At 35.4% G+C, this 72,089-nt stretch overlaps 1 protein-coding gene across 2 annotated transcripts; it reads left to right on the forward strand.

Annotated features, from left to right (window-relative positions):
• Positions 1-22,221: 22,221 nt before the first annotated feature.
• On the forward strand, positions 22,222-46,550 carry LOC131052842 (F-box protein SKIP8). 2 transcript variants are annotated; one of them, XM_059207440.1, is made up of 4 exons: positions 22,222-22,610; positions 43,588-43,681; positions 45,790-45,986; positions 46,224-46,550. In XM_059207440.1, exons 1-4 carry the CDS (start codon positions 22,579-22,581, stop codon positions 46,477-46,479), a joined length of 579 nt encoding a protein of 192 aa, XP_059063423.1. In that variant the 5' UTR covers positions 22,222-22,578; the 3' UTR covers positions 46,480-46,550. The 2 variants fall into 2 exon arrangements, with proteins under 2 accessions (XP_059063423.1, XP_057843461.2); XM_057987478.2 differs by lacking the exon at positions 43,588-43,681 and having other exon boundaries at positions 22,232-22,610.
• Positions 46,551-72,089: the final 25,539 nt, after the last annotated feature.

The following is a 72,089-nucleotide window of genomic DNA, read 5'->3' on the forward strand; positions in this document are numbered from 1 at the left end:
ATACCATTCTCCTTAATTGAATGACCATAATCACAAACCTTGTGACCCCAAAGCCGACAAGTTTCTCTCATTATAGGTTGAAGAATGAGGTTATGACACAAGGCTTCATTGCCACTCCAAGAATCCAGCTAGAAGGATGCATTCCTCCCATTTCTGACATCCCAAGTGACCTAATCGCTAATGATCTCTCTGCACTCCAGAATAAAATTCCAAATGGCCAAGCCCCTAGGAGGGTTGGTAACTGTGATAATCCTTTTAGGCTCAAGTGAGTCTAGATATTTGTGTTTAAGGATTCTTGTCCATCTCTGATTACCGCCTCTACAAATTTCCCACACCAATTTTGCACCCATAGCCAAATTCTTAATAGAAACCCGTCGAATGCCAGCACCTGGCTTATTTTTCCCCAGGCAATAAGTGGAAACTTCCCTTTATCATTCGATCCATTCTAAAGGAAATTTCTCTTTATGGTGATTAACTCATCTTCTATGACAATCGGTAGCTTCATGCAAGCCATGGAGAAAACCGGTAAGGCAAAGAGGACTCATTTTATCATAGTAAGCTTGCCGGCAGATGATAACCACTTCGCTTTCCAATTTTCAAGCCTAGCTTTACATTTCTCAATAAGATGTGTCCAAGAGCAAGTCTTATTGCGGCCACTAAAAAGAGGAGTCCCAAGGAATTTACCTGGAAAGTTTGCCACTCTTAAATTAAGGATTCTTGATAGGACAACTTGCACATTCAACATCATGTTGATAAAGAAAACTTCTGACTTGTTCCAATTGATTTTTTGCCTTGAAGCCTTGCAGTAGTCATTCAGGCATGTATTTATTATCCTTGCCTCTCTTCTGCTAGAGGCTCCAAAAAGAATAGTATCATCAGCAAATTGCAAGTGGGTTGAATGTTCAACTCCTGTAGCCACATTGACACCCATCTAGTGACCATCACAGTGAAGAGATTTAATCATCCGACCTAAAGCTTTAGCCATAATTATAAACAGAAATGGCAAGGTAGGGTCCCCTTGACGAATTCCTTTTGTTGAAGGGAAGAAACCATGAGATGAACCGTTAACCAAAACTGAGAATTTGGGGGTTGATAGACAATTCTTGACCCAAGTGATCCATTCATTAGAGAAGCCAAATTTCCTCAATACTTCTACAAGAAATTCCCTGTCCACCATATCATAGGCTTTCATGATATCAAGCTTTAATATCATACAAGAAGCTTTAGTCTTCCTAGCGGTGTGGAGGGTTTCATGAGTAGAGATGATGCCTTCAACAATAGAGCGACCGGGGGCAAAGCCAATCTGTTCATCTGAAATAATATTTTTTAGAAGAGGTTTCAGCCTGTTAGCAATGATCTTTGTTACTATTTTGTAAACTGAGTTGCATAAAGAAATTGGTCTAAAATCGCCCATTTGCTGAGGGTTCTTCTTTTTCGGTACTAAGGCTAGAAAGGTATGATTGATGGCTCCCAGCATAGTCATTTTTTTCCTGGATTCTTCTACTGCTAGGTGTAGATCCTAGGAAATAATGTCCCAGAAGTGCTAAAAGAAGGTCGTAGGAAAACCATCAGGGCCTGGAGTCTTATCAGGATTTAACTGGAAGGTAACTTTCCTGACTTATTCTAAGTCAATAGGTTTGAAGAGCTCTATATTGTGTCTTTCACTAATTAAAGGAGGGATTGTGTCTAGAATTTTGTTTCTTGCTTCCTGATCATTCTGACAATTGCCATTCATTAGAGATTCAAAATGTCTTATTGCTTCCTAGGCAATATCCTCATAATCTATAGCAATACTACCATCTGGTTTTACCACCTCCAATATTCTGGACCTGCTACAATTGGCATTAGCTGACCTATGGAAGAACTTGGTATTTCTATCACCATCCTAGAGCCAAAGTTCTTTGGATTTATGCCTCCAGTGAATTTCTTCATGATGGAGAATTTCATTTAGCTCAGACTCGAGAGAGCTTTCCCTTTGGAAGAGTACTTCATTCATGCCTGACTTAATGACAGAATTGGAAAGATCCTCTAGTTATGTCGTAACCCTGAGTTTTTCCATATGGATGTTTTGGAACTGACTCAAATTCTACTCTTTGATTTTGATCTTAATATACTTGAGTTTCTTATTTAGCTTGAACAACCTCGAGTTGTTTTTGAGAACCGGTTCATTCCACCATGTTGCTATCAGATCATATAGATCTAGCACTCTAAGCCACATCGACTCAAATCGGAAAGGATGGCCACCCTCAGAATGTCCTAGAGACACATTAAGGCAAATAGGGAAATGATATGAACCTATAAGGGTTATAATAGTTGATTCAAGAATAAGATTTTGAGCTAGCCAATCATGACACCAGAAACTGGTCAAGACGTTCTGCAATTTCAGTGAAACCGATACGCCTATTTGTCCATGTAAAGGTACCATTCTTTGGGGCAACACCCAATAACTGATTCTTATCAACAAAATCCTGAAAATCTTTCTGAGCCATACCAATCCTCTGAATACCACCCTTCTTTTCATTACTTGCCAAGATAGCATTGAAGTTGCTTACAAACACACAGCTGCCCATAGCGATATTTTGGAATCTATTTGACAGGAGTGCCCATAGCTCACATTTGTCATTAGTAGCAGAAGGTCCGTAGACATTAAAGAGATTTAAACTCTCATTTTTGCATAAACTAGTGACCAGACAATGCTGCCAATATTTATCTTCACCAAGGAGAGTGATTTGAACATTCAAAGGGTTCCAGATTATTCCCATGCCACTAGAGGCTCCCTCGGATTGCCTTAAAATACCTTTCCATTGTTTCCATACTTTCATTTTTTTTTCAATATCAGACTGACTCCATTTAGTCTCATGTAATACCCAAATATCCCCCTTAGTCTCATCAATCTGGCACTTAATTAAATGCCACTTGTCATGCCCCTGACATTCCGGGATAGTAGTTTCATGGATCCTGGGGAAGGGGGTTCCCCTTCCCTAAGTAAAGCTTGGATTGCCCATTAGCTGCACCTGCAATTATCAACATTGTTTTCCTTGATTTGCGCCCCCTTTGACCCTTTGGATGGAAGTTTGGTACATTAATATGTGACTCAGACTTCCGAAACTCTTTTGCAGTATCATCCATTATAAGGTTGGCAACCAGTTCAATATCTTCTTCCGATTTCGAGGCAGTTGAAACAATCTCTCCTTCTTCCAAGCCAATGGTGAAGCCTTTCTTGCTTGGATCATCAAAGATGGTTGGACCATCTGGCAGAGGGGGAGTAATCTCATCCTCCATCATACTAAAATCATCGCTCTTATTGGGTACTAAGGAAAGAGTAGATGCAAACTCTGTTATAATATCCCTTTGAAGGGTTTTAGCATCTTCCAAAAGATTTAGTAGAGCTTGAGCACTTTCACTATTGGCAGAAAGGGCCTGTTGATGGCTAGACACAACAAGAGGAAAATAAACAACAACATTATTCTTTTCCATCTCCTTCATACTAGCCACCGAGGATTGCTCAACATCATTTGCTTCTCGATTTTCTATATTCTCCTTGACTAACTTCATGTCAATCGACTTAGATTGCACACAAGCATAACTTTTAAGGATAGAGGCTAATACTTCACAATCAAGACCTGTGTGATCCCTTGAGAAGCACTCGGGGCAAAGGTGCAACTGATCTTCCCTCTCAATCCTTTAAATCCATACCTCTCCAGCCCCAATAATTTTGACTTCTTCTAGGATTTTGGAGATCTGGACGGTATTAATACATATCCTGATAAAGCTACCCCACACCCTATCCTCCATAATATCATCCACAGAAACAAAAGTGCTAAGCTCTTTGCAGATATCTTTTATGATCTCAATGTGCCAATAGTCCGATGGGCAGTTATATAACCTTAACCAGACTGTGTTTTCCGGCAAGGTATGGAACCGGGGATTAAAATTTGGTTTCCAATCAATGATATGCACCCCAATCCCGTCCAAAGTATAAGGACCTTTATTTTTAGCATTAAACATGTCCTCATTTTTCATAAACTCAATCAGATAATAATCATTCGGAAGGACATTAAAGTTAATGTTCTCCCCCCATTGCGATCTACACCATTTCTCAAAATTTCCCCTTAACCATTTGCCACCAACCCATTTGGTAAAGAAACAAAAATCTTGAAGATTTGACCTAGCCAAATTAATCTTATTATCATCCAAAATAATAGTGGGTCTCAAAGTTTTCCTTACCGGTTTGTGGATGCCTGGATGAGTTGATGGATTGTATCTTCGCCAGTGTTCATTTTTCCAAACTTGATCCAGATTAGATTGTTGGTTTCTAGCTGGGGCAGTGGACCGCCAGGCCTCAGCACGATCGACGTGTGAGGTTTTGTCTTGCCTAAACCACCCATTCCAAAATTGATTAGGGTCGTTACCCAAAGGGGATTTAAAACCTTGCTTATATTATGGATGTTATGTTTTCCTGACTCCGATATAGGGGGATTAGGTTTTAAAATTGACTTCCAATTGTGCGCCAAATCAAAAGCAGGAAGCTTCGCATTTCGAAACCAACCATCATTGCTGCATGAGAATTCATTTTTCTTCCATGTCTGCTGGCCTGAGATTGCTATCTATGTAGGCGTGACTAGCATCTGATTTCCTCTATGGTCTAGAATCCCTACTACTTCTCGTCATAGGATTAGGTACACCCACCTTCCATGGTCAGCCTGGGGATTGATCTTTCCATGCTATTTTTTTGAGCGCTGGTTGCTTGTCAATCGTAAGGTTCTGTATTGTTTCGATTGGAAAAGCTTTGTCCGCTTCGTAGCTCCAAGACCTGAACTTCCCTGACCCTTGCCATAGATCGGAGCCCCAACAATCTGCTCACCAGTTTGAAGCTTGTTGTTGTCGCTGCCACTACCGAATTTTCCACCTTTGCTCACCATCCTGCTCCCAATATTATCTTGCTTCGATGATAATTATATATTTTCCCTCATTATTGATATAATGGAAATTAGATAATTAGTAATGAAGAATGTGATGATTTGAATTACTAAATTAGCTTAATCAAATAATTACTTAATTAAATAGATGAATAATTAGTATGCGATCAATGAGAAATTTTTAGGTGTCTACAGAATGAATGAACAACAAAAATAGGTGATTAGACCCACATCACTAGAAAGTTGACGAAACCAGCTTTCCGACGATATCTTGTTTGCCAAAAAATGAGATCGTATGCCCAAAAGAAAAGAAAAAAACCCCTCTTTTAGGGCACAAAGAGGGTCAAAGGGGCCATGCTTAGCTGGCTATACTGCTGACATCATCATAATATTTTGAGAATATTCCCTTTTGTTGGAAAAAAAATCCCCTGCTGAAAAATACCATTGGAAAAATTTGTGAAATACAACCTCACAGAACCCAGCGAACACCTCCATGCAGATAACCTATCACGTACAAGAGATATTGAAACACAAACAAGGTGCTTTGAAAATAAAAAAAATATATGCAATAATATGTGTGATTACAAAGGGATCAATCCTTATAAAAGGAGATCAAAACCTAAAAGTAAAAACCCTAGGATAAGCTAATTAATAATTAATAATGAATTAATTACTAATGTGCCTAAGTTTAGCTTAATTGAAAATAAAGTAAAAGGTGACTTAATTATTAAATCGAGATGATTTAATTAATAAGTAAATAACCTTATTACTCCAATAGGGGCACTACACAAAACAATGTTATCGTAGTCCAACAAGAATGAAGCCTTAGAAATTCCCCAAATAAGAATTGCTCAACAACACCTATGCAACTCTATAATTTCTAGAAAGACTAGGCAACAAAATCAAACTTTGATTGTACCATTATGAAGAGCATACAATTCTACCCCAAATTAAAAAATTTGCTCTAAAATAGGAGGTCTTGAGCCTGAGTTACGAGTCTTCAAAGTTGAATTACAAATTTAAAAATTCCATTGATTTCATGCAAATGTTGACATAATTGGTTAAAATATTCCCTTCGTATTGATATATACTTTATCAAAATGTTTCTCAAAAACATTCTACCCTCAATGAAATCTTTTGTGATGCTCTCAATTTATATCATGTACAGTAGTTAAAAAATATTACTGGGAATATTCATTTATAAAAAGAGTTGCAAGGTTTTTTTTTTGGTGGATTTTTTTCATAATATTCTAGCTCTCAACAAATTTTTGGGTTGCAACTACTTGACACACATTGGGTGCATGATCATACATTGTGTTGTACGATCTGTAATACTTGTGACCAATTTTTTAATCTTTAAAAATCTTTTAAAAAATAAATAAAATAATTTTTTATAATATTTCTTTGTCTAATCGTATTGTACTTTTTGTCATGCCTAAAATAATGATAATCATACAATCATTTGTATAACAAAGGGGTGAATTTTTTCTGAATCCCCAAACAAAGCACTCAAATTTTGATGATTGATAGTTGATCTTAGGGTTACTGGGCCTTTTGGATACAATGACAAAGTCTATTTTAGCCCAAAATGCTCCAAAATTGTAGCTACCTTTTAGATTTGGCAACCACCTGCTAACTTCAAACACTCATAAATTTGACCTCATATGTCAGATTTGTATGAAACAAAAGCCAAAATTGACTTTCTTGGACACTCTAATCTTAATGGTGACTTTAGATTTACACCAACAAACTACAAAGAGGAGCCCTCCCAAAATCTAGTATTTCTATTAGGCTTTTCTAGTTCTTCAAGTCAGCATATTATGCAAGAGAAAAACATACTCAAATTTTCAAGATCCACCAAGATTTGCAACCTAGCAATAGCTCAAGCACAAAACCACTCTCAAACTTGAGAAGGGTATTTGTAGATCTGAAGCTCTAATACCATGCTCCTAGGATCACATGAAAAAACAAAATAACCTTTTACAAAAAAGAAAAGCAAGAGCATAAATTCAAAACAATGGATGCAAAATATATTAGATCAATACGATCAATAAATTGACCAAAATTTACATATAAGACCTTGCTTATATAAACAAGGTTGAGAGATGAGACTAACCGGGATGATGACAAGTTTCTTAATCCTATGCCATGTGACAACTAGGGGATTAGATCATAAGTCTATAAGAGACTTCTAGAAAGATTCCTAATTCACTATGTAAACTTAACATGTGAATATGTGTGAAAATGGTCTTAATTAGGAATTAGTTATATAAAGTGCCTTGTTCACACTACAAAAAGGGAAAAAGGATAGAAAATACCTATGTTTGAACCAATATGAATAATGATTTAAAATAACATACAATCATGTAGCATGTCTATATGTTATTGAGTATGCTAATGGTGATGTAACAATGAATCATATATACTCCTTGAATGTTACAACAATTGATGAATGTAAACTCTTAAATGTCTTCACAATCTCTTAAAACAAATTAGAATTTGCCTTTTATACAACACCTTATCATACAATTTAAAATATTTTATGATCATATCAATAGACAAGAACTAATTAAAACTGGATAACATAAACCCAATTTTAAAATTTAATTTCCCCAAATTAAATCTAAATTTTTAAATAAAAAATAATTTTCCAACTTATACATAGAAATATACTGAATTACCATAAAAAATAACCTAGTGAAATGAAATGAATGTTTTTAATCATCTATGAGGCCAAACAGCCTATAAGATCCACAAATATCCAACAGGTAGATAAGCATGCAAACCCCAAAACATTGTGCCTACTAAATCTCCTTTTCCTTATACAAATTAGATCTTCTACTGTGTATCTTGATCAAGAAATTTTCAACTCTTGTTATATTTTCTTCTTTAGACATATCACTCAAGGTGTTCACATTTAGTGTCTCAATGTAATTCATTTGAATATCCTTGTAAGTTGAACACTCCATGATGTAATGCCATTCTATCTCCACCACTTCTTCAGTGCAATAGGTATATCTTTTGTTTGCCCACTCCTCTTTAGGTATCACCTATCTTCTGTCTGCCCACTCCTCTTTAGGTATCACCCATCTTCTGTCTGCCCACTCCTCTTTAGGTATCAGCCATCTTTTGTGTTCACATCTAAGTTGATGCGAGCTAGTTCTTATATGAGCGATTACTATTTTTTCATTCCATTTTATTTCCATTCCTATGTAGTTCATTTATGTATGATCATCTACAAGATTGAAATGTTTGATATAGTATTCTTTTTTCCTCTCAAGTTGCTCTATCCACATGCTTTCTTTGAATTTTCCTTGCACTTACCTTTTTATTTACTCATTGTTATTTGGGCATTTGTTTTGTTTCATCCACATTGTCTTTCTTGTATCTAATTTCTTTTCAACTGCTATTTTTAGCCAACGATGTATCTCTATGTTATCCAATCTTCTTAAACTAGTAGTTGCAAGGGAAGTGCCTGCAACAGGACGTCGATAGGTGAAAATTAGTTAGGAGAAGTAAAAGATTAAGCATGGAAAATAGTTGCAGAGAAATGAAGATGCGAAATGTTTATGATATGAATACATGCAACTATACATAACATAAAGAATGTAATAAGTAGGTCTGGAAAATCAACATACACAATTGTCAAAGGACATCACTGTATAGTGTATAAAACGTAAAGAGTTGGATGAATTTGTGGTAGAAAAAGAAATGATCGATTTGTTTCGAGAAAGAAAGAAGTGAAAATTTTATTATATGAAAATGTGTAACTATACATAACCCAACCATTGTAAGAAATTGGTCCCAAAATTGAATTTAACCACCCATCAACCCCCATGCTGCGGAAGGCAACATGATGTACAGTCCCACTGAGTAATATAAAGGTGTTATTACAATGGTAACTTGTATGAAAATATTTTTTGCTATACAAAATTATAAAAGTACTGTATTTTAGACTGTATAAAACCCAACCAATTTGATGTGTTGGTCCCAAAAAATCAAAATGATCCACCCTCCAACCCCCATGCTGGTATTGCCAACAAGTTATACAACCATTTGAAGTAGATTTTTGTGAAGTACACAATCCAAGTTATCTAATATGTTGGTCTGAAAGTGGATGAAAGCATTGAGGAGTTGCCACTCTGTGAAAGACATTTTGATGTAGAGGTGCAGAAATCCTTAGAATTGTGCAATCTCAATGTTGTATTGTATTGTATTGAGGCAGTGTTGATCATGCATTTTGTTGTTAGATAGTATTGTAGGTTGTATCAAAGTCATCATTGTGTACCTGTAAGCAATAAAATTGTATTAGAACATTGTAGGTTCATTAAATAATTGAAAGTAAAAAAAGTTGGAGATGGAAAAGAATAGGAAAGGAAGGCACTCACAGGTGTTGAAAGTGAGGTGGATGATATGTCTGATGAAACTTTATTGTGGTTGTTAAATCTACAAAGAAGATGAGAAGAGCAAGCAAAAGTTAGCATTACTGAAGTGGAAGGTCAAACATATTGAGATAGCCTTGTATTATGTGTGGTTAAATTTTATTTTTTTGATGGCCTGCAGGGATGAGAACAAGAGAGAAGTATTAGCAAGACATGAGATACTGTAATTGTAGGAAGTAAACAATAGAAAGAGTGTAACAACAAGCAAGGAGAACAGTGAGAAGTGTGAGTATAGGTGTTTGTGCAAACTTGTATTGTTTGAATGTGAACGACAATGAGAAAGACAAGTATGTAAAATTGTAGAAGTAGTGGAGAACGAAAGTTAATCGTAGCTGGAAAACTTTCTTGTTGCGATGGAACCTTTTACATTTATTGATGACCCTGCAAGATGCAAGTATTATGACCTGTGTAAATGCATGAAATAAGATATACAATATGCAAAACGGTATAGTCGTTGTGCTTGTGGTACCTGTGTTGGATGTTTTTGCAAGTGTTTTGTCTTTATGATCTCAGAAAGCTTAAGCAAACGAGCTTCTTCATTCTTTCTAGAAATGGTTGATGGACCACCTTGCAATTTGGAGTACCTCTCGTAAGTGAAGGTTGGGTGAATTCAGAGATCTTCAATTGATTTTACTCGAGATAGTGTTGTGAACATGAGACCCTGTTTTTCTATTTTTCCAATGTCAATTGTTGCAAATTGTAGTGTGAGTCCCTGCGATTTGTGGATAGTAATAGCCCGAGCCATAGTTAGTGGGATCTATGTACAGTTTCCTCTAGTAATTGGTGGAATGGAAACATATTTTGGGTTGGCGACGTCCCATGGTGGTTTAGTGTAATGTTGGAAGAGGACAACAACATATTTTGGTAAATCTGGTGGTTTAGAACCTGCATCGTAGACAATCATTTTGATTTGTCCCAAAGAACCATTGACAAGACCAACTTCATTCCATAAATTTGCAATGAGCATGACTTGTTAGTCTATAGAAAGAATAATTTCAAATGGGAGTTGCTCATCTTAGTCACTTTGTTTGTCTCTATGTGTTGCTATGATTGTTGGTGTACATGCAATGGGTAAGTGCAATTGCTTTAATATTTTAATATTGTGCGAGTTTGAAGCTGCATTGGTTGCAAACAAATATTTTTTTTGGTCAAAATGCCTGTTTTGGTCGAGATTCAGGGCATTTGAGCACAACTGCAAAGTTTCTCAGTCTGATTGCGCTGGTGTTGCATTGCGTACATTTAGCAAATTTTACGGAATTGCGTATGTGATGGGGAGAGCCCTTGTTGCCAGAAAGAAACATCTAAGGTGACAACATCAATGAAGGAGTGTCATAAAGCAAGCGTTGTTGAGTGGGATGCATACAATGGTTTGTCCATAACTGGGGGCAATTGGCCGAGATTGTCGACCAAGACAACTGAGAGGCTTGCAAATGGTTCATGCTATCTGGTGGGAAATGCTTGTCACAATCTATTATCAGCTTTGATGAGTAATTATGGGCCAAGGAAACTCATTTCATCAATCAAAATGTATCATAAATGCTTGCATCTCTTGAAACATTAATAAGGAATGCCCTGTTAAAGGATAATATTCTTGAATGGGTATGAGGAGGGCAACATGGATTGTTGTTGCTTGAATGTTATATGCAGACACACTTATTGGTGCAAGCACGAGCAATGGGTATACTTTTGGAACTAAACTAATATTTAGCTTATTTCGTATGCGATCAATAAGAAACGATTTCCCAGTACCTTTTGGGCCTTGGATGATCAACCGTAATGGTGAGGCATTCAAATTTTGTGTAGTGTGAGAGGTTATAATATCAAGTGCATGTTGTTGATTTGTTGCAAGTTCAAAAGTATTGGGGTGACTTGAGTGAATGTTGCCAAGGGTGGCGATCAATTGACTCTTTTTAGTTGAAATGAATTAAGGAGCTATGCTATGAAGGAATTCATTAGGTAGGGATGCACTCCAATTAAACTGCAGGTCATAATCATGCCTGCCAAGCATTTGAAGGGTAGTCACATCAAAGTTGTTTGAAGCACCCATTTGTGAGAGGAACTCCCACTCATAAAGTTCTTGATCAATAGATTGTGGAATATCTTCTACGTATGGGTCTTCATCATTTTCAAGAGTGGAATGTTCTTGGATACCATTAACATGCCATCAAACATAATGAATACTATGAAGGTGTTTCCAATTCACTATAACTTCACCAACTGATGTTCCCATGTGTAGAGGAATGTTGCGGAAAGGCTTGTACAAAAGCAATTCACTCCAACAAAAAAATTCAAATGTACTGTCATCTTTTGCAGGAAAGGATTTGAACTGGGGGAAGACATTTACAGTGGCTTTTAGTTTTCTGTTTTGCCATTTTCTTTTGTTGCGATGTTGGTTGTATGTATATTGTTGGGCTGACTGAAGCAAAGTAACGTCAGATAACTCGATTGGTCTTTTCATGTAGGCAAAAATGAAAGAAATGGAAGGCTGAGAAGGTTCATCATAGTCTGTTATACGTTGGAAGACTTTTTTGCCAACATTGAGGGTGACAAATTGACGTGTGCAAGGGATTAAGGGGAGTTTGACCAACATATGAAAAGTTTCCTGAGCACTAATGTCCCTATCAACAATAGTGCCCATCATAAATCTTTGATATGCTAAGAGAATTGTATCTTCTATATTTGTTGATGCAACAATTCATTTGAGCATGTCAGTATAGCTCTCTGATTTGAGTTTAGTTTTCGATGCATATTTAGAAATATATTGGAGCGTTGCCTTTTTTTAGCAGACTGGCTGGCAATCAACATTTTTCCTCCATATGGCTAGCACGGTTGGGTTGTGAACATTGAGACGGTTGTCATTCCTTATTGGTTGATATCATGGGCTATTATTATGGTCTATTGTCAATGTTGAATTTTTTTGTTCAAGCCAGGGTGTTTTTTAACGATATTCGAGAGTTGTGTTCTTCTTTTTCAAGCAAGTAAACTCTGAACACTTTGTATGATGCTGAACACCATTCATTAATTCAACATAGTCTATGGAAGGATCAGATCTTAAAATGACATATTTGTTTGATAGGCATGGATCTGAAACAACAGGTATATATTGCCTATTGGATTGCTCAACTTCACTGCGTGGATTCCATGTTGTGATGTATTGGTCAAAGAAAGTTTTAGTGGATCGAACGGTTTCATGATTTGTTCAATCAAGGTTGTCCATATTAGGTGTATTTGGCAACCATATAAATCCATGTACGTGTGCAGACCCTCGGTGTTGCCATTCATACATGTACCAATGGTCAGTTGCATGCAACAAATTGACAATTACTTCATCACGAAATACCTGGAATCTTAGATGCAAGTAAAAAGCAGTTATATGCGGGTTATTGACAAGATTCTCAATACATTGTTTTCTAGTGCGTTGCAAAATATTTGGAGGATTGTTTTGGAACATTTTATGCAGGCCAGGCCATTTTGTATCAGTTGAGCTTAATGTGAAGAAAAGCGTTGGTGGTCCCAACTGTTCTATCATTGTGGTGAGGTCCCTACGAGATTTGCTCCAAAATGCGCGTGTGTCGTGTAATGAAGCGACTTAGCGCATGATGTGGTTAGGCAATTCATTTGAAGGTTTGTTTTGCAAGTGCTCCCTTGTTGCTTGAACATTGCCTGGAAGAGAATCTTCCAAATTTGTCATTATGAAAACAACAACTGATTGTTGGGAGCGGTACCTCATAATAAGATTGTATATATAATATATGAATCGCACATGTTGACCAAATCTTTGATCATGTTATTTAATTAAGTGCAAAACATATTCATGCAAATGTACATGTTTTGCTCTATCTTGAAGTGGCAAAGACAATCCATTAGGAAACAATGTTGGAAATGATAAACCTTTTGTATTGTATTCATTGATAGGTGAGGAACTGATTTGTGGCCAAGGCATCACATTGTTCTCGGTAGTATCCATATGTAGTATTGTCCCAATTGCATCTAGTTCAGGCATTGAGGATGGAAGCCTTGGAATAAATGAGGAAGTGTTTTCCACTGCATCTTCGTTATGGTCAGTGGAGGCTACATCCTCATTGTTCTGTATAGGTTGTTCTTGAGGTGTTTGAACTCTATGTAACAAATCTGAAACATCAATACTTGTTCTAGGCAATAGCTCTAGTGCAATAATACCAATGAGTACATCTTTGTAATATTGGTCATGCTGAATTTTGTAATTCAATGCATCCATGACATGATTCCTATTAACGTAACAATCATAACTTAGCCCTCCCAAATTAGTTCTACGGACAATAAGGATTTCTAAATCCTGTATTTTTTGTGGCAAGGAAATACTAATTTCTGAAATGTCCTGTGGGAAGTTAATTGTGTGGTCTATATATTTATATTGGCCTCCCCTTGCATGAGTAACTTGCAAAATAGGAGCAACCCTTGCTATGAGCATTTCTTCGACTTGGGAAAGACACATTAAAATAAAGGCTGCTCACTTGAGTCCATATCGTTTGACAAAGAGAAACGGTGAATACCTCTCTTAGTAGAACACCTCATGCAAACAACAACATGCTCTGCACGTTTAATAATCATGCCCACATAGCTTTCTTTACAAACAACACACGCTTGTAGGAGTCCCAACTTGTTAATCTTTTTTCAGAAGTTAGACAATGTGTGTTGAAACACAAGAGTGTGGAGGATGAGTTCAGGAGTGTTGGGAGGTGTTTGGGGAATATTGTTTGGCTGAGGTTGATCGGATTACATTTCCAACAATGTTTGGAAGCCAGTATCGGGCACTTGTTGTGCGCACCATTTCATTTGTCGTTTGTTTGAGATATCCACTCTATTATTTGCATAATAAATTCTATTTGTTTCCTTCCTCTTGGCTTTGAACACATTAGCTTGTTGTGTGGAAGGTTGAAAGGATATCTAGTAGTTGTAAGAGAAGAAAATTGTATTAAAATTATAATAATTCAAGAGGGCAGGGATGCAAGCATGTATGACAACAAGGATGCAATTATAGTGTTTTATATTAATAAAAGTGCAAGAAAATCAAGGCACATAGATAGACATATAATATATATATCTATAGTTACATATTTTTATATACATAAATATGTTTGTATGTATACCCACATGTATATACGTATGCATACATATATACATAGATATACGTATGTATGTAAATATGTATATAATTGTGTTGAGACATATGCATATATATAAATACATGTATATGTATATAGAAGTATATAAGTACACATATATGTATTTATGTGGACATATTTAGGTGTATACAAACATATTCGCTTGCACCATAATTTAATTTGAGTGAGTTGGTTTGTTGTTTAGTGGTGGTGGTGACATGTGTGTTGTGCACGCATCTTGAGGAAAATAGTGATTCCTAAGTGGAGGCCTTCTGTTTTGGTTTTCATTTCTTACATTGTTTTTTGTCTGCAAGTTTTCGTTTCATTAGGGTTTCATTTGGCATTCGCTAAGTACACGCTTTGGCTGCGAGACCATTTGCTGAAGGTATTACAAGAGCTCTAGGTGTGTTTTTTTTACTGTGCACAAACATTATGTTTGTGTAATGGTAACCTAATTTGTAACACACACACACACACACACACACACACACACACACACACACACACACACACACACACACACACACACACATATATGAATAAAAATATGTGTATATTAGTTTTCATGCATAGATTATTTTTTGATGTTTTCTATGTGTATGAACAGTCAGTACTTATATATGGAGGAAATCGCAAGGAAATCAAATTTATTCTGCAAGGCAAGTAACCAACATAGATTAGTATGTATTCGAAGACATCGAAGTTTGACGGAGGCTAGGGCCTTGTATATTTGCAAGTACATTTACATATGTATTTATCTATATGCAAAGATGCACATTCTTAGTGTTCAATGTGTGAGCACAGACATATATATGTACATGGGTGCATCTATATAAAAACATGCAAGCATATACATACATTCTTGTAATTCTTGTTGGAGACATTGAAAGAAAGAAGGTAATTATATATGGAGGAAATTGAAAGGAAATCAGATTTATTCTACAAGGCAAGTAACCAACATAGATGAGTGTGTATTCGAAGACATTGAAGTTTGATAGAGGTCGGGGCCTTGTATTGTGCAATTCAACGAGTATTGTTGCAATAGATGTTAACCACCTTGTATATTTGCAAGTACATTTACATATGTATTTATCTATATGCATAGATGCACATTCTTAGTGTTCAATATGTGAGCACAAACATATATATGTACATGGGTGCATATATATAAAAACATGCAAGCATAGACATACATTCTTGTAATTCTTGTTGGAGACATTGAAAGAAAGAAGCGAGGATGAAGAATACAGAAAAAGTAATTAATTTAAGGTGGAGATACGAGTAATAATGGTTAAATGCATGATAAAATAGTAATTCAATATGATTTGTGCCATGTAGATGCAACATGAATTGTTTTGTTCTTTATGAAAGGAATTGTTAAACATCGCAAGATAATGAAACGAGAAATCAAGGAGACTAATAAAGAAGTGGAAGCCTTTTTATATTAGAATATGTAACTCTACATAACCAAATTAATTTAAACTGTAATATGAAGTGCAAAACTAAATTTGACAGTAAATTTCAAAAGTTGGAAACAAAGTCGAATGAAGAGAAAGTTTAAAGTGTAGTGTAAGCATCAGAGAAGGAAAACATTTGTAAAGAAATAAGATATAAAAGAAAGAATAAACTTTGTTATATCATGTTTTGCAATGCATTTATATTTGGAACAATAGATTAAATACATCATGCAAAAGATAATGGACAAACATTTGGCCAACAAGTTATAAAAGCAATATATTTTTCTTCATCATTGCATAGAGTGAAACATAGTGGAAAACATACTGACATAGGAGGAAGCATTTACAAATGTAAGATATATATTTATACACACACCACCATTTAGAGAAAGAAACTAGACACATATGCACATACAGACATGGATATATATAAACAAAGGTGCAAACAACGTAGGAATGAAAGAAATAGTGACAAGCGTATACAAACATACAAAGGTACAACTAACTATACAATTCTGTGTAGACATAAGCTTGTTTGGTTAAACACCTATTTTGTCTACACTACTATACCTGAATATGTGTATGTGCATGCATGAAACCATTCTTGTACAAAGGGAAGCCTTTAGGAAGGCATTGGAACCAAAAATATATGCACATATACACATGGAGGCATATAAAGAAACTTGTAGATATTTTAGGAATGAAAGGAATACCAACAAGCGTATATGAACACATAACGTTATAGGTAGCTATACATGTGTGTGTACATATAAGCTTGTGGCCTTAAAGACCTATTTTGTCTACACCCCTATGCCTACATATGTGTAAGTGCACATATGAAACGTTTGTTGTAGTAAGGCAAGCCTTTAGCAAGATATGGAATTTATAAAAGGACACATGCAATTATAAAGAAGAACCAAACATATATGCAACTACACATATGCAAACAAACAAACAATGCTATCATCAGAATAGGAACGAGTCCAACACTTGGAATGCCTATGATTGTATGTGTACATACGTGTAACTGCACATAGAAAAGATTTTATTGAATGCATTGGTATATGTATCTTAGATGAATGCAAAGACTTGTAAAGTGCAACTAACTATTAACAAACGTCATCAGAACAAAAAATGTTAGGCATTGTTGTCAAAGCCTTCAAAATTTTAGAAACGTTTTGGTTATCTATCATTATAATGATTGTCATAGAATTGTCTATAATGTAGCAGGATTATATGCATATAAAACATGTAAAAATGCAAAAGAGGAAACATGATAAGTCTTATATGAGAGCAAAGTATTTTAAATAGCCAAGAAGTGTAGTATAGAGCTAAGGTTGTGCAAAGAGGCGAGCAATCTCTGCAAGTAAAGCATTGCACTCAACTTTATAATCAAGCTCCCAGACCTTATTAATTGCAACCTTCAACTTGGGCACAAAATTGTATGTATCGGTAGAAACCAACAGAGTGAATGTGTAGTGATGTGAAACAATTGTATTAATGACATCATGAGGTGTCTGTGCTGTGCTGACGTTATTTTGGAGCATGTAAAGCTCTTTTGCAATTCTTTTTATTACATTTGTTCCTACCTCATCAAAAGCAGTTGCCCAAAGAGTTCCCGTTGCATCTTGTAGTTTGATTGGTTAAAGGTAATTGTAATTGCATTCTACCATGTAAAAGGTAATTGTAATTGCATTCTGCCATGCTCATTTGACATATAGGACATAAGCATGAATCATCAGCCTGCTGAGTGCATTTTTTTTTGCAAGGTTTACCATTAACTTTTAGTGGACAAGCTGCGTAATAGAAGTCATCATCTCTTATGTTCACAAATCTAAGAATAACAACTATAGTGGTTTCAATTGTTCATGGTCTAGCACTCATGCGTTCACGGATCGATGCAATAGTCATCCTGTTGTATCTTCCATCAATATGAGTAAATCCTGAAGATAAATTATGAGGATGCAATGGAAGAGGTCCTCTTAGCATGAGGGGTTCTGCCTCTGGGAAAGGAGGATTAATATGTAGTGGATGTCATATTGACAACCTTTCCATTAAAGTACCCTACACGACCATTGCGTACAAAAAGGATAAGAACATCATCTGGGGTTAATATATATTTTTAGTCATGGCCTATTTGTTCTGATGCTGGCCTCCATAGATTGACATCAATTGTGGAACTAGACAGATCATTAATTTTAACAATTCACTTCTTAGTTTGACTGTCACCCTTTCTATGAATTGCGATGACATCTCTAACATAGACAACAACACCAATAATGTCAACCAATGTATTATTAGTCAACTTAACCACTTCACTAATTGGGGTGAAAGGGGAGCGACTCTAAGCAGAATCAACATCTGGGGTGCAACGTTTCAATATTGAAGCATCAGATAAGAAGATCTCTAGATGACTGTTTAATTTATTGTATTTTGTGTTTGCCTCCTTTATGGAGCCCTTTGAAATGACATAGTGAGCACCCACCTCAACATGATCACAATGTAGTTGAGCTATTTGATCAAAGCATGCGACCCTAACCTCACAACCCTTGGTGTCTACAATGCCAAAGCTAAAGACTTGCCCGTTCTTGGTAGGTGTACTATATGGACATATTTGACGTTTGCTGGTGACTTTTCCCTTGATTGTCCATTTTTTTTGGTAGGGATTTAAAGTTTTGATAGGGCTTATGTTATTAGAGGTGGCACTTTGTGGAGATGGCAGTGCACCACCAAACTGAAGGGAATGTTTAGAGGATGAAGGTGTTTCTTGAGCCAATAATTCTGGTTGTTGTTCTTTGAATAGGTATGCAGGTTTACCAAAGAATTGACAGTTACTTTGTTTGACCTCTAGACTAAGTATTATAATAGCCCTGTAAAATGAAGATAGTTTTGTTTAAGTTTGTGAAGTTTGTTTCAACAAAGGATTCAATATCAAAGAAGGATATTATTATAAACATAGTATCTTTCCTACCTTATGTTCCATACACATCTGCAAGTATAACTTCTCAAGAGAACCATAGAACCTATTTTTAGAGTGTCTGAAAGTATCAGATCTGCATACTTAGGTGGCATAATTGCTAGCTGCATGTTGTGCTATCAGACAACACAAGTTTATATCTGTGCGTGTCATCTTCGACACCCTGCATTTTCTGGAATGACAAAACCTAGAGCAATGCTGAAGGAAGGTCATCTCCAACATTGATAGATTGAATTGCACATGGGGTGGGGGCACACTCTTGGGCAAGTGCCTACAAAAAGATAATATCAACATTGAGGACCTAATGTGAAGGGGTAGTAAGAAAAATATATGACCATCCCTTCACATACAGTTGAGTTTTTTTGGAATGCATGAAATTAATGAATCTTGAACCATTGAATGCTGCAATGGTATAGAAAAGCATCAACTAAAGAATGCATAACTATATTTGTATATGCTAGAAAACAAAGAGCATGTACAAATGAAAGGCATGCAATCAATTAAAAATGTATTACAAATGAGGGATATTATGGAAGTAATGACCACAAAGTTGTGGTTCTGAAAAGGCAGAACGTATCAGCTTACCAAAGAGTCCATTGCGGACTACTACGAAGATTCAGAGGGCGCTGATGGAGACGACATATTGAAACGAGATCTTTAAAATTGAGAGGAAGGCTCTTCTATGGCAACACTAAATGTGTATAAAATTACACATTTATTAACAATCTCTTATAATATTTCCTAAGCATATGTTTTAATCTTTTTTTAAATTGAATATTGCACAGGTTGTTTTGAAACAAAGCTATTCACGGATAAAAACATGTGCAAAAATCGATAACTTAGTGATATGGACATAATTTTGTGTGTTTTTATTTAACCGCACAAAAGAAGGCATTTCATTTGCAGAGAAGACATATGCACATCGTAAGAGAAGGACGACTTACTTGACTTTTAGTGGAAAAATGATTTCAGTTTCATTGTGAGGAAAGGAGTGCTGTTGTTTGGACTGGTATGTTGCCTTGCAGGATAAAGTTGATTTTGACCATATTAACAAACACATTGTAAGGAGGTTGCAAATTTTTTTATTAGAACACATAGAACGACGTAATGGATTGAGAAAACAAGCATGCATAAATCTGTGATAAGGATGGAGTGGTTGTAATCCTAAAGATAACTTATTAACAAGCTAACGAATATCATCAACGCTAGGTGAAGGTTGGTGGTATAAGATTTGAAAGTAAAGGGTATGTAGAAGACATTGTTTTAAGGAGCATTCCATTATTGTTTATCTACAAAACTAATTATACTATTTAGAACAAAAAATAGATCAACATGAATAGTTTGTGAATATAGGCATTTGCAATTTGTCATACTCTTAACATTTTAAGATGGGAAGGAAACATGAGAAATGAATTGAAACCGTCATATAAAGCACATAAATTGTATAACCCAAACAACTAATAACCACAACAAAGTATTTATAATGACCTTTAAGATAATGTAACTAGATGAAGCCATGTAATCCATACCTGTTTTTGTACTTTGTTCAATTTTTTGTGTCACTATTTTGTCGGAACCAAGAAGTGATAATGCATGTTCAAGAAGATTCCCAAATATCAACAAAACAACATGTTACCTTGCATATGACTAAATGTAGATTCAATATTCTAGTTTTGTTTTGGGTCGGCCATCTCTTTCAATCCCAAAAAAGGAAATAACAGAGGAGAAAAATCCGGCCAATGCCAAAACAAAGTAGAACATTGTTAAAGAATGTAAAACAGAGAAATTCTGTGCCCAGGACAACCACCAAACTAAACCCTAATGAACCAAAAACTTGCAGACCCAAAACAATGCACACGAAAATGAGGAATGGAAACCAAAACACACAAAAATTGTAGACACCCATTTCATTTAATAAATTACAAATTGGGTTAACATTACAAAAACATTAAAACTGCATAGGATCCTTACATTTAATAAATTACAATTTGGGTTAACATTAGAGAAAGAAACCCCTTGTAGGCAGTCAAAATGGAGCACCTCAACCAGCTCTATTGCATTCAACAAATGCACTGGCAACCGAAGCTTGCACTCATCAATTTTAATGTGTTTTCGTTTGTGGCCAAACCCCAAAGGATAACTCACAGACGCTTGCACTCAGCCAACACCAAACGAAACCCTAACAAACAAAGGAAAACAAAGGAAAATTGCAGAGGGCCATTAGATTGAAAAAATTACAAATTGTGTTAACATTACACTAAGAAAACCTTTGCACTGAGCCAACGCCAAAGATCCCTAATCAACAGACACGAAAAAATTACAAATTGTGTTTACATTACAATAAGAAAACTTTTGTAGGCAGTGAGAATTGCTCACCTCCACACGCTCTAATGCATTCAACACTCAACGAACACCAAACAAAACCCTAATCAAGTGAAAACTTGTAGAGGCGTGCATCGAGCCAACGCCAAAGAACCCTAATCAACAAAAAACACACCAAAATTGCAGAGGGCCATTACTTGGAAAAAATTACAAGTTGTCTTAACATCACACTAAGAAAACCTTTCTACGCGCAAAAAATAGCTCAACTCCACCCACTCTAATGAGTTCAACACTCAACGAACGTCAAACAAAATCTTAATGAAGCAAATAGCGTACCTTAACCCCCTCCAATGCAATCACCAAATGCACAAAGCGAACGACAAATGGAACTCTAAATAAACAAAAACTTGCAGACCAAAAACATTGGACAAGAAAATAGGAAATCAAAACCAAAAGATGACGCCTCCACTTACGGTTCGCCAGTTCTTCGAGATACATGCAGAGGACACATGTAAACATCGCCGGTAAACAACGAAGAGAATACGGAAGCCACCTGCCGGTTGTTGGGAAAATTTATCAGTCACCAGAAAAGACCCCTCACTAGAATATCTTACACTTTGACAAGCAAAAAAAACCCTCACTAAAAGCCTATCGGCTTAATAACTTATTAGAACATAACCAACGTCTCAAATAGAAAAATGCCCCGACGTCCACCAACACAATGAAATGTCAATAGGAGGGCAAAAAGTGCAAAGCTACAATTATCAGCATTAAAATTATCCACTTGTAAAAAAACGAAAAAACACTTTACATGGAGCCGGTTTTTATGTAAAATATACACATCCAATTTCGAAAAGCCTATTTTAACGTTTAAATTTATGATCGATCCGCGTCATAAACTCATAAAAAACGTGATTTTGGCGGTGATTAACATTCATTTTGACGACTATTATTAAGCGTCACTAGCCCCACGGACTTCTATGTGTCATCCAAGCGTCACAACCTTCATCGACTGTCCAAACCAGATACACACCGAGTATCCGTCCTCCGATTTCTATTCCCATGGCGTATACACACTGAGTATCCATCCATCCTTTTTAATTCTAAATCTCTGAAGAGAGGAGGACATTTTATTCCTAATGAATAATAAATCCCAGGTGAAAACGGCAACCTGTGGGAATGGAAACTGCGCAATGGCAGGTTCCATGATTGAGCAGTTGGTGCCTGAGATAGCATTACATGTCATGAGTTTTTTGGACTATGGGAGCCTCTGCAGCCTCTCCATGACTAATTCTTCAATGCGCCGCGTTGCAAACGATGACAGAGCGTGGAAAGCCCTCTACCACAAGGTACTCACATTATTTCATGTTTAAAATCCTCTGTCATAGTTTTGTTCATCTTTTGTTTTTAAGGACACCCAATTGGGTGCTTTGGAATGAAATGTAGTGACCCTTGCCAGGGTTTTTGAGGGAAGCATGACCATGTTTTTAATTCTGCTATTTTATTCATGGGTATATTTACACATCCATTTTCTAGGTTTCACGTTACTCTTTTTTTTGGGTTAACTCTTTAGGGAGGATAGGGGCTTCTTTGAGTGGGCTATGGGGTATGGGCTACAATGAGAAGATTTTAGAAGGCATAGGTCACTTACCATTAAACATCAATCCTGTGTACTTATCGTAGGGTTTGTGCTATCCTGTAGCGAACAACTAGTTTTCTGAACACTCAGTAAGGCCATGGTCTAGGGGTAAGGTAGATTGATGTCATGAACCTAAGCTGGATTAAAAATGACAGATACATATTAGGTGATCCATCATGCAGTTTAAACTGAGAGTTTTTATGCAATACAGTAATCTTCTGTGTACTCATTTGAAAAGAAGCAGCCTGCTTCTCTTTCGAGGTCATGGGACCACAGTCGCTCGTAGAACTGAGAGGCTACACATACTGCTGCAATGTGGTGTCGAGGGACTGTGCACGCACAGTATAGACATGATTTTATGATCATCATTGTATATACCCATAATTGACTTAGTTAAGTTTGTTTCGTGATAACATTCAACTTAGATGTGACGACTGAGGGTTATCTTCTACCAAAACTTGCATCCAGTCTTGCCAATTGTTTTGCTCCACATCTAGAGTCTGATGCAGTATTTTGCACAATTTCAACACTTAACATGTCTCCTTGGAATTTGAACCAGGGCACTCCCATAAAAGCCCCATTATTTTACCAGTTATGCTGATTGCATTAATATAAAAACATTCAAGAGAACAGAACAGTTTCCTTTATATCATGACACACGCATGTTAAAATTATTTAGTTTAATGTTTGTTGGGTTTGTTGCAATGGGATCATTGCGTTGAACTATTGCATCAACTACCTCATTTTAGTGCTATCATGGGTTGACAACAACAGATTGGGGATCTCCAGCTGGTGTCCAGTATAGATCATTATGTGAAGAGCAAGACCTGATATTGGAGATTATACAATAGCTATAATGTATCATGTCTTTGAATTGGCCTACATCATAATCAGTATGTGTGCCGTGTACGACCTGGTTTGGCTTTGGGAATCATTAGATGTATCTGCAAATTGTATATTGAAAACTTTCCTACTTAAATAAGGTGCTTGGAGTTGGCCCCATCTACATGAGCTTACACTATGAGGAGACTTGTATATGCCTTTGGTGAGGGACACTTTTATTGTGTTGGAGTATATTTTTAGTGTATTTATTACAAAACTTCCTACGACCCAATATCAATATTTCATCTCACAGTTCTTGTCTGTGTTATTATAATAGTCAATATTATTATAATCTTTTGACAATATTGGACATCTTTTATGGTGTAATTGTCTCTGATTCATCTTTAATGTCTAGCTTAAATGTACCAGTTCTAGCCACAAATATTAGCTTTTGGCATTCAAACCATTTAAAACCTTTCACTATTTGTCAACTATTGGTCTCATTCAAAGTTATATTACATTTTTCCATGTATTTTTAATTAATACTAGTAATTGTATGTGAGGGAATATTTAATCCCTTTGACTGGTTTTAATCAAAAAAATTGTGTTTTCATTATTGAGGCTTATCTTGCTTATACTGTGCTTTCAATATAATTTAAGTCATAGCTGAAATTCATGTGTTGATCAATGGTAGCAGCTTGTTTGGCTTTTTAGGAGTCTCTTTTTGAGTCTGCAGATTTTGTGGATTGATGTGAAGCGATGGTACCAAATTTTGTTATAATGCAGATGCCCAATACTCTTGATATTACTTTTGTTGTTGGATTTCATGATGCCTCTATCAATATGGATAATCTTGGTGGATCTATTGTCTTTTCTCAAGATGTTTTCATCATGTCTAAGGTTTGTATGCTTCGATCTTGTCTTTTCTTCATAGGAACTGTGATATCTTGCTCCTCTTTCTAAAGACCTTGCTGTTTGTGTTTTGTTACATCTCTGTTTCAGCGTTGTCAATTTTCTTGTTATTGTCTTTGTGGTTTTAACTGTATAAGTTGGCTTTTGCATTTAAGCCCCTGACAACGTCCTTTTTTATTTCATTGCAAAATTGGATCATGATTTCTTAGCTTTGCTGATTGCCATCTTGTCTTGTAAAATTTTCTGCAATTTCACTAGCTTATGTAACATTGTAATGTTTACTTCTTTTATTTTGTATATTTTCTCAATTAGAGATTGGTTGATATCCTCAAATTCAAAAATACCTTCATTTTTTTGGTCAAATCTCAATTGCAAGCTTCCTATACCTCCGTGATGAATTTCAATTCTCCTTCCTTTTATTGCAAGCATTAAAATTCTTTAGTAATAATGAGTCGGGTTGATGTTTTTCAACTAATTTGCTTTATCCATTTTCTTTGCCAAATTTTATCCAGCTCTTCAATTTCCTGTTTTTGTTCTTTTAGCTCTGCATGAAGATGAGAACCCAGTTCTTGTAATTTGTAAAATGGAAATTTAATTAAATCATAAAATATCAATCAACTACACCCTTTATCAAGATTTTAATTAAATCAAACAGCTAGGGAATCTCCTATACCATGGGAAAAACATTTGACTCAGACAATGTTTCCCTGTGGTGACAATACGATTTCAAGAGAAGCATCACTAATATCCCATAACATGGTGGCTATTGTTCCCAGGCTTTTATATATGCATCTTGACATTACAAATGAGAAGATGTCGTAGTTTTATGCCACCCCTCATAAAAGGAGAGCAGAGACATCTTTCAAACAATTCCTTCCACTACTTCACAATCTCTGCTAGAAAACCATCATACAGTGTGTCAATTATGGAACTTATAGGCACATATCTCCTGAAAGACTTGTTTTCTGCTTCAGAATTTGCAAGAGGTGGACTTTTCAAAATAATTTATTTCTCTAGAGCAGAAAATTGACGTTCAACATTGCTGTTCATCTCAAATGTTCAAGCAAATATGTTTAATTCGGTAACCCAAAGTTGCATGGACATGGATACTGATACAAATATGGATACAGTATTGAATACAGATACGGCCATATTTTAAGACCCCCTCCCCTATATCAATACGGTTGTATATGACTTTCATAAATAACACATACACATATTTAACATCTAAGTTATTAGAGGAGATTTTCATTACTTCAAAAGAAATATAGGCACATAATTGCTACTTTTATAATCATAAGTTTATTTAACAATTTACAATATGCAAAAATAGTAGAGTTGCATTGGAAGATAACCCAAAAATATGGGTCGCTGAAATAGAAAAACATTTCATTTGTCTTTCTCATTTGGTGTAGGTTTTGTTTATACTATTTTTTTAAAATTGCTTGAATGAAGTTTTTCTTAAATTAAATTTAGGAAGATTTACGTCAAAGTTTGAAAAAAATCAAATCTCATGGTCTCCGGCATGGTTGGAAAATCAAGGTTTATTTGGGCACTTGTGGGTACAGTATCTGACGTGTATCCAGGCCATATTGGATACGTATCCATTTCAGATATGGGGATACGCGTGCCCAAGGAGGGACAAAGGAGTATCTGGCTATTCTTCAGTAACCATGTTTTCTTTTCCTATGCAAATGTTTTCAACTAAGACGAAGATGTATGCCGATTGCATTGTTATGACTTCACCTGGGGACAAATACTCTTAGTGTTAACAACTGCAACACAATTTATCTCCATGCTGTGCCTTGCATTAGTTCTCTTGGGCAAACTCTCCATGATCATTGCACCTTTTCTATCTTGGGGACTGGACAATACTGCTCTTTGTAGAGTTCGGTTTATGATCTTTCCTAGTGCTCATGTAACCATTGATTATCCAGTTTACCAATCTGATTACAAACTCCATAAACTGCATTGAGGGTAGGCAAAATAAATCTTCTACGCAGGGTCTTGAAACAATTCCAACCAAGTTCAAGGGAGGATGCATTTGTTGATATGATCGTGACTGTGGTTTTTCTAACCTTTACCTTCCCTCTCTCATACAAATTATGTTTTGTTCTTGTAAAAGGAAATGATTGCTGCTCTTTTATGTGTAGATCCCATACATTCCTTGATTTTTCCAGAGCCAATTACAAATTTGTTTGTGAAGCAAATAATGAAATAATAACATTACAAATTTGTTTGTGAAGCAAATAATGAAATAATAACATTTTTTTATCCAAAAGCATTCTTCCCAATTAGATGGCCACACATCTCAAGTTGGTAGCTTTTTGTCTTATCTGCATGAGGGCATACATTATTGTGCAGTTCACAGCCTGCGATGTGATCAAGTCAAAGTGGAAGTTCTTGCTTTAATTGTTAGAAATAGTGAAAGCAAATATAGTAAGCAGAAGCTGTAAAGACAGCTATATTTTGAACACATTTTATTTTAGGTGCAAGGACAAGTGGTGATTAACCAACATTTTTTCCTTTCAGAAGGGGAAGTTTTGACTATACATTGATTAGGTGGTGGGTCGATCTCTTCGACACAAGCAAGGCATAAGGTAAAATGCAAGCTCAAAAAAACCTGATTACCTCATTTCCACTGTTCCTGTGAAATATTATTTGATTATTTTTCAACTGATCAATGTCAACAATATTGTCAAATCATGCCATCAATATCAATTTCGACCTTACTTAAATGTCTGGAAAATAGGGAAGAAGATGTGGTCCATAGACAGATTAAATGAAGGGTGGTGGGTCAATTCAAGACACTATTTTGTCTTACAAAAAATAGATGACTCATGCATCACCAATGTTGCCCTTTAAATGAAGGGTTGTGGGTCAATTCAAGACACCATTATTGTTGCCCTCTCAATGTTGCTTTTCTTCCATATAGACCAATTTTGGCTGATCACCATATTAGAAAGTGCCTCTTTAGCTTCACAAGTCGTCTCAAGACGATTATGTTAGAGGCGAAATGGGTCTCTGCAACCCATAATAGAAATTAAAGTCAAAATGATTAAAAACTAAAGACACCACTTTAAAGAAGAATTAGAATACATATACACAATCAAATAATGAAAATCAGAAAATGTAAAATTTATATCATTTCACTTACCTTCAATAGCTCCAATTTTGAAAATGATTTAAAAACCCCTTGTGATATGTGGTGGTTGGTGATGAACATTTGGATGTCCTCAGCATTTGCATACACCTCTTTGATCCACTCAATTTTATTCCCTATCTTTTGTACCATAAGATTTAGTGAGTGGACCACACAAGGTGTCCAAAAGATATGTTGATATTGTTCCTCAACCAACAAAACAACAGCTCTACAATTCTTTGCATTTTTTGTTAAGACTTGAACAATGTTACGGGGTCCCACTATCTCAATGGTAGAGATGAGAATAGTAGCAGTAAATTGTCCTTTTTTTCTTGCTACTCATAATCCATGACTATAAAAAACGTTGCCCCTTTAGGGGATAGTGTTATGACATTGATCAAGGGACGATTTCTTGAATATTTCTGCCCATCTGAAACAATGGACACACCCGTCTCAAATCAATGAATCTCTTATGGGCTTCAATGTATCTTTAACCTCCTTGAACTCTCTTTCCAACAATGTGCCACACACCTTCTCGTAGCTTGGGCCCTTGTATTTTCTTGGAGCTTCAATATCTTCTTTTCAACATCTCTTTCCAATATGGGGAGTGAACAACATTTAAAGACAACCTATTTGCATATATTAATCTTGCTACACATTGGTCGACAATCTCTTGACTCTCATTTTGAAAGGCACTTTTTAAAGGCCTCTTTGATCGTTTGTGTACAGTGGGTTTTTCATTACAACATTAGGTGCGGTAAAAAATAGGTGGTCTTCTACCACAATATTGGCATTACATGGGGGCTTCATTCCCTTTCTTTTTTTTGGAATGGGCTGATTTAATCTACATGCTTCTCGCTCATTTGATTCATCTTGCTCACTAATATATTTTAACATTGTTTTTTGTTGTATAGGTACATTTTTTCTAGGGCAATTTTTGATGCCTCTTCCTGGTATTCCACACAAATGGCCTTTCACCCTATAATATGAACTAGAACGTTGTGCATCACATTCCTTGCATTTCCAAAGGAATTCCCCACCTTCTGGAAGCGGTTGTATTATATCAATGTATTTCCTTAGAGGAAAATTTGGATTTGTGTTGAAATTTTTGTTTTGTTGTTCACTTGTGGAAATAGAACTAGTTGCCGTTCTAATTCCTATGTAAGAGATTTTGTGAACACATTCAAAACAAAATAAATTTCTAAAAGAATGGAAAAAAATAGAGAAAACAAAAATGGAGGAAAAGAAAATGAAAAAAAATCTTACCTCTTATAGCCAATGGAAGGTTACAAATGTGTAGGAATGAGGGTGCAATGTTTTTGATTAAGCTTCACTCTTCGATCATCAACTCTACGTGGATGCAACGAGCAAAAAATTTATGCAACTCTCAATGGAATAAATGTTTGTTTGCAAAAGAAATGAGCAAAAATGATGTTGTTTTGGCGTCTTAAGTGTTGTGGAGGCACTTTTTAGTGTTTAGGTTTGTCAAAAAGGGAAATTGGACCTCAAAATTTACTTATTGCCTGGCTGGGCATTGTTGTGTTGTAAACACACATGCCCCATTGCAAATGGGGACACCCTCTTTTGCTTGTTAGCTTAGTTGTTTTGCTTAGTTTGGTAGTAGTTTTGGTCTCTGAGCTGTTGGGAGAAGGTAGCAACGTCTTGTCAACCCGAAAGGAAACATTCATTAATCCATGAAATAAATAAGAGTGCAAAGGTTCGTCCTAGGGAAAGGTATGATCAAGTCAGAATGGGTAGGTTGAGTTAGAAAATCAAAGTCCAAGATATGGAACGAACACGCAATCCACCATCCAACTTAGGAAATTCCTTGTTTAAGATTAAGAATGTGCATTTTGTCCATAGAAAGGAATAAAAATCAAGGTTTAGGAGAGAAATGAATGAATGACCTCCAATCAAACCTAGGCAATCCAAGGATAAGGCATGACAAATTCAAGATTTAAAGAGTGAATGATTGATTTCTAGACCATTATTTGAGGAAATGTAGAGCAAGAACATGAAAATAGTAATCAACTCACTAAATTGGCCTGACAAAACATGGAGTTTGAAAGTTGTTGAAGGAAAAGTTGTTTTGATATGAAATTCCAAGGTTGAGATTATGAAAATCCAAGATCAAAACAAGGAAAATCCAAGGAACCCAAGGCTAAGTCAAAGAAAAATTCACATCCAAAGAGGATTTGTGCCTGGAAATCGAGGACTAAGGCCAATTTCCACTTTGAAAAAATCCTTGTCTACCTTCAAATCCGCTTGGAAATCCTTGTGCAAGGTGAAATCCTGCCCAACTATCCTCGGCTGCCTTAGAATTCCACTCAATAATCCAAGTACATCAGGGATTTTCGCTTGGAAATCCATGGACATGTTGGAATCCTGCCAAGTAATCCGTGCACACACTTGATTCCCGCTCAAGATCCATGGCTAGGTTGAATTTCTGCTCAAGAATGAAAGTCTACATTGCATTTCCGCTTAAGAATGCATATGTACCTCTAAATTCCACTTAAGAGTGCAAGATGACCCTCTATCCCTGCCCAACAATGCGAACATGCATAGAAGTAAGTTTTCCCACGACAAGATAGGTCAAGGTAAAGAAACATTAAAACAAGGAGGCCAACTTGAAGTAGGGACAATTTGGAGATTGAAAACAAGATAAAATCCTTACCTAGCCGACCCTTGTCAAGGAGGTATAATTGCAATGTTGAGTGCCTATATATGCAAAATCAAGGGAGTCATTTCCACATCAAGCAAAATAATTCAAGATCAATTCAAGAGTAGAATAAGGAGCAAATTACAACAGAATAAGACAAATTTGTGAAAGAAAAATCAGATCTTGAACAAAGGAGAAGTGATTTCTTGGAGAAAATTCAAGTAATTTACATGCAAAATTGAGCGTACCCCTTCACAATTGAGCATTTCCAGATTTCAAGGCAAAAACATTGTCACCACAAATTTTTTTAAGTCAAGGGAGTTATTTTCAGATTATTGGAGGAACAATCAGAAGTCGTTAAGGTTCATTTTTTTTCTGGAAAATTTAATGAAAGAGATGGAAAAAGTGTTTGTGAAGCCTTTTGTTAAGCATTCTTGATGATATTGTAAAAAGCCAAATGAGTTTGTTCCTTTAAGATACAATTTTTTTCACAATTTCTCTATGAACAATGATTATCATGAAAATTCTTAAAAGTTCTTCAATTGAATTAGGAATTCATGAATATGAACTTTCATTTCCTTATCACAATCTTCTTGCATTTCCAGATTTGACTTAAGATCCATTTACAATTATGATTCAAGGTATTTTTCACTTTTCAGGTGATGCATGGAATGATTGCATGGAATGAGGACGGATAAAGGAGAAGAACTCAACAACGCAAGCGAAGATAAGGTCAAGGATATCCAAGAGGGAAGATGGCGAAGATGAAGATCGAAGTGTGTAATGAAGCCTAAAGAAAGCATTTCGAAGATTCTAAAGAGTTCATCAAAATTAGAAACTCATTTGGTCGAGATATAAAGAATGGTATTACATCCGATAAAGATTATGCAATTTGGGAAGATGAACCATCACGATCAGTAAAAAACCCAGAAGATGTTGAGTATCAAGAGGTATTGCTAGAGATGTAGGGACTTCTTTATGATATAGAGGTGGAGTTGAAACAAAGAGCTAATTGAAGAAAGGAGAAACATTGCAAAACATGCAAGTTGAGGTGGTGCCTACTCGCCTCCACCAATCAAATAATTCAAGGTCAATATGTCCAAATTCATTGAACTTGACTCATCCAAAGAAGAAGAGATGGATGTGTAGAAGGCATTAAATGCAATATAACGACCTTTTTTCTCATTGGTCCTTTCTCCAAAAGGATATGTATTCAAAGACTTCTAATTTTCTTATTGGTTGGCATTAAATGTATGAGGTGTTAGGTATACCTAACCCCACCCTAGGGTTTTATTGTTTAATCTTGGATATTGATTTAGAATCAATCTAGGCCCTTGATTTGTTATTGGAAGTTTATTAAAGGCTTGGCTTTTTCATTTGTAAAGAGAGATATTAGAAATTGTTGACAAGACTAAGTTGGAACAAATACATAATTTTCATTGAAGAACATTTGTATGAAGTTTTAACATTTGGCATGGTTTCCACTTCTCAATATTTAGTTAAAGCTCATTGATATTAATGGTGAAATGCGAAGATATTTGATAAATTCCTTGGTTCATACCATTTGTAGTTTGTTGATTGCAAATTACATTGCATGGTTAGTCTGAACCTTGTCATGGCAATAGTTCGATTGTGGATGTTCATTTGGATTGCAATATCACTGGGTATTTAGATGGATGTCTACAATATGAAAATCTTTCACTACCCTTGAAGATTGCACTCTTTCTACGGTGTTGTCAGTTGTCTCTGGTTAAGTAGAAAGTAGTTCCATAAGGAATTTGTCTATCTAAAACACTATCCATTATCATCATTGTCTTTAGGTTCTTAGCGTAGTTTCTCTAACCTTTATCCTTTTGTCCTTTTGTTTGAAGAGTTTGAGTAAGTTTAGGAGGAAAGCATTACTTAAGTTGCCATAATAGATGTTCAAAGTTCCAGCTTTGTAGAAGTGTAAGTTCCCTTGTGATACCAACAATATCACATCATTTCACTGAGACTATTCATTGCATGTCAAGACCTAACTGTAGGAACCTTGGGGTAACCTTATTTGATCAATCTTTAGCATTTGAGGTTTCCTTATTCAAGAGAAGATAGAATACCTAGTGTATATTATTTTGTGTTAGAGAGTGTTACAAAACACCAGTCAACAGGTGTTTGGGTTCGCCCTAGACTAACCGACGCCTGTTTTGTTGCTCCTACAGGCATATCAGATTGGGATTAGAACCGGGTTTGAATTGGATCCATATCCGGCTAGCCAGGGAGCAAACCCTGCACCTTAGCAATATTTTAATGCTTTTATTTTCAATGCACACACATATTATATAAGAATTCATCTATAAAATGAAAAAAACATAGAACATATATAGCTGTTCCTAATCAACATATGCATTTGGTTGGTTTTTATCAAAATCACAGATCGAGTTTTAGTCACTGCCAATATAAGGGGATACCTCAAGTAATGCGCACTATGTATGGTCACGAACTTCTCCAATTGTCCAGAGGTAAGGTTGTTCCTTCACTAATTGGATGAAGCTATAGGTGGACCAATTCCTCTTAGTAGTTTTGGAATTGGCAACTTGTGAAAGAAGATGAATGGCAACTGCACTCAATTTTTGTGTGTCCTTGTGATGTCCCCTTCTAGTTGACATCTGTCAGCTGAGTAGATTAGCCTATCACTGACCCTTGTAGGCTGATGAGGTTGGGTAGAGGGTCCTCCAGAGTTTGATTCACCTCCTTCAGAGCAAGTACTCCAGGTCTGGTCTTCATTTGAGGTCTCCAGGACCCCGTTTGAGATACTTTCTATTTTTAGCAGTCCTGCTATTTATAGCCAGTAGGTTGGGCAAGGACAGATAGTGGTTTGGCAGTCTCCAGTTCAGACGGCAGGCATTTTTGATGAATACTTGGAGAGATATTAATATTTGATTATTTTTAATTAAATATTAAATGGCGAACTTTAATGTTTTAATGTTTTAAAAGTCACTTTAAGTTATAACTTAAGTGAGGGTCTATTTCTCATCAGATGGGGCCAGTTTTTATATTAAATGGAAGATGATTTATTTTTGACACTTAAATAGTCAAAAATAAATAATAAAAGTCAAAACATCATTAAAGGCCAAATCGCACCTTTCTTGGGAATCGCGCCAACCCTAAATGGAGAAGATTAAAGAAGATTTGAGGTCTTCTTTTTATTATGCTAAGTTTTGATATTTTTGTTTGGAGCTCTGAGAGGAGTTTTGGCCAAGGGTTTCAGCAGAAGATTCTTCTGCAATGATTAGAGGTATCGGTACAGGGAAACGTGGGATTCTTGTACAACAGCATCAAAGGCTGTGAAATATCAGTTGATCTTGCTCTTACAGTTGGTCTCATTCAGAGACCGAGTTTGTGCTTACTAGTCAGAGAGGTACCATTGTTTATTAGTATTTTGTTGCTGCAGCAAACAAGGAAACAAAGATACCCAAAGAAGATATTTGTTGATGGCTGTACGGCTGCCTGGGGAGTAGCGCCAATCACCTAAGGGGCTGCGATTTGCATGTTGGAAGGATCCAAAAAAAAATAAAAAATAAGGAGAAGGTGCGCCTAGCTTAGAGTTATCCATTGAGCTACCATGCAAGCTGTTTGGGTCAGTCTGGAGTGAGTTATAGCATGCTGTCATAATGGACTGTGTATGACCAGCAAGGAAGAAATAAGGGTTTCCAAAAATTCTTGGTATTTTTCAGTTCCTATCTTTTATTGTCTGTTTATGTATTGAGGGTAAATAAAGGTTGAATACATGCAATAAGGGTTTGATCAGTTTTTTACTGAATTAGAATTGTTTTCTGGCGTTTCCCTATAGTTGCTTTTTTGTGCTTAAGTTTGTCAAAATTATATTTGCTGTTACAAATTTGCAAAGAACACACTTGAAACGCAACAAGTTCAGTTAAACGTCAATTGTCTCAGTTGAGGACCTTTTAAGGTTCTTATAGTCCTTGCCATGACGTGTCCACCATCCAGGAGGGTTGGTTTGAGCTTGCCTCTAGTTTGTTGAAGGTTGGTCCACGAAGATTGATAATGCAAGCCACTATGTGTGAAGTAAAGCAAATTCCTCTTCAATATACATTTTTGGAAGGCCCTTCATGAGCTCTTTTTTCACCTCTTCATCATGAGATGGAGGCACTCTTCCAAGCTTAGCTACATACCATTTGGAAGACAACACTTAAACTAAAGGAGGTTTGTATGAGGGATTGGTAATGCCCTTTGGGTTGATTAGCTCATTGAGTACTTTAATGAGGTTGATGGAAAAAGTTTTGAAGCCATAGTTGGATAAGTTTGTGATTGTTTATTTAGATGATATTCTAATTTTTAGTAAGACTAAGGAAGAAACTCAAGAGCATATTTGGGATTTGCAATCTCAATTGAAGTTTTGAAGATAGATTTGTAGAAGGTAAGAGCAACAATGAATTGGCCAACGGAGGAGAGTATTTGAAAGGTAAGAAGTATTCATGGATTGGCTAGTTTTTATAGGAAGTTTAGAAATTTTAGTGATGTATGTGGCAATATTTGAAACAATGAGATGTGATATAAGGGGATTTAAGTTGATTGTAGCAGCATAGAAGTTTTGAAATGTTGAAAAAAAAGGTTACTAAATAGCTAGTGAATTTTGATGCAAGTGTAATAGTATTTAGGCAAGGCTAGAGCTTAATTTAGTGAGAAGTTGAATGATGTAAAGAGAAAATATTTACTGAATGATCAAGAATTTTTAGACATTATTCAAGAAATGAAGAAATGGAGACATTATGTGTTGTCTAATGTCATGCCCCCTTTTCGTAATCTATGTTGTGGTCCAAAATGCCCATTTCCTATCACTGATATTCCCTTTGATCCAAATTTGTGTATGAGTTCTTCCCCTTCACCCCCCATGCATCTGCTTAAGTTTCCCAATTTTTTTTTTTTTTAAGTATGCAGGCATGGTCATCAAAGTTGTAGATTTCCCTTCCCAACATGATTTTCTTGTGAATTCCACTTTCTTTTATACTTTCATCTAGGTTTTGGACTTTATCATTCAGGCATAGCCTCACAACCATTGCTCACCTTCATTCATTTCTCTTGTTGGGCTATTGGACTTGTCCATCCTGTCATACCTCTTTGCTAACTGTGCTGCTTCATAAGCCTTTGTTAGAGATTTGGACTTCCTCTCTCCAGCATGCCTCCTTATCGAATCCCAATCCTTGACTTGTGGTATGAGTTCAAGGTATCCTCAATGCCCCAACTTTGACCACTCATGGCTTTTCTCATTGTTCATCCCATCTACTGCTTGACGTGTTAATGTGCTGTAATGCTTATTCTCAACATGTGGCTCTAGTTGTGGTATTGTATTGCTAACATCATTGTTTACTTAAAGGATGTGGCCCCACATTTATTTCTCACAGCAGAGTTGAGTATACTGCCCTAGCTAACATTAATTTGGTAGTTAGGGTTTGTGGCTGTGGATCTTCATGCTATTAATGCTGAGAGTTATCACATGTTTCGAGTATCTTTTTCCATACCTCCCCAGTACCCTTTTGTGCATGTGGACATGGCTTTTGGGCATTAGAAAAAACGTCTATAGGTATAGATGCACCCATCTATGCACTTCTTTGTTATTGAATCTCACAATTTTTGAACATACACCAAACCCTAACGACTGTTGTCTCGAGCACTTGTGTACAAGCAAATAGGTTGAAGAACAAAAACCTATGGATTTATAACGACTAGAAGATGAAAACCCTACTTGTTCATGAGCAGTAGAGTGCAAAACCCATTTGTTTGAAGGATGAACTCATGTAGAGTTTGTATTTGAACTTTAGGGTGGTGGATCTTATAGGTATTGAAGTTCATGCCACCACAACAGCTGTGGGTGTAAGCATTTGCGTTTCAGTTTGCAATGGTTGCTGTAGCAATGTAATGTAATGCTTATATGGACCCTTTTATTCCATATATGTTCTACAGTGCTCTATGCAGTTGTGCAGTGGTTTTTTGCAAGTGAAGCATTGTAAATTAATTGTAATTATGCCATTGTATCTGTTGTTGTTATGACATTTTGTAAATTGTTTGCAGACCCGTGTAATAGGGGAAAGTTTTGTGATTTGTTTATCAATTGTTTGGACTTAATCTGTAAATTGGGTGTTCTTTCTTAATGCAAGAAATTGTATCTTCATCTTGTGATCTGGGTTTAGTAGATTAAGGCAAAATATCTAAATTTGCAGTTCATCTTCTACTTGTTGACTTGACCAATAATATTAGGGTTTATTGTTATTGTGCAAATGTAAAGGGAATTTTTTTTGGGTTTAATAGTTTTTGGTAGAATTGATTAGGGTTTGTTAATTTTGGGTAAAAGATTGAAGTTTGAAGTATAATACTCACTATGAATATTGTTGGGTAACATTAATGTATTTGGATTTTTAAGTATACTTTTGGGGGCAAAATATATTCTAGGGTTTTATAAGGTTTTGGTTTTAAATATTTAAACCCAAATTGTAAGTTGCCAAAATTCTTACGTTAATGTTTAGCATGGGACATTATAGTGGTATTAGTGAGTATCACTTGAATTATATAGGGGATTTAAGGGATATTAGCATTAATATTTGCTGGGGACTTTCCACCTATAAGGAATTTGTGTTGTATATAGATTATCAAGCATTATAGTATTTGAGTCAAAAAAGTAAATACATGTAAAGTGGGTCGAGTTTATGCAAAGCTATCCTTTTGTATTGAAACACGAGTGACAAACCGGACAGAGTTGTGGATCCATTGAACAGAAGACATAATTTGTTGATTGAAATGAGAACTGAAGTAGTTGGATTAGAGAAAATGAAGTATTTGTATGAGAGTTGATACTGCCAAAACAAGGAAAGCATGCAAAGAACCAATAAGCATGGATAGAACTACATGGCTGGATTATTTGATTTAGAATGATATGTTGTTCAAAGGAAACCAGTTGTGTATTTTCCTAGAAGTTCAATGAGGGAAAATTTGTTCAACGAGAAGCATGGTGGTGGATTAGTTGATTATTTTGGTGTTGACAAGATAGTAGCATTGGTAAGGGAGAATTTACCATTGCTTGCAAATGTACAAGGATGTGAAAAAATATGTTTAGAATTTTAGAAATTTAATCAGTTTAATTGTAGAATCTGTCAAGTTGCAAAAGGTGAAGTCAAAATATTAGATTGTACAAGTCTTTGTTGATTTTTGAGAAACTCTACGATGAGATAAGCATGAATTTTGTATTAGATTTACAAAGAACTCTGAGATGACATGATTCAATATTTATTGTAGTTGATCGATTTCTTAAGATGGCACATTTCATAGAATGCAAGAAAACTAATATTGTGGTACATATAATTGATTTATTTTTCAAGGAGATTGTTAGATTGCATGGATTGCCAAGAAGTATAGTTTCTGACATAGATACCAAATTTGTTGGTTATTTTGTGGAAGAAGATAAAGGTAGTTGAGATTTAGTTCAGCATATCACCCATAAATTGATGTACAAACAGGACTGGTAAATGAGAGTTTAGGGAACTTGTTGAGATGTTTAGTAGGAGAAAGACTGGTATTTGGGATATGGTGTTATCGCGAGTAGAGTTTGCATATAAGAATTCAGTGAATAGCATGCAACAAACATAATATTGTGGTACATAATTGATTTATTTTTCAAGGAGATTGTTAGATTACATGGACTGCCGAGAAGTATAGTTTTTGATTGGGATATGGTGTTATTGCAAGTAGAGTTTGCATATAATAATTTAGTGTTTAGCATGCAAGTAAACTAACATAATGGTACATATAGTTGATTTATTTTTCAAGGAGATTGCCAGATTACACAAATTGCCAAATAAGTATAGTTTTCAATAGAGATACCAAACTTGTTGGTTATTTTAGGAGGATTTTGTTGAAGAATGTGAAGATAGTTGAAATTTAGTTTAGTACATCACCCATAAACTGATGGACAAACAGCAGTGGTAAACAATAATTTAGGAAACTTTTTGAGGTGTTAGTAGGTGAAAAGATTGGTAATTAGGATATTGTGTTAGCACAAGTAGAGTTTGCATATAAAAAATTAGTGTATAGCATGTGAAAAAACTAATTTTGTGGTATATATAGTTGATTTATTTTTCAAGGAGATTGTTAGATTACATGGATTGTCAAGAAGTATAGTTTCTAAAGGAGATAACACGTTTGTTGATCATTTAGGAGGATTTTGTGGAAGAAGATGAAGATACTTGAAATTTAGTTTAGCATATCACCTTTAAAATTCATGGACAAATAGTAGTGGTAAACAAGAGTTTAGGGAACTCGTCTAGATGCATAGTAGGAAAAAAGATTGGTAATTGGGATATGGTGTTAGCACAAGTAGAGTTCACATATAATAATCCAGTGTATAGGAGTACAGGGTAAGCACAATTTGATATAGTGCATGGTCAAAATCCAAGGACTATATTAGAGTTGGGAGATGTTAGAGATGAAGAGAAGAGGAGTGTTCAAGTAAAGAATGTTCATATCATATGAAAGCATTGCACAAAAAGGTAAGGAAGCAGTTGTGAAAAATAAATTGAATGAATGATTCAATAATTGGATAATTACATTGAATGATATACACACGTATATATAGAGGTTACAAGACGATGTTCTATAAATAGAACTAGTCGTTAAAGTGAAATCAAATAAGCTAAAAAGCTTAAAAAGCTAAATATAGCTTAAAAGGCTAAATAATAAAAAGTTAACTTAACAAGCTAAATAAGTCGACTAAAAAGCTAAATAGCTAAATAAGTCGACAACTAAGATGACTACTAAAAATAGAAGATGACCATTATAGAAGATATTAATATTATTTTAACACCCTCCCTAATGGTCATCGTACTCAATACCCTGCGAAAGACACTGCATGTGTTATGATCGCAAATGCAAAGACTTTCTACTACTACGGAGACCCTCCCAGGATTTGCAGAATGTAAATGACCAAGAGTACCAAAAGCCATCCAAGCTAATGTAGCCTTCACACGTGAACTAGAGATCTAGCGCACACGAATTACTGAAACCTGAAACCATGATTTTGAGGAAAAAATCAGCAAACCCTTTTGCAGAAGAGTACCAACTCCAAAACTGATTGCAAGATACCACGGTTGCAGATGTTCGCCCTGGCAGGTGCGACCCAGACTGACTGTAACAAAACACGATTTTTGAGGAGAAAAATCGATCAAAACCAAAGAACTTCCGGAATCACAAATCCGACGCGAACTTCGCCTATTAGAGATGATTTTTGAGGAAAAAATCATAAAAAACCCTGCAAACAATTTTTCGAGAAAAAATCGTGAAAACTCTAGAAATCTGAGGTTACAAATTATCGTTTTTGTGGAAAAAAAACGGTAAAACCCCAGAATAATGAAATCCCACACAAACTGTGCAGATTACAGATGAGAATTTTTAAGGAAAAAATTATAAACCCTGCAAACAATTTTTGAGGAAAAAAAATGTGAAAACCCTGCCATGATTTTTGGTGGAAAAAATCAGAAAACTGACAGACAATTTTTTAGAAAAAAATCGTGAAAACCCTGGGACTTGTAAGACGAGGTCTGGCCTAAAGCAATCTGATAAAGGTAACGATATTCAGATATCGTGAACATGCACTGTTTCCAAGTGTTGTGGCAGTTGTTGAACTTTTGACTGTGTTCCAACATGATGATGGTCAAAGATGCCATCACGAAAATGGAGGTTGAACGAGGTCAACCTAGTGAAAGTATGAGATAGAAGAAAATCCCTGGAGTGGAATTCGAGACATGAATCCCAATGCGCAAATTTCGAGGTTTGGAAGAAACCCATAAATTAAAATTTTCTGCAAACTTAAAACCTGAAATTTTTCTTAAAAATAATCAGAAAAAAATAATAATTTGCAGAAAATAAAAAAATACCTCTGATTTTATTTGTAAAAAAAAAGAAAAATAGACGATTTTATTTTTTCAAAAAAAAGGCAAAATAAATAGGGGCAGAAACCCTAGGTCAGATGTACAACGTAAACGGTGCCCAGAAGACATCGCAATTTTCGACGTCCACAGAATTAGTAGAAATTGTGGACTGTTTTTAAATTCCAAGGCAAATTCGCTGGCACAAAATTCGAAGGCACAGAAAACGAGTCACCCAAAAAATCTGAGGCCAACCCAGAAAAGCTCTCGAAAAACCCACCAAGAATCCGAAATCAGAATGCAAATCCAATGGCTCAAAAATCGAGGCACAGAAAACGATGCACCCAGAAAAATTTGACGATGACCCAGTTGAAGTCTCGAAAAACCGATCAAGAATCTGCAACTAGAATAAAATTTTGACTTGAACTGAAGGGTCAAAACTGTAGTCGAAAATTGCAGAAACCTTGGGAAAATTTTCAACCTAGGAAGAGAAAAAAACAGTTTAAAAAAAATCTCTTCAATAAAAACTTCGAAAAATTTTAATAACAAAAACTTTTGAAATTTTTAATTTCCATGCTCTGATACCATGAAAAATAAATTGAATGAATGATTCAATAATCGGATAATTACATTGAACGATACACATGTATATATAGAGGTTACAAGACGATGTTATATAAATAGAACTAGTCGTTAAAGTGAAATCAATAAAGAGCTTAAAAAGCTAAATATAGCTTAAAAGGCAAAATAATAAAAAGCTAACTTAACAAGCTAAATAAGTCGACTAAAAAGCTAAATAGCTAAATAAGTCGACAACTAAGATGACTGCTAAAAATAGAAAATGACCATTATAGAAGATATTAATATTATTTTAACAGGAGAAAATTAATGTAAGTATAAAGAGAAGGCTTTAATGAAAAGGAGACATGACAAATTTGAAATTGGAAATGAAGGTATATATGAGAATATCAATACTAATGTTGAAGTAAAGAATGCTCATATCAAATGAAAGCATTGCACAAGAAGGTAAGGAAGCAGTTGGAGAAAATTAATGTTAAAAGTATAAAGAGAAGGCTTACATGAAAAGGAGACATGACAATTAGAAATTGGAAATTAAGGTATATATGAGAAAAGAAAGTTTTCCACATGATACATATAATAAGCATTTGAAGCTGAATTGCTTTAAGGCTTTGACATATCACTAATGTTCAATACTATAGACATGCATGAATATCATAAAGGAGATTTGGAAGATGAAAGTGCAGAGATGAATTTGATGGAATAGACGCTAGAAAAAGAAGTTGAAGAGATATTGAACAACAAATTTGGGAAGAATACAAGGAACATAAAGTACGAAGAATGCTTTAGTAAATTGGAAAGGGAGACTTGTTGAGGATTCTATATGGATGTTCATAGTTGAGGTCAATTATTTTGGTTTTCCTTTAGTTTACAGTCTTGACCACGATAGGCTCATTTATTATATTCTAGAATGTCTAATGCATGATCATCTAGAGTGTAAGAACAATCTTGCACCAACCAAAAATATTTTCTTTTTGTTTGTTAGTCTTTTGCAGGTTTCTATAGTTGTCAAAGTCCTCTTGTTCTTATTGTAGAGGTTAATTCTTATTGCAGTCATCTTTTTTAGTATACAAAGATTCTGACAATATTTCTATTGTGTGATAGCACATTTTCATCACAAAGCTTTCAATTTTGATATCAGAGCTTCGCATGGGTGTATTCTGCAATGCCATGTCATTTCTAAGTGTTTTTTTTTGGATCAATGTGGTGAACCTTATAAGCTATAACCTTTAAGAGAGGCCTAATTTAATTTTGTGTCACATATTGAATCTCATGCCAATTGATAATGTCATTTATGACATTATTGGCCCTGTGAAGGTTTGTGGTTAAGGACACATTAAGTCCAAATGCTTGCATCTTGCTGCACCCATCATAGGGTGATCATTTCCACATTTCCTTAAGCAGATGTCAAGTTCAAAGAGTCATTATAGGTGAAATCATTATATTGGACTCATGATCCTTATTACTGGTATATAGGGCAGTCTACTACGTTTTAGTTGGCACCAAAATCTGACTTTCTTGTTATAAAAGAACATCAAATATACATGAAGAGGCAGTTTTTGGGAGTTTAGCAACGTCTAAGTTCAGTAGTAGGTTAAGAGTTTAGAAGATTAGAGAGCACCATATTGCAGATTGGCTTAGTGGATGGTGTTTTGAGAAGTCACACTTTTTTGTGCTTGGATTTTATTGTAATACAAGGCTGAGCTCATATTCAAATTGTAAGGCCTTGCAGAAAGGGGCGAAGATTATTGTTGTATTCTAGATTATGAATCAATAAATTCGTTGTTCTGTAGTGTTTTTTGTGTTTACGTTCCATTGTTTGAAATTGTGAGGGTTTTGAGTTAAGGCTGCATGGTTTGATAATCCTTATTGGATCCTCTGTCAATGACTGCATCAAATGGTTGTTGCAATTTTGGTAAAGCTAAACGAGGTGCAATGCAAATCTTGTACCTCAGCTTCTTAAAAGTCTTTGTTGTTTATTGCCCTATTTAAAGCACTTAACGACCCCTATGATTGCATGCACAGGGCTGCTATGAATGAAAAAGGCTTGACAGTATTTGTCATGTATTGCACTCCCTATGAAGCTTATTGTTTCGACAACGCTGGAAGTTGATGGCTGATTTGCTATGTCATCTTTCTCATTGTATCAATGACAAGAAATGAGCTTATGACACTCAACAACTGAGTTCTCCTTACATATTTTTCCTGCAACTTCATGAACATTGAAAATCCTACACCACAGCCCACTGTTTGAAAAAACAAATGAACAAAACATGAAAATCATCGAAGTGCCAGTCTTTGCAGAATATTTACAACTTGTTTTTATAACCCCTTGCTTCAAATTGGGTGTTTCTTCTCAAACAGTCATGGAGGAGGGGAAGATATATTGTTTCCAGTGATTAGACTTGGAGTTGACACAGAATTCGTAGGCTGATTTTGGACTTGATTGGATTTAGCAGAAAAGCTCAATGGGCAAAAAAAAATCTACATTAGATAAAGAACTGATTTAGCTTTTTTTAACTGCTTTTCTATATCTTTAATTATACTCAGTTAGTATATCTATCGGGTCTGCAGACTCACCCAAGGTGGCTTGGCTTATAGTTAAATAGGTGCTTATCTTGTTTCCTAACTATGATCAAAATGGTTTCTATTGACATAACAGCACTCACACAAGCAACAGAAGAATTGCCCTGGACAAACCTAGCGTGGGTAAAAATTCCAACATGTGGGCCTGTTCCTCCTGCTATTGCAAAACTGTAAGGTTACTAGCTCATGATACCATAGTAGCTGATATCAGGCATCTATAACTTATCTGTTTGTTCTGTACTCAATTCTATATGGTCTTTGCAAATTTATGATGGCCTAAAATTTGCTGCAACTAATAAGCTCAACTCTTTAACAGTCTCCAAGGCTACCAATCATGTGTTTTTAATATACAAACATATTTATGAACTTTGACGCAAAGTTCTGGGTACATTACAATGCATTACAATTTCTATGTGGGCTGAACCTGTAAGTGCCAGATCTGGCTTTGGGTCAAACTTAGAGTAATTCTCTGACCATTGGTAAAATTTAGCTATGGATGAACCTGAAAGTGATAGATTTGATACTGGCTGTTTGCCATTTTTTACAGTTATTTACAGAGACACCACAAAACATTCCATGGGATGTACTTATCTTTTATCATGTTTCTACATAGCTTTCTGTGCCTCTGTTTTCAATTTGCAATATTGTCATTATCTGTACAAGGTGTTGATATTGATGCTATGTGCCAGTTTTGCATATAAGTGATCAACTGTTCCAAAGTATGATGAAGTGTATTACAAATTACATCTGATTCATTTTCACATCAACCATCCCTTAAATTTTGTGTTGCTTCACCATGTCTACCATCCCCAAAATATTTGGAACACAGGGTTATGGCCAGTGGATGTTGTTTCCTGCTCAATGACATCATGGGATGTTTCCCCTGTACCTTGGGATGGGGGTATTTCTTAAAGTGCCTCCTGATCCAATAGGTATCTGCGGATTTTACCTCCATACCTGTTTTAAAGATGTTTTTAACCAGCCATTTTTTATTGGGAAGGAACAAGGACCACACAGCATGCTACCGAAACTCATTTGACTACTGTATTTACTATTTACCGATTTAAGTGCCTTTTTGAACATGTGCAGTTGGGACATCAGGAAAAATGTATAATTGGCTGTCATATTTTACTATTGTTGAGTGGAAAAGTGAAAAGTCTGATTTTTGATGGTCCTAAGTATTTGGGAACTCTTTTGACCATTGCTCTCTACTTCTAAGGCAATCTTACTTGTTTAGGGTTTCTTCAAGTTGCTTGTGTAATTACAACACCTCAATGCTTTTAGGTATTTTGTGAATCCCTCTGTTCACCTGACCTAGATTGCTTAAAGTATGTTTTATTTGATCTTGAGTCCCTGTCTTCTTGTGTCACTGTATGTCTCTATACTTGTCTTGTGTAGTCATTATTTACAATGAGTGACATATCTTGTGACATTGATCTGATGTATAATGTAAAATAACATGAGAGGGCTTCTGATTGATTCAACTTCAGGAATCTTGGCAATGGCAGAGAAAGTCATACGCTACCTCTGGCTATAAAGCAAAGTGTCTTTTAGATTGGGAATTGTATATGGCACTATTAGAAAATGTTATCCTTTTTGGATTGGCAGTCATTCCTCACACTAACTGAAATCCCTATCTAGACATCCTATCAGAGGTATCATATCTGGAGGGGCATGCATGGAGTCAGTTATGTAATAACATGATTTCTAGGTGCTTCTTTGCTTCATATGTTTTTCACGTGATATCTGTGAGTTAATTTTTAGGTGATAATAGAATTGGCGTCTGGAATTCTAGATTTTAAGAGTACAGAAATACAAATGTTCATCCTGATGGGTTTTACCAATTTTGGCCTGAGATTTTGCAGTGTATTTTGTGTTTGAATTCTACAATTTAGATATTGAAAATTCTATTGCATAGATCTAGGACTATTATTAATTTAATAGCTTCATTCTGTAGGTTGTATTTAGCTTGTGTGTCTCACATGGGCATGGGTTGCACACTCGTGAAGCACTTAAAACTTTTATTATTGAGTTGCTTTATAGAGGGCATACTGTACATGGATCTTTACTTGCCCTTTCTCACAGAATTAAATATACAGAAAAGATTTATAATAGAAATCATATTAAAAAACGAAATTTCTTTACATTAAGCTCTCTTAAATATGACTAGGAAAAGTTGTTATACACTTCATATGGATGAGTAAGAAACTGGTTTGTGGTTTATGGTGCTTGTATAACACAATTTATTGATATTTATAACTAAATCATATTTTTGCAGGACTTCACAACAGAGCAGGCAGCTATATCACCTCCCAATGGTTGGAAAGCATATTACGCAGCAACAAAAGCTGTAATTGGGGTAAATGAGGAATGGTATCGTGTATGCAAATTAAAATCATTACGGGGAATGAGTCGTCTGTGGCTTAATGCTGACTATGTTAAGTGTATACTTCCAGGCAGGGCAGTTTTCACAGGGTAATCCTTTTGGCTTAGATTATTGTCAGCTTTCATAGATTTTCTCATGTGTTTTGTTTATTCACAGATTAATTACGAGGGAATGTTTTGGCTAAACTTCTCTCTTTACTTTATCTAGTGCTTTCCATTAAATGATGAGTACATTTTGGTACTTGTGTTTGACCGTTTGTTTAAAAGGGCATATCCATACTGTGATGTAGATTTCATATTTTTTAAATAAACAAACAAAATTTGCAGGTATGAAAAAGTGTTGCAGAGTTGGGCAATTACATTCCAGTGGGATCAACATAATGATCGCCAGCTCCGTGATGTTCAGGCGAGGGTGTTTGGGGATATGGCATGGGTAACTTTTAAAGAATTTTTCAATGCAGCCATAGGTCCTGCTCTGGCTACTAATATATTTGAGTTTCACAATGGGCAGTGGTTCATGGTTCATCATCACAGTTCACCTATGGTTGAGGTTGGCATTGGTGACCCCATGGTGCTTGTATAAACAAGTTGTATATGAAGCACTTCATCATCGTTTCTTAAAGAGGGAGATAATTTCACATGTGCTTTGGTTTTGACAGTTTTGTTTCCTGGTATAAGTCATCTGCATTTTTTGGTCAAATATGACATAATTTGCCTTCTGTTTTCATGGTTCAGTAAGTCTGTTAGGATTTAAGCCTTTACATGAGCTCAAAATGGCTCTCTCTTTTGCAGAGGAATTCATATGAATGCCATTTTTTTTAAGTTGGGACGTTAGGATTCGTTTAGTTTCATGGCTTTCATAACCAGACAATCTAAGATTCCACAACGTGTGCAAGCATGTTGTAAAGTTGTGGTTTATGATAGGTTTCACGGTAAGTAATTTTTGGTTTTACCTAAGTTTGATCTTGCGAATATTCATATAGAAATCCAGCTATATCATATATGCATCGATTTCTGAGATGGCATGCACATAGTAGACTTACGTAAGAGTCTATAGTATTATACAACATTTTATGTTAGTAAATGTCAATAATGCAGTCTGAGTTCTGATGTATAGGAAACTGTGGTATCTTGTAGTAGCAACTTTAGAAATTCGTTGTCTTTGAATTTGCAAGTTCACACACCAGAGACATTAGTATGCTAGTTCAAAGACTAAGATCTTTCATTGTGCCAGTCTATTTAAAAATAAATTAATAATTTGAAGAAAAAATCTTGCAGGCGTAATCACCCCAAAAGTGTGGTTGGAATTATTCAGCTAAATGTCTTCTCATTTTACTGGTTAGTGAATTATTAGTATAATACCCAAGCCTTTCTTCTTTAAGCAAGCTCTTGAAATATTCCCATGGCGTGATAAACTGTATTAAGTATTTTTGTTAAAATCATCGAGCCTTTAAATGTGATACAAATTGGTTGTGTTCTTTTGTTGGGTAATCTTGAGTGAGGTTTTGGGCCACCTGTAACTTCTTGTTGGGTATGGATGGCTAACATTATCAAATGCCTTATAGTCATTATAGCACAACCTTGCCAATATTCTGAGTACTCCATGTGGGAGTAGATCAGGGAGAGATCTGTGTAAGCAAATGGTATTGGCATTTCTTCCAAATATATCGATCAATTTCTTACAACCAAAGATTGGAGCTCTGTATATCCAATACTGTTAAGTATTGAGTGATAGAACCTCTATGCCTGGTTTTTAAGAATACACTCGAGTTGCCTAAGCGTATGTCTAGTTGCTGTAATTATATGGATCTTGGAAGGAGGTTGATGGAATAATAAGATGAAGTAATGGAGAGGTCAAATTATAATTTTATAATATGATTAAGAAGTTAGGCAACGTGGAGTGCCTTTAACTACAACATTGTTTTCTATGCGCATTTGACAACAGCCATAAGGTGGTTAATTTCCTTGCGCATTTGACAACAGCTATAAGGCGGTTAATAAAAATGGATACAGTAAAACTAAGAAGACAAAAATAGTACTTTATGTAAGACAACCAAAATTAACATCAAGATGGAGGAGAGAAGCCTAATATCGACGTTCTGTTATTCATAAATATAGTTGGTTGCATAATAATGGAATACCCTGAATCACTGTTTTCACTTTTGATGTAAGTTCATTCCATGGATCTAGGATTGATATAAGCTATCTATGGGGTACTCCAAAGTGTGGTCACAAGTTCAAACCCATTAAGTACAAAATTTGAATAATATATGTAAGGTTAAACAAGAAAGTTTCAATGTTTTCATGGGTGATGCAGGCTAGTTTGTAACCTACAAAACCACACTGTTGGAGCGTGGCTAGCAGATTTGTTTGTGAGGTTTGAGCGCACGTTTTGTGGAATTTATTGGGAGATCAATTTAGTTTGATGAGTGTTGCACAAGTAAAAAGACAGTAGTGGGTATTTAGGTAACGTTGGGAATCATTGCGTAAGCCCGAACAAATTTGTTGGTCTTCTATTTAGGTGACAATTCAATTAGTGTGTTGTGCCCTAGCCTCATTAGAAATGAAAAATAGGGAAAGTTGTTTTGGTAATATTGTAGGTGATCCTCATATTAAGTTCGTCATGGAAAGCTCTATTAGTTGAGGCTTCATTAAAAATAAAGAGGGAAGTAAGTTTCTTTTGGTAAAATTGTAAGTTTCTTTTGGTAAAATTGTAAGTTTCTTTTGGTAAAATTGTAGGTCATAATTATATGTCTTAAGTTATGCTAAGCTCCATTTGTCACCTCTTAATTGAATGGAGCACTTGACATTGTAGATTGTAATCCCATGTTTATTAAATCACTAGATGTTCTAAGATTATAAAATTGATTTTAATGCATCAAATTGCCTTTTTAATCCTTTGCAAATAAACAATAATGCCTATATAATCCTTTGCAAATAAACAATAATGCCTACATCAAGGATAGGTAAGACATCAAACGATATTTAATAGTTAAGGTGGTTGATGTACAATTGTTTATCCTTTGAAAATTCAAGTGATTTGTTAATATGAACCAAATTTTTGCAATTTGACATGACTAGAACATAAGGTCAAATATATCAAGAGTGAACCCACAATGAAAATAATAAAATAATTATGGTCAACACCAAACCAAGATCTTGCTCAAGTATCAAGCCTTCTCAAGCATAAGCTTTGTGGCTATTTGCAAATGTGATCCACGCCACATTGTTAAATTAGAGTACTTCACAAGGTGCCATATCCAATCTTTTAATGAGTACTTACAATTGGTTGATTATAGTCTCTTAAGCAAAGGCTTTAATTTAATTTTTTTTTTTCTCATAGAATATGCTGCAAATTTTTGTATATTCAATATGGTGGATGCATTCCAAAAGCCATTTTTATATAACATTCAATATGAAACAATTTAGTTTGAACATTAATCTGCACCAAATCATAAACTAGGTTGATTGGTGAACCAATTATAGCTGGTTGATTATAGAGAGGTTTTATTCTATTTTGATCTAACCTATTTAGGTCAATATGCAATTTTTATTTAATGTTTTAACATTGCACAACGAGCTTCGAACATTAAAATTATTTTTAAATGTAAATCTATTCTAAATATTAAATAAGTGTGCTTCGCGAGGCACTTCAATCAGTCAAACAAATGTTTTGAATGCGTAGTATAGAAGATGCATACTAAAAGAGTTTTTCTATTAGCATGTTATTTTTGTCTAACATTAAAATGTATTAAGGCTCACATATTCTTTTAAAATAAAACTAGAATTATTAGTGGGGCCCTTTGCATTGTAATAAATTACCCATTATAGGGTATAAAATTTTGCAACAAGGATTATTTATGAAGCATCTAATATGCTCAAAAGGTTTGTTAATCCAAGAAGAAGCTACATGTGAGAAGCCCAAGAAGTGAATTCATTCACAAGCTTTTGTCCATTTTAACAAATGTTTAAAGGTGCTTGTGTGTTATGTTGGTTCCCTTGGCTTCTAACAAATAGTCATAAATAAATAAAGTATCAAATGTTTAAAGGTGTTTGTGTGTTATGTTGGTTCCCTTGGCTTCTAACAAATAGTCATAAATAAATAAAGTATCATTAATGTAATGATTAATCATTTTTATCTCAGAGATAATTATGACCTATCTAAGTCGAACCTTGCTAAATTTAAAAATCTTTAAATTCTTTGTTTTAATATAAATAAAGGGAAAAAATGATTAAGATTATTAAAAAACAATACACAATTGAAAACTTAGCATTTGTCATTATGAAATAACAATCCTTTTAAATTTTTATCTTATTTTTTTAGTGAGTTTATAAGATGTAGTGCTTAAACATTAACATGCACTTGTTATTACATACTAAAACTTGATTGTGGATAAATAAACCATTATGCTCGCATTAGTAGTTGTTGACTCCAAACAATTTTGGTTACCTCCCAAAATCAACAAATCTTTGTTGGATTCTCAATGACTACACTTAGTCCAAGGAAGAATTGTTGGAGTTGATAGCTAACCTCATAGCTCCCAAAAATCAGCTATGGATGGGTCTTGACCACAAAACCTGATCAAGTACCTATGAACAAACAAATGCAATCTCTTATAACTAGAGAAAAAGAGAAAACCACATAGGAAAAATCTCATCTCCAAAAGAGAGAAAATCAAAATAACTGCACTAATGAGATAAGGATAGGAGGACTTGGTATGAACCTCCAAGGAATTCTTTTGTCACAATAGTACAATAGATGGTTCTTCTAAAGGAGAGAGACAATGAGGATATAAATCCCCCCATAAAGAAGTAACTCTTGTGTTTTGATATGACTCTTCGTTCCCGCAAGGCCAATTGTAAATCTTGAGGGCCCTTGTAGTTGGTTGGTTGGGCTGGTTTTTCTGGCCCTGTCTTTGGTTGGGTTGCTTGCTATCTTTCGGGGCAGACTCTATTTTTTGGATGTGGCTCTCTCCTCTTTGTTGAGCGGTCAAGTTCTATCCCTTGTTTGATTTGTAAAGGGTTTCAGGTCCATTCAAAACCAGTTTTTCACGTAATCAAAAACTTGTGTTAATGATCAAAACCCCGAAGATAGATCAAGATCTAATACCCGCAAACAACATTTCTCCCCTCAAGAAGAAACAAATCCATTGGAGATTGGAGAAGCCATTCTCATAAACTGGACAAATTAGGAATCTAAATCAAAATGATGTTTGCCTCTAATAATTGCTCAAGGGTCACTTTGTCCATGAAGGGTGATGATGCCACAAATCAATTAGGTACGTGCCCGATCTAGAAGATGACAATCCAAGACTTCACAAAAATTGATGTAGAACAAGATCAATGGGTGATAAAGATGAGTTGACAACGCTTATGAGGCTGTTAACAAAGAGGAGATGAACATCCTCAAGATAATCCTCTAGACATGAAATTTGACTCTACAAACATGGATGATATGTCTATAAGATATGAGTCCCAAGTAGCATATATGGAAGAAATGAAGATGATGGGCAAACAATAATGTTGTGTCTATCAACAAAGAGGACAAGAATTTTCTCAAGATAATCCTCCAAATTTATAATTCAAGAGTCCACAAACAAGGATGATATGTTTGCAAGATACAATTCCCAAGTAGCTATGTTTGGAAAATGAATGTCTTGTACCAAATTAATGACGCCCATGCATTTAACAATTCCAAGTTGATTAGAAACAATAAAAGATGATAAATATGAGGTCTTAATATGAGGAGTGAAAATTGAGATTCAAGTCTTTGATCCATCGGAACATGCAAGCCTTGTGATCAACCCAGGTATCTCAAAAGTACCACGATCATAGGATATACAATCTGCATGTGCACAAGGAATGATACAATTTGCTATGAGATCCTTTAGAAGTGGAGAGATATGAGGGTCTCCATAGATCTCCCAAAGGCAAGTCTAAAGTGTGTGGAGACAATTAATGTCCAATAAAGCACACAGTGTTAAAATCAATACCACACAACATAACTTTTACAACATGGTCAATGATGATCCTCCAAATATAACAAGCCCTTTGTGTGGATAGCTTAGGGATGAGTCCATATAGATAAGGCAAAAAATTAAGCCACTTGAGATGTGTTAGCCCTTTCACCAATGAAAATTTCTTAGAACTAGTTTTCCAATGATATCTCATTTACCCTATTTTGGCATTGTATGCCCAAGTTATGCATTTTTTAAAATTGGACTAAATTTAGAGAGTCAATAACTAGTAGACATGACCCTTTTGATTTGATTTTGTAAAATTTACTCATTGCATAAAAAATATAATAGGTACCTACATGGATTTTCACGACTGTGAACAAAATCTAGCAATTTCCGTTCTCTAAAATTCACTAAGAAAAAGTTATGGCCAAATTTTGTTTTTATTTATTTGTTTGTTTTTTAAATTTTTTAAATTTGATTTTTTGCTTTTCTCATGAAAGTTAACAAATTTTGGCAAATTGACAGCTACCCAGATGGTCTTTCATGGCTATGAACAAAAATCAAAAATCATTTTTGTTTAGGATATGTTGATTTTTCTCCCTAATGCTTGATTTGTCAAAAAATGAATAGTAAGTCAAAGACTTGGTGCTCTAATACCCTATTAGAGTTGACAACTAACCACACAACTCCCACTACAACCAAATTTACTATCATATCTAAAGAGAAAAAAGTCTTGATTTATGCTATGCAACCTTGAGAGAGATTGATCCAAAGAATAACTAAATATTGAGATTAATTGGCAAATAAATTTGATAGATTACATTGAGTAAATGAATGCTTATAAAAGTATAACGAAGAAATCTAAGATCTAAACCATAGGACAAGATTAAAAGAGAGTTTGACAAGTGTCCACATCATAATGAATGAGACAACATATGCTAAATATAGCTGAATCTAATAAAAGAAAAAGGACTCCTAAGTTTAGCTTAAGCAAATACAGTAATAAAAGATCTAATTAAATGATTAACTAGGTGATTATCCTAATTACTCTAACAAGAATCACCCTAACCTATAAGTAATTGAAACCTAATAGTCTATCCTTGATGTTATGTTTTTCTTAATTGCCCACAAGTAAAAAACATTAATTTAATGATAGTAAAAGATGTTATATTTATAATGAAAAAAATAAACCTAAGACAACATCTAAGAATAAGTCACAAACCTAGGAAATAAAATAATGCAATTTTATATTTAATGTATTGAAGTGACAATACAAAGAGTGTGCAAATATATAGGCCGCTTAGATGAGGCTAACACATGCGCAAGAGGTCATGAATTCAATTCCTAATTAGTGTCAATGAGGAGATGAGTTAACTTACTTAATTGAGACATAGGTGGCCTTGATTATAGAGATGGTACCTAACTTCCATCAATTTAGAATTAATGGGGGTGTGGTAGTACTTGATGACTTGAAATCAGGAATGACATGTCTTTAGTAGCTACCTAGATGATGAAATATAAAGTCATATTATTCTAAGTAAACATAATGATTACATGTAATATCACACACACACAATATTATCTTAGAAGATGAAATATAATAATACATCAATGCCCTCTTAAGTTTAACTTAGTGAGAACTAGAAATGGGTCCTAACAATGGGGGTATATTAGTTAACTATATATACAAATGCCCACAAAATGTGACAAAGTGAATCCCAAAAGAGAGAGGATGTAGAGAGAGTAAGGTAGGGACCCTAAATGTGTCTCCTCTTGCACTAAAGATGAATTGCAATGTTTTTGATTAAAAAGTAGTGTTAACTAGGGTGCCGACCCTTTACATAGTCAGAGACTATCAACAACACATTAACAATAAAAAAACAAGGGTATTGACCGTTAATACTAACTACAAAGGAAGAGAAGCAACCCAAACCCACTCAATGAAGGGGGAAACATCCGGACCTTGACAAGGAGGGGTTTGGGGGAGGGGGGAGGACTTCCCCTTCCGCCTACGACAAACCACAGTCAAGGTGATACTATCATTAGGACCAACAAGAGAGTGGTCCAACAGGGAGGACCTTGTAGGGCTGGAAACAATAGCCCCAACAAAGTGCTACTGTGGAGCAACAACAAGCTGCTATAGAACCGCGATAAATTGTTGTAGAGTAGAAGCAACAAGAGCAGAAATAACAACAACATCAGTAGGAGAAGAACATGGCAACAAAGTTGGAGCGAGATGAGTTGAATCCACATGGGCAGAAGAATCCATAGAGCAGGAGGAGCCAAAACCATGGAATCAACAACAACATTGACAACAATAAGGAGTATCTCATCCTCCTGAGAGGAGCCGTCCGAAGCAGAATCAACAACCTAGATAGTCAAGTGATCAATAGTAGTGTCCTTCCACCAAGTAGCAACACCTTTGTGGTGCAAAATAGAGAAATCCAAGGCAAGATGACCCGTAGAGAAGCATTTCCGGTAGTGGAAGGGGAGACCCTCAAAATCCAATGGCTGTATCCAAGGCGGATCCCCCACCATGAGAACCACATCTCTCGGGAGAGGCGAGGAGATGTCAATGTCTACCAGGATGCGGGCAAAGGTAGTGTGATTCATTGAAGATGTGGCATCATCGACCTTCAAAAATGGCCAATAGAGTTACCAATAGCCTCATAGCAAGGATTCTCCCAAAAATGAAGGGGGAGATTTGGGAGGCGAACCCAAACTAGACACACATTAAGCGGTTTAGTGAGAGGGTTAAAACAATGTTGAATATTGCAATGTTGAATGCTTAGAAATATTCACTTTTGTAAAACAATGTTTCTTCCCTTTGGAAGAGACAAGCTCATAGGCACATGTAGGTCTTCGTAGCCCATAAAGAAATATGAGAAGAAAAAACAAGATTATCAACTTTGGACATGGTCATCATTCTCCATGTTGGTGTTGAGTGGTGTCAATATTTTATCAAGAGTCTTGGATACAATAGTAGATAGTGACATCTCATGTATAAAGAAGATGACTACCTAATTGTTGAAGCACTATCATCAAAGTTGAAAGCCAAGCCTTTAATGTCTCTTCTAGATCAAAAAGATGGGGTTCAACAATTAGAAATGAGGGATTTACAAAGTAAGAACAATAGTGAACTACATTAGAAAACATGTATGTTCTTGCTAATAAGAATAAATGGACATCTTCAAAGAGACGACTTTGAACATTGTAGTGGTAGGAGATGGTGGAATCTCAATGCATATTTTTATAATTCAGTGGCTAAGATGACTACATTGCTCAACCCATGATCTTCTCACATAGGTTATGTGAGTATGAACATATATAGGTAGGGAATTAGGAGGATACATAGTTGTTTCAATATTATCCACATATGCAAGGTGTAGACACCTAAAATTGTCCTATCTAATTAAATAAATATTTTATTTATTTAATTATTTTAAGCCTAATTCTTCTATTAATTAAATAAATCCTTATTTATTTAATTAATTCATTTATCCTCTTCTAGCCTTATTTCGCATTTAAATAAATTCATTTATTTATTTAAATTATCTTTTTCTTAAATTAAATAAATATCTTATTTATTTAATTGATCCCACTTCTTCTATTAATTAAATAAATCTTTATTTATTAAATTAATTCTTTAACCTTTTCTACCCATGACACATGTCATTCATCTCTTAATTCATACACTACCTACCCTCTTATTATTTTCTTATTTCCTCTACCTACCCTCTAATCATAACCGACCATTTATCTTTTACACCTCTCAATCTTATCCCTCCTTTTCTTATAATGTCTTCTATATAAGAGGATGCTTCCTTCATTATCAAACCCTAACTATGCATCCTGACTACTTGATTACTCGACTACACTATGCCTTTTACATGCGATCCTACTTGCAACCACATTTCCATTATTTGTTGAGCTCTTGTGCACATAAAATCTGAGAGCAAATATATCAAGCAAGATCAATGGAGATAGGAAGAATGGAGATCCAAACCCTATTGGACATGTGATGGTATAATCTTTGTGATTTCATTTGATTTGCATTGTCTTAGGTAATCTTCATATGTTATGGTGGATCTTTGTTGTTGTTAGGCTAGGGTTTTTGTGGTTGAATTCATTTGGTCTTTCAACATTGTTGTTATCCATTTTCACTGTATACACAAGGTTCTCCAAGGGAATCACAATGAGACAAAAGTCCAAGATCTCTTTACAACTGATTGATTATAGTCATGATAATGAAATGAATCTTAATATGCTCAATGTAATGTAAACTATCCTAAGAGACATTAATATATATTTTTCCATAGATCATGTCATCATTTCACTATGCATGTGTCTACTCAAAATTATTTGGCTCAAGAATGAGTCCAAGGAGATAGGGTATTAAATCTTGCTCAAGGTAGTGATTCTTTATCCGATCTTCCATGACAATAATTCTCTCGGTTTGACATGACAACATAATTATGAATATAAATATTTGAAAACATGATTGTAACTCCTCATAATTATAACTTTCTATTGGTTCATTGATTACATGATCACTATTGAGATTTGTATAAACCCCTTAAAGACAAGTAAAAGCACTACACTTTATATTTAATGCATTACAAGACTATTTATAGTTTTACAATTGTGAGTGTAAGCAAGATGTTGGAGGCCAACAAGGGGGAAAAACACGTGGACAAAAATCCTCCAAAAAAATGAATACTTATTTCAGTAATAAAAGGACATCTATTTCAATGGAGATAATTTATCCTAAACAAATATCTATTTTATAAACAAACAAATATTCATTTCATGATTTATATTCTATTAAGATTAATGATCTTAGGCAACTAATCATTATTTAAACACAATTGAAATAAAATTACATAAAACATAGAGAATATAGATTACACAATAAGTATGAAAGGGTATCTCTTTTAGATAAAACCCCCCCCCCCCAAAATATAATTCATTATTGAGGAAAATTATAATAATGTTTGTATACACAAATATATCAAGAAATTAAATTTCACAATATATTCTGCCTCACCTTCTTTCTATAATGCCTCACATTCATATACAATGCATTAATATATCTCTTATGCAGTCTTGCCTCTAGCTCATATCAATGTATGTGCAACATATTTATAATGTAAGATTTGCTTTATACTTCGTTGTATTTAAAGCAATCTAAGGGGTTGGTGAATAGGTCACAACCTTTCATTGTATAAATGATATTCATTATCATCCTTCCACCACATAGTAGATTCTTATGATATGAGAGAGGACAATTTGTAGCTACGTGACTGATGGAGAAGCATCAATGTCATTTGAATAGGAAGCCCTTATAATCAAGGGGTTGAGTCAAAGGCCTATCCCCATCCATCAAAACCACATTCTCATGAAGAGGATTGAAGATGTCAATATTCACTAGAAAATGAGCAAAAGTAATATCCCATGTAGGAAGTGCAATCATTAACTTTCAAGAAGCGACCAAAAGAGTTGCCTATGGCCTCATAACATGAAACCTACCAAAACTGGAGATGAAGATTTGAAAGTCTAACCCACACTAGATGCATACTCAGTTGCTCACTAAGATGATTAAAGGAGCTTAACCAAGGCTTAACATAGAGGGAGTGCTCCCCAAAATAGAAAACTGACCCAACATCAATTTTTTGTCCCGAAAAGAGGCAAATACGGAAATGAAAAAAATTGTAGCACAAGGAAAGGACTTGATAATACCCCCCACAAGAGGCCTATAAATTTTATAACATTGACTTGTGAAGATCAAGAAGACAAGGTGAAAGATTGAAGAATTTGCACACCAAATCCCTATGTTGGTAGAAGTCCTCATTTTCCCCACATCCTAGCCACAAACCACCATTGAAGATGATTTGACACAACAAATAGGATGAGATTTATCCCTCAAGGGGCGATCATTACTAGAACCAACTGCCTAAGCAAAGCTACATCCACAAATATTAGAAATAGGTACCAGGAGGCATAACTAACATCCATTACACCAAGGAAAAGGTGGTAGTTAACCATAGGCATTGACATAAGATCATCAACACCTAAGACACAAATAGGAGCAATAGATGGATATCGCACCAAAGATGCAACTAGTGGAGCTTGAAGACATGTATCCCTAATGCAGGTTGAGGGCACAACAAAAAGTGACATCTAATCATGAGGGGCGTGACCACAACCAAAGTTGGCAGAAGGAACACACACTAGAGGGGTGCAACTATAACCATCCAAATCATGTAGGCAAAATCTAAGGCCTCCTCTCACATGCCAAGGGCATAGTACGGGCAATAGATAGGAAAGCCGAATTTAAACTAGCAATAGTAATGGGTAGAAGAGTGGCCATTACAAGTAGAAGAGTATCCATGATTAAATGTCTTGTAACTTGCTTACCTATTACCTTTAGTCTAACTTAAATCCTTCTAAAATAGACAAGAAATTTCAAGCTTTAGTGGCATAATACAAAGAAACATACTCAAAGTAAGGATTGGACACATAAGGGGATGCAATAGTTTGCTCTCTCTCTTTCTCTCTCTCTCTACACACACACATAATAGAATTAAGATCTAGAAATATAACAAAACTTAACTAGCTATTATTCGAATTCCTTGTTTCAAAAGCATTATTATAATTTGCTTACCTATTATCTTTGGTCTAACTTATATCCTTCTAAAATAGACAAGAAATTTGAAGTTTTGAAAATATAATTGACATCTCCAAATATTTTGGAACAAATCCAGTGAACCCATTCTTAAAAAAAAGCAAAATTATGAACTGATGTTGGTCTACAAAACACCAAACATGGCTTCCCAACAAAGATGATAAAATAGACTTTCTGCAGTGTGCACAAAGACCTCTATTTAATTTTTAATCAGTTAAATTATCTGGCCATGCATGATATGAAGCAATTCGTTAATATGACAAAAACTCTTAATCAAGTGTACTTAAGTTTCTTGTTTTGCTGAATTTTGTTCAATCTTAACAAATACCAAACATATTCCCAACAAAAAGAATTATTTTATTCAATTTGAGGAAATACCAAAAATATGCCAAAACAAAAAAATGATATTTTATTCAATCTTGGAAAATAGATAGAACTGCGGATCTGTTCATGTGGAAAGCTCCATTTGCTGTTCGTCTGAAAGGCTCATTTTTTAATTCCTTGCATACTCTTTTTCGAACATCCTATCAAAATCCATGAGATTTTGTGAGAGAGATTTTGTGAGAGAGTTAGAGGCAGATTATAAGGTGCTCACCTTTTTCATTATCTAAATTCACGTTGTTACATTAAGAATACACTTTTAGACTTAAAAAATGTTAAACACTCAAAATTGACTAACATTCTCTAAGCTTAATATGTATAATTGAAAATCTCATTAAAACTCAATTAAATGTTACCTCTAGCCGTGATCATAGAGTCAAATCTGCTTCCTGCGTTTGATACTCCTTTGGCCCTCATTCCATGAATATAGGTCGTATTGGCCCAGAATTGAAGTGAGGATGATGATGTTATTCGAGTTGCAAAATGGAGTTCATTCCAGATGATCACGAGGACTGGAAAGGGAACTTTTTGAAGGGGAAGCTATTAATGGGGGGCATTGTTAACATGAGGAGAATTTATATGGACTTACATAACCATGAGGTGATTGCCTGCAACTGTTTGGCGGTGCTCAAATCCTACTTTAAATACCCTATAACTGCCAAGCATACTAAGCATTTCTTTTTTATGTACATGAACTGCTTCAATCCGTGCTCTTTCTGTAGTAATAAAAATATTAAATTGACATTCACGATAAGCATTCAATTGCCACAATTCCAAAGCTTCATGCCCACCTTCTCAAATTTGATGCTAGATCTAATGAAAGAAAGAGTGGCCTGTAGCTGCTAGAATAATCAATTTAGCATTAAGGACAAAGGCATTGTGTGGTTGTCCAAGTTATGTTAAAAACATCGTTTCTTCAAAATAACAAGTCCCAACTAACCATGCGACCATCTATGAAAACCCTTAGGTCTTTAGGTTTGGTAGTCAAGAGTTCATAATTGAGGAGCATCATGAGAAGCGATATGGGAATAAAGATGAATTTTTTGTAGATCTAGTTATGTGCCGAAATGTTCTATTAGATTCAATTAGCAATGTTTTGATAATTGAAAGTAGCTAGGCACAACCTATTTTTAGGCTAGATGGTTTCTATTGATTGTGGTGTACAATGACAGATTCAAGGAAGGATATCCTTTCTTGAAAAGTGAAGAGAACTTCACTTCAAGGTTATGAAAGGCTAGGTCTTAGTCGTACAAGGTAGATCAGTGAGAACGAATGTGGACTACATTCAAGAGGGCCAGGTGGTTTTGATACTTCAAGTTGGAAATTACAATATTCTGAGACTATCTTCTCAACGCTGAAATAATCTCTTTTTTTTGGATATTTTCTGATAGAAATATGCATAAGCAAGTTAACAAGAACAATACTATTCTAACACTCTAAACTATCCATGAATGTGAAACAAATTGCAAAAGATAATGGATTTAAGGAAATAAAGGAAAATAACTTGGAATTTAAAACTACTAGACAATGTTGATTATTAGATTATTCAAAGCATGCGATGATTAGACCACATTGAAAGAAACCATATTAACATACATTGGATCAACACAATTTATGAAAATATGATGCCATCATTTGAAGAAGAAAATAACAAAATAATTTTAAAAATTCATTTATCTATGCCCATACCCATGCACACGTATATGATAAAATCCCTTTAATAAGCTCTTCAAAATTCAATTTAGCCAAGTTATCCTTTGCAATTGAATCACAAAATGATCAACAATACCAATTACGAAAACTGCTTGAATAATTAACACAAGCTGAAATATTGTAATTTGAATTCAATTCATTCACATTTAAAAATTTGCGAGAAAATACCACACTAAAAAATGCATAAGTATTTCACTATAATGTCTGCATTCATCATCCAACCCCTTCTTTAATCAAATGAAGGGTTAATATAGAGTTTACAAAAATCAATTTGCAAACCTGAAACTAGGGTTTTGGACAAAATTTTGGGTCGTAATTTATTGAATACAAAAAATAAACACCTTAAAATTAGTTCAAAATTAAAGACGACTCCTTAAAATTCATGCAAGAGGTAGATGATGGATTTGGGTGGTCAAATTTGAAGAAAACAACTGATTTTTCCATCGTTTGCACCCCCAGTTAACTATTATTCCATTTTTATGGGTTTCCTTTTCAAAACATGGGCTTTTCTTTCTTCCTTTTTTGCTGCATTAAAGTAAAAGTTACTGGAATTATTTGAATGTGGGAACCTTAATAAAAATGTCCCACATGCTACTGATTTGACCCTTGTCCAAATTGGAGTTAGCTAGAGTTGCAAATAAAAAAAGATTATCTTTTATTTTGTCGACTATCTTCTACTTTTCTTACAATGGCATTCTTTCAAAATTGAAGTGTATTTTATTTACAAGTGTGCCACTACCTCTGGAAAATGTTGTTTGAAGGCAACAACCATACCATGTAGCTCTTCTACCTCTTGTTTCTTTGTATACTTCCACTGAATAACCAAATTTTTCACAAAAGTTCTAAATTTCTTCTTCTTATCCTCAATTTGTGGAAGCTTTGCTTGCATAATCTTGATGTGTTGCTTCATGGCCAACATTTGGTCAATTATTTAAGGAGAAAAATCTTTATGTTGCTTGTCTTTGAATTCTTTTATGATGGAATGAACATTGTTGTTTTTTAGCTTGTCATCTAGCAAAGCACATGGCAATCCTTCGATGAATTCTTCAGCTTGGGACAATAATGTGTTGGTAGAATTAATTTTTTCTATCATCCAATTCTTGGCTCTTTTACATTCTTTGATTACTATTTTAATTTCTCTTATTCATTCTACAACTATGTTTTTGTCTGCATCTTCAGCTAGAATACCCTTCTCAACCAACAATTGTTCATATGTATTCCTTACTATGCAGAGCACAGGGAGGTAGTCATCTCACATAAGAATGGAGTCTTCAATACTTATATTTTATGTGCCTTCTTCGGACATTATTCAGAGAAGAAATTTTAATCGATTCTAGAGATCCTCATACATTATCAAAACTCGTTGAATTACCTCTTCTTCGAATTCCTCAATCTCACGCCTCTTGATGAGTGCTGCCATAATAAATGAATTTTCACTCAAAGCTATAATACCTTGGGAGGGAGTAGCCTATATTCTTTTTGAGGGAGCCTCTAAAACAATTGGATTGAGGAGTCAACTAATATATTTCTTTAGCTCCATATTTCGTGCTTTCAACTCCTCTTTATCCATTCTCCTAAAGATAGTATTGACAACTTGTTGTAGAGAATGTCTTTCTCCCTCTTGGTTTTGCTTGCCCAAGTCAACTTTTTGAATCTGATAGTCTTCTAGCCTCATTTCATATCCAGGCTTGTCTATAAGAGGTACTGCAATTTGGGCCCTTTGATGGCCAGATGTGTTAGTGGTAACCATTGATAGTTTTCAAGCATGTTTCCTAGGCTTTGGAATTGAGAAAGCTTGTTCCAACATGGAGAAATCAACTTGATCAACTTCCTTATATTTTCTTTCCTTGCATTGAAATTTTCTTTCCAACCAAGTAGGGGCAGTGTCTGAACTTTGAACCTCAAATTGATGTTGCTCTCTATCTTCCCCTGGCTTCTCTTTAGCTTCTTGGTTCCCTGTATTATCAGTTTGTTTTCATTTTGACCATCAACATCATCAACTTCTTCACCAATATCAAGTGTTTTTCCACCTACATTCGGTTCCTTATCTTTCTTTGAAGGAACTTCTTGTTGTTGCTCCCGTTCTGCAACTGACTTAGGGTATTCTTGTTGCTTCTCATATTCAATTGGAACCTCTTCTGCACCATGTTGCTAATGGGGAACCTCTTCTTGATCATCATCTTTTGTTCAAGCATAGAAAGCAATGCATCCTGAGTTTCCTTGTCAATAAATTTTACTTCAACAATTGGCTTCTCATGTATCCTATGTTGAGACATGGACCAGCTAGGAATCGAACCTAGGACCTTCCATATGCTGCTGGAGTGCTCTACCACTGAGCTACTGGCCCCTCTTGGACCAGTCCATTGTTGGTCAGGGTGTGGCTTATTTCCAACACCAACACCCCCCCTTAAGCCACACCTCTCGTGTGCTTGAGGCTCCTAGCCTGGACCTGGCTCTGATACCATGTTGAGACATGGACCAGTTAGGACTCGAACCTAGGACCTTCCATACACTACTGGAGTGCTCTACCACTGAGCTACTAGCCCCTCTTGGACCAGTCCATCGTCGGTCCGGGTGTGGCTTATTTCCAACACCAACATCCTAGCTGTGGCAACCCCTATATTATCCCGTGGCAACTCCTCAACATGAACTTGCATATTCTCCTAGGGGAGATCTTCTTCTATTCTTTGTTCTTCTTTGACATGTGTCTCTAGGACACTTCCCCTTTCAGCTTCCCCTTCAATATCCGTTTCTATGTGAATTGTGTCTTGGGGTTTTTGTTCTACTGTATGCTCATAGGGAGTATCTGCTGAAGATGATGGTAAGGGACCCTCTTCTTGAGAAATGAAAGTTTGTTGCATAGTGGTGGTTTCCTTGGGAACTTAATGGATTTGAGCACTTTGTTCTTGTGCTGAGGACTCAACTCTTGTTTTCTTCTTCCTTTAAAACTAAGGTCCAACCTCTTCATCTTCTTCTTCTTTAGACCAATATTGATTATGCTTATGGGTGGAAGTTTGTTAGGCCCTTTTCTTAATATTTTATACACAACTGGATCTTCTTTAGGGACTTCTTTTTTCTTTTCTTTAGCTTTTGTTGATCTAGTCCTTTGGTGAATAGAAGATGGTGTTAGTGTAGCATGGGTATAAGGAACACATTTTCTCTTCCTATATTGAGGAGTGTTAGAAGAAGGTGCCTCTCAAGTTCCCTTGTTTTCCTTCACTTGCTTGTGCACTTTTGATGTGACTTGTTCTACATAAGGCCTTACATGACCTATGAGGTTTCAAGGAGGAAGTGGCCTCCTTGACGAAGATGGACCTTTCTTATCCTTAGAAGTACTAGCTTGTCCTTGCTGTGACTTTGTCCCAACTTGCGAGATACACAACATATCATCTGGATAACTTATCCATTCATTAGTCCAATGCATATCATGCCTCGCCCTTTCCTTCATTTCTTTTAGTTCAACAAATTTTGGATCTACATTATGAATAGGGACATCAAAAACTCTCTTCTCATTGTACAATGGGTGCAACTTGTTGTCACTATCCTTCTTCCTTGCATCATTTGACACCCACAAGTTTTTTGCTTGGACTACTAAGTCAAGATCTAGTCTGTAATAATATCTAGTTCTCACTTCATGATCATCAACTCAATTGGACCAATGGCCTTTGATATCCAACACATATATAAATTGTGACCCCATTACTTTGCTAAATGTGCCAATTGGGTCAAACTTTCTGCATTCCATTTTCAAAGTCTTTAAGAGAATTTAAGTAATTCAACCTCTATATTCTTCAGAACCTTCATCTCAAGGCAAGAATGAGCACCTACCCGTACTGGTAGTTGGAAATATGTCTCGTGCTTGTTCACCACCAATTTATGTGCATCTACAATCTACTTACATATTTCTAAGACAACCAACCTATGACACAAGAAAATCAAGGTAGTTTATTAGGAGCAATTGTACACCTAGCCACTAGTATGTAAGAGAAAGTCCTGAATTGAATAAAGTAATTCACAAATTTCCTTATTTTAGCTACCACATCAAGTGACATTTTCTTCCCAAAATCTCCTTCTAGAGACCTTATCACCGCAAACACAAATAAATCATTAACTATGTAATAAATTTTCCTACTTTCCAATTGTAACTAAGGGTAGTGATTGCATATCTTCATGTTAGGACTAGTGAGAGATCCCACTTTCCTCAAGTCGGGATATGTGGCTTGAGCCACCAGTAGATACACCAAATATGATATCATATAGAACCTAGGATCTCTTTGCACGCTCAATAACTGCTCATCTGAATTGTCACTAATGATCCTCCCCCAACCAATGAATTCCTTTCTTGTAGAGATAATTTTAATGAACAAAATCATCCATGGAAGGAGTTCTTTTGCATTTGGGAGGCCTGCTATTCTGCTAAGAAGGGTGACATAATCTCTTGCATCCATATGTAGGGCTTGATGAATAATCTTCATGTGCTCTAATTGATTGGGTTTCTTGGACTTGTCAAGTAGATGCTCATTGATATACACCATTGGGTTCTTTTCCTCTACATAGTACTGCTCCCCACAAGTGACTGTCACCTTAGCAATTTGTGTCATGTTTGGGAATATGGAAGGCAACTTCAATTGTGTCAAGAGATATATCAAGAATTATTTCTCCCAATGGACCATAGACCCTCCTCACATTTGAATTATAATTTTTTGCGCATACCAGGACCAAGTCTGTAGATTTCAAGAAGAGGAGAAATTTAGTTGCTTGCACCAACCCTGAGTAGACCAATGACGTAAGTCAAGGGTTCCTCCTAACTCTCTACAACATTCACTTTAGGAATTCATCCAAGTCTATATGTCCTAGATCAATATCCATGATCTTCCTATCCAGTGAGTTCAATTTGGTAGGAGGAAGATAACCATTGAATTTGTACTTCATTGGGATGAAATTTTGTTGAGACATCAACAACTCTACACAAAAACATGTCAATTTAGGAGTCTATATTGAATGGAAAAATACTATGAACTGATGATGAATAAATTATTGAAAGAAAAAAACTAGCTAAGAATTAAAACTACAAAGCAACTAGAAATATAACTAACATTCATGCCATTACATCATAAGCAAAGCTTTGTACTAAGGGGGTTGGGGATGACAAGATCCCCATCACCACTTAGAAGTATATAAGAGAAACATTTAGGGGTAAGGGATACTTCTATGCTTCATCCCCACAATATTATTGTGAGAGAGTAATCGGGGGTCAGGGATGTCACCATGCCCAATCCCTGAATGCTTGGCATCGATTTATAACAATCAGGCTTTAGGGGTTGGGGATGTTTTCATCCCGAACCTAGTAACACTAGTTATATGGGATGGAAATATCCTTGATCCATGAGGGATCACTTTTTTTTTTTGAGATTCAAATGGTTAGGGTTCGAGGGTGGCATCATCCTCAATCCATGACATAACATGCTATGAGGAAACCCTTAGTGATTATGGACATCAATCTTTGTCCTTCAAGTATTCATACAAAAGTTTGTTGAGTCAATTCAAAGACATGAATAGTGGGTAAACCTTTCTTATTAGAAAACAAAAGAAACCAACCTAAAGAAACACCACCAAAACCCTGGGGCACACACCCATGGTCGAGGAATGTAGGTTAAAAGAAAAAAATGGCCCAATTACCCACACTGACCAAGAGAGGAAAGATGAGGGTTCAAACCCAAAAGGCTGCATCCATGACCATGGTGAAGAGACCTAGAATAGAGAAACCCTAACACAAACAAGAAATAAAGAAAATAGAACAAGAGAAAAAAGGTAGAGGAAAACCCTACCTGAAACAAGAAACAACCACCCCAAGAACACCACCAAACCTAGATTAGTTCACTCGAAAATCCCTTCTACAGTCATGCAAAATCTCTTGAGAATCACTCTAATAATCTCTAAATGCATCTAAATGAAGTGCACAATGATCCATTGGTTGAGTTTTAAATATGCGAGAATGTGCATTTAATGCAAGTCACGAGTAGGTGGTGAGACATGACCCATTTAGGGTGGTAGGTGGCATCGAGAAAGTGGACACTACCACCTCCAATCCTTGATCCTTGCTAGGGTGAGTCGAGGGTTGGTGGTAGAGACACCCCTAGTCCCCAAAAAGGAAGGTTAGGGGTCAGGGTCCTTAACTCCCAAAATTAGAATGAGGATCCCCAATCCTCTATCCCTACAAGCCAAAAAAGGAGCCAAAAAAGAACAAGGAAGAAATAAATAAGGGAGAAAAAGAGAAAAACAAGGAAAGAAGGTAAATAAAACAAGGAAAAAAGAAAGAAGGGGGGATGAAAAGAAAAGAAACAAAGAGGAAAAAAAGAAGGCCAAGCGGAAAAAGGGGGTCCCTATTTTAGAGAGAGAGAAAAATAGGGCATGAGTTGTGGAGGCACAACAAATAGCCCTGAACAAACAAAAATGCTTTAAGCATTTTCCCACTAGCAAGGAAGCACTTAGGTGAAATATTGGTTGAAAGACAACACCCGAGTACATGAATTTGGATACAATCCATCACAAAGATCTGAAGGGTTATTTGTACATGCGAATATTAAGTGTGTGCATAGTGAACTCATTCCACCCAAAATATTGGTAAAACTACCCAAGAGAGGACCTAGATTAGAGCATAAATTAGTTAATTGTGTTTCTCAAAGTTTCTTGGGCATAACTCTGCTACCAACCAGATGCCCATAGCCTTGAAAGAGTTACCTTGGGCCCTCTAATTGCATAGCCCCACTACTATCTAGGCATCCATAGCCCCAGTTAAGATAATGAATTCACCCCATCATGATTGAGTTCATAATGACTTATAGATTTTTTCTTTTTTTTTTATTCATTCATTTTATACTTTTTGTGATATGCACAATGCTTGTTTTTTCTCAATCACTGAACTTCTTTCGAAGTTCATAATAGGGGTTGAGAACCATGATGGAATCTTGAGAAAGCACAACCTTAAGATATTTTTTACTCGAGTCTACTCAAAGGAAAATATTATCAAAACTTGTTATTTATATATTTAAGATATAGATTTTATATGCACAAATAATTCTAGACTATCTTTTTTGATAGATATCTTATTAGCTTAAGGTATTGCAAATGTGTCTCCCAACAAGATTTAGTTCACCAATGATCTTTTGACAAGAAAACACAAACACATTAGTTGTTTAGGAAATTTGAAAGCCTAATCTATTTGGGGTGACAACCTCGAACAAACTCACTTGGACAAAGACAAAACCAAGAAGAAAAAAATAGGAAAGAGTAGCAAAGGAAAGGAACAACATACACAAAGGGAAAAAAGAAAACAAACAAAAACCTACAATTTACTATGGTATAGGGGACAAAGTCCCATTCCATTAGGATTTGAAATAATGTTTGAGAAATTTCTCTTTGATAGGCAACAAGACAAGTTCCCTTTCTAGAGTACTGATTTGAAAAGAATTGCCTCCCAAGATTTCAACGATCTGATATGGAGCAGTGCATAGATACTCAAACTTCATAGGATTACCATCCTTTTCTTTTGACTTATCCCACATCAAGACTAAATAAGATATTCTAAAAGACCTTTATTTTTGTTCTTTTGTCAAACCATCGCTTGAATAGAGCTTGATGTCTATGCACATGCTCTAAAGTAGCAACTCTCTTCTCTCCAAGTTCTAACAAATTGGTGAGTCAGGTGTGCATCTTATTTTCCCCTTCTACATTCTCTTTCATGAATTTAAGGATTGGGATTTTAAGATTCATCAAAAAAATAGGGTCCAATCCATATACAAGTTGGTAAGGGGAAGCACCTAGACAATTCTTTACTCTAACATGATCCGCCCACAAGGCAAATTTTAACTAGGAATGCGAGTCAATTGGGTTATACTTCAACAATTGCTTTATCACCATGATTAAATTCTAGCCCTTGCTAAGCCAAATCAATCTTGACCCTTCAATTGCCCATTTTGCATATAAAAGGGACCCTCATCCCCAAACAAAGGAGGAAGCATTTTTGAGCATTGATATTATAATTTCATAAGCATTTTACTTAGCTTTCTCATAGCCTTTCTATCTTGTGCATTTGCATAGCAATGGAAGTTTATTTTCAACCACATTAAATCCTTCATTTGGCATCCATGGCTACATGCTAAAAACTAAGGGCTACACTCAAGCAATCTTTTGGATCTTGGAGAGGAGAAGAACAAGGGAGAGACATCAAGTGCACAATGGGATCTTCTTAGGGAGTCTTTTCTCTCTTATTTGGCTTGTTATTTTCTTCTATTGTATGCTTTATTCTTCTTTGATATGTATTGTGAAGGTTTGAAGTTCAATTGTTTTGGTTTTGGTTGAGACTAACATATTGACCATTTGAGCTTTGTTTTTGGCTTGTTCCCCTTTCATGTGCATCATTTTGGTGCCCACTATGGGGCTTGAGTCCCATCATCAACAATAAGAAGTTAAAATTTTAACTAAAAATTTTGAACTTTCAGATTTTCCACGCACAGGTTGTGTTTTAGCGCTTTTGGCATGCGGTTTAGGGCCTGTGTTCTGAATTTTAACACTTCTGTAAATGCCCATTCTGACATATGTTTGATTTTTAGCGCTTCTATTTTGTATTAGAGCTTTTTTCACTTGTTGTAGCACTTTTGTTCTCTATTTCAGCGCTTTTGTTTTCACTTGAATATCGCTTTTGTAATAGGCATAGAGCTAATTTGTGTAACACAAAAGAAATTTCTAGGCTTGTGAGCCCACAATGTTGACTAATTTTTCAAAGGTTTTGCAGGTGCTAATGTTTTTTGCAGGTTCAAGGGAGTTAGATTAAGTTTAATTGACTTTTATTTCAAAGTTTTCTTATTTGTCACAAAGGGACTTAAAAAGAATTCATCTTTCACTTTGGAAAGATTTTAAAAAGAATCACACATTTCTTTTTGGTGCTCTCTAAAAATAAGTTCATTTTTCTTTGTTGCTTAAAAAGAACTCATCTTTCATTTCTTCAAAAAGGTTAAAAGAACAACAAACAAAACCTTTATTTTTGCAAGTAGATCACACTTATCTTGGTGTAATCTAAAAAGAACAAACAAATTTCATTTCTTGTTACAAAGGGTAAAAAGAATAGCTCACATTTCATTTTGTAAGGTGAAAAGAATAAGCCATATTTCCATTCTTGCAAGTTGTTTTTCCAAAGTTTTTCAAGGTTCAAGTATTGCTATTGGTTAAAAAGAACACCATGTTTGTTGGAGCAACATCTCCAAGTAGCAATTAGATCACATTGCAATAAAGGGATAAAAATAACAAATCATGTCTTCTTTGTCTTGTGATAGGCTTATGCTCTCCCCTTAATTGGGTGATCGAAATGCCAGACTCACTTTCAATTTTTGCAAATTAGGATAAATCCTTTAGCAGGCTTGCCTAATCACATCCAATGGTAGTGTGCATTGATATCCTTCCCCAGTATCCTAGTGATATGTAAAGCCTTTGTTCTAAAGGTTGGGAGGACTCTTGAGGGAGCTTATCATTGATGCACCAAATAAAATCCTTACTACAAACCTGAAGCATAGAGTCCAAATTGAGTCAGTTATCCAGACATTTGTAATATCATAGTGCAAGGGTGGGGAAGAATCCACGCCCAAGATACTCACCATACATCTCCCAAGAAAACAATCCAATTGAGGAGAAATTCTCTTTGGTTCAAATTCTAGCAAAAGGCAAAAAACAGGCGCACCCTCGAGTGTGACAAGGTTGTTTGAGCTGAAGGAGCATAATGATATGGGCTATGATATTAGGAGTGACCTTTTTGATAATAGAAGATTCTGACTGATTTGTATTTCGATTGTTCAAAACTAGTGAAAAACAAAAGAGGATTTGAAAAGATCCTAAACATACATATTTCATTGAATTCAATACAAAATTATCAAGAAAATAAGTGTTTATATGTGCTTGTGTGCTTGATGTTTCTTCTTGTCAAATAAATCAAACATTTGAAACAAGTTACACCCCAACAACGATCTAAAACAAACAAATCACCACAAGATTTATAAATGCGTCATATCATAAAATCCCTCAAGCATATCAAGAAATCCATCTATTGTTGTCTTGAGAAGAAGAAACCTAACCAAAAAGATTTCTAAAAGAATATAAAATTTCTCTACATAAACCACAAACTCTTGTTCAAACATCGAACATTCCTTCACCGTTTTCACGACTATCTACATGGTCATGGAAATGAGTTTGATGACAAATCTTTAAAAACATGTGCCTTTCAACAAAGACCCACCTTGTCCCAATCTCTCAATAGAAGTGGTAAAATATCATTGTCATATTTACCTCAACAAGAAATCACCTATTGAGTCATTTTCCATCTAGGGTAGTCTTTCATCAACTCATCTTCTTAATCTTATCCAATATCTTACTTTTTGTAATGGTGGGAAAATAGTGAATGATAGATCAAGAGGAAAACTCCCCTTTCCCTCAAAGAGAGATGAGAGTTTCACTATTGATTACCCTTCAGACACTTTTCACCATGTTACATTAGGAAGAGGAGAGGATAATTCACTAGATTCAATCTCTCCACATGAATATGGTAGATTGAATTCTGAATGAATTGGGAATGTTATGTTGATCCCCTCTTCCTTGTTTGAAATGGAAAGGAATTGATTGAATTATGTAGTGCAAAAGTGACAAAGAATTGATTATAACTTGAGATCGAAATATGGGATCAAGCTGTGCACCTGGATTTGGTAGTAATATGTCGAAACAAAGTCACCTTGCGAATTTGAGAAAATGTTGCCCCGATCGTGGCAAGAACGTACACGGTCGTCCGAAAAATCCGCAAAATGAAAAGGGTTTTTTTGCCTCTGCAAATGAAGCCCAAATCCAAAAGTATAGTTGCGCACCTACAACCTACACACAAAAAAGAGAGGAAAATGGATTGGGACTGGGGGTTTGCCTTTAGGTCAAACCCTAGTTTTGGAATTAACCAAGTAATGAAAGAAAGTACTTGCAAGTAACTATAAATGAAAGACTGAATTGTAAATCACCTCAAGGGAGGTTGTAGTGGCAATGTTGATAGAAATGCTTGTGTGTAATTGAATGTTGAAATCAATCTCCTCTTCAATGGTTGAATCCTTGACTTGAATGCAACACCTAGCCATGAAGGGAGACTTGAGAATGCTCAATGCTGGAAAAGAATGCTTGAATGCTTGATCGCTTGTGCAAATTGAATCTATCCAACTTCGACCTATCCAACTTATGCAAATGAGAGGATGAATGCCCGTTAAATAAAGGTTAGTGGATCCGATTTTTGTCATGGGTCGACATCAGGAGAGTTTCCTGCTCGATGCAAAGCCAACAATGCAACCTTAGGAAGGGTCCTACCCCAAAATAGGGCAGGGACAGGGGCACTATGCCCCTGTCTTGGGAGGACAGGGGCACCACGCCCCCGTC

The sequence above is a fragment of the Cryptomeria japonica genome, chromosome 6, assembly GCF_030272615.1.
Source record: "Cryptomeria japonica chromosome 6, Sugi_1.0, whole genome shotgun sequence".
In the NCBI taxonomy this organism is placed as follows: Eukaryota; Viridiplantae; Streptophyta; class Pinopsida; order Cupressales; family Cupressaceae; genus Cryptomeria; species Cryptomeria japonica.

Bases quoted from the DNA above. Each gene is read 5' to 3' on its own strand.
- LOC131052842 (XM_057987478.2), top strand. From the start codon at position 22,401: ATGAATAATAAATCCCAGGTGAAAACGGCAACCTGTGGGAATGGAAAC. The intron at 22,611-45,789 runs GTACTCACATTA...ATATTTTTGCAG, and splicing joins GGAAAGCCCTCTACCACAAG to GACTTCACAACAGAGCAGGC. The intron at 45,987-46,223 runs GTAATCCTTTTG...CAAAATTTGCAG, and splicing joins GGCAGGGCAGTTTTCACAGG to GTATGAAAAAGTGTTGCAGA.